Here is a 72,089-nt window from a genome sequence, read left to right as displayed (position 1 = left end):
CTCTAAGCAGTGTAGTATTCTCAGGCCGGCTACTCACTGTGTAAAGCCCTGTACGAACCCGACTCACGACACAAAGGCAAGAAAGAGAAAAAGTGTCGCACATCTTTGTCATCGTCACTAGCCTTCGACGCCGCGAGGTACGTAGAGTCCGAGTTAGGAGTGAGGCTCCCCGGTGTGGCACGATGTAGTGTGTGGCCTGTAGATCGTCGCGTCAGTGTGTGTATCTCAGAGAGAGTAGCAGTGTGTGTGTGTTGTGTTTGTTGTGTGTGTGGCGAGTAGATATACGCATGCGTATTTCGTTCCCCCTCATGTAAACTTTTCCGAGTAGCAGTGTGTGTGCGAGTGGATATACGCATGCGTATTTCGTTCCCCCTCATGTAAACTTTTCGATCCTGTATGTATGTATGTATGTATGTATGTATGTATGTATGTATGTATGTATGTATGTATGTATATGAGTGTGTGTGTGTGTATGTGCGTGCGTGCGTGCATGAGTGCATATGGGCTTGTGTATGTATGTATGTATGTATGTATGTATGTATGTATGTGTGTGCGTGCGTGCGTGAGTGCATGTATGTGTGTATGAATGTATGTATGTATGTATGTATGTATGTATGTATGTATGTATGTATGTATGTATGTATGTATGTATGTATGTATGTATGTATGTATGTATGTATGTATGTATGTATGTATGTATGTATGTATGTATGTATGTATGCACGTACGTATGTAAGTATGTATGCACGTACGTATGCACGTATGTATGTATGTGTCTGTCTTCATATGTCTTGTGTGAATTGGTTCACATATATGTGTTTTTTCACTCATATATATATTTACTTATGTCTGTATTGATTTATTTATACTTATGCTATAGTAGTTTTTTTATTGATAAATGCATGCAAATACACCCTTTTCGTATGAATATGTTCTTCTTATGTGTAGAATAATTATTTTACATTTGGCGCCTGGTACTAGCCCTTGGTCATGCGCATACAAATATTCAATGGCTGAGAGGACCAGCGTCAAGAATCGTCCCCGTAACGCCCTGCGTAGACTGCTGTCGAATAAATATTGTCTTTCCATTGACAAAGCGAAACATCATAAGACTTCATCAAGATCACCACTTGGTCATCGTAATATTTATCAAGTTTGCTGCGGCAGACGTGAAAGGTGTTCTCAGAGAGAGAGAGAGAGAGAGAGAGAGAGAGAGAGAGAGAGAGAGAGAGAGAGAGAGACAGAGAGACAGAGAGACAGAGGGGGAGCCGAGGAGACTTGCCTCATTTCTCCTACCCTGTAATATTGTGTTGTCATATGCGTTATGGTCATATATACAGCAGGCATATTTATTTATTTATTTATTTATTTATTTATTTATTTATTTATTTATTTATTCTGATGACCGACAGGAGTACAGTCCCGATCAGGTTCCGCAAACATGACAATATTTATTTGATCTTTTACTTTAGATTTTTCTTCTTCTTTTCTTCTTCTTTCCTATTCATAGCAATAATCATAATAATAGTGTACTGGTACAAATCCTATCAAAGGAACAAGGCCGTTGAGGGCGCTGACACGGCTCTTACATCAACTGCAAAACCTGGTTCAAGACCCGGTCCCTATGTGTCCTCGCTTTACCTTGTGCCAAAGAAGGAATCGAAAAGCATGAAGGATGCATCGACCCTTGGTGGTATCCAACGGGACTGGGAACCTAAACTCGAGCCATCGGCGCCACAAGAGAGCGTAGATACCGTTGAAACAACGACGGCAGCAGAGAGACCATCGAAGCCGAGGACGACCGCGAGTCACTCATGGAGGCCATGCGAGAACCGTTCATTGGAGCCAGAGCCCGAGGTAACTTTAGAGCCAGGGTTTACGGTACAGCATTGACTCATCACTCGACCCGTGCTATGAATATATCACGTAAATATTTTAGAAGATATGTCACTGATATATGACTACGTGTTTGTCGTTGGTACATCCTTTTTACTTTGTTTTTGCGCAAATAAGAATCATAAAAAGAGAAAATTAAACACAGAATGACATCAGCAAATTTAAAACACAGACAATTCACATTCAATGATGTTAATAGAAAGCGTAATATCTAAAACAATTATACAATCGTGCTTTTACAAGATACTCATTAACAGTATCTTGTACAGTATCATAACATAGTCGCACGTCAATAAAAAATCGTGAAAACAACAAAAAGGATTATGGTATTATACGTTGTAGAACGAACAGAACGAGTTTCGTCTATAATTAGTTTTGCGTCGCGTTCGTCTTTGAATATCGATCAGTGTATGGCCCCTTCTCCCTTTCTGAAGTTCTGTTTGAAAATCTGAAAGAGAGAGAGAGAGAGAGAGAGAGAGAGAGAGACTCTTGGTTCTGAGATCCAAACGTATTGGACAGGGAAACTTTCGACAATCTACAGTCACCTAAAATTTAAGCGGCTATGACATCCCTTTTGTAGAACGAACGCAACAGGGATTTCTTGAGACTATATATTGACGGATTAAAATTATACTTATCGATAACTAAAGAGAGGCTACAGAGCTTTTCAGAAAGGCGTAACTGTACAGTTCTCTATTATCATTGTCAGTAGTATTTTAATCCAGTCATAACAACGTTTCTCTGACTTGTTTTTTTCCAGAGCTAGTTCGTATAGGTGGTAATCGTGCTTAACTTGTAGCAAACACAGAGAAATTATGATTTCCTATTATTTATTTTTCTCGGCATAAATAATTCTTTTATGCCATAAGTGTGAGATGATTGTAAATCACTGAGCAATGTGTCTCGAAAATGTACATCATTAAGACCAGGTCTCAAGAAAGTGGGACGAGAAAAAGGGGCTCTTAGTAAAAATTAAAAAAAAAACAACAGAAGTTGTTAGAGAATTTACAAGAGTAAAATATGGTTATTCGTAGAACATTTATTAAAGAAGGTTAGAGAGTTCACATTGGAGTGTAAGTGACCTTGAAATATTGAACCACGATTCGAAATGTACATACTCGAAGTTTAGACCGGTAAATCTATTACAACAAACCATCGACACAGGCCAACAGCAACTGAACCCTAACCAATTGGAAATCACGTCGCATGAGTATGGACATTGCAACAATTTCAATAGGCATTAGTAATAGCCTGGCGCCCTAAAGGCAAATTTTGCTGTTTTTAAACGTATTGATGTCTTTGCAATACATTGTCGTGCAGAAGGAGAAAAAAATTTTAATAGACATGACAAACCATTATCCGGTTTTGTGTATGAAGGTAAATACATTTCCCCTAAAAAGTGAAAAGTTTAACCCTGCCAAAAATAGCCATAATGAATTGTGTATCCGGCGATCCGTCCAGTCAAACCAGCAGGAGCTTCCTATTATTTGGCAGATCCGTAGGTGCAGAATTGAAGTAATTCGCCCTCGTTTTTTCCAGGCACGAGGAGGCAATACTGGGAGACTTGTTTCTCGATTTCATTCGGACAAGGTGCGAAGTCCGAGTCGACCCTTCGCCTGGCAAACGCCATAGGACAATCCTCCTGTTAAGGTGAAAGAAGAAACATGGTCATCAGTCGTCAAGGACAAAGTACTGTATACTGTCTGTTATCTGAACTCCGTACTTACCTTTTTCTGAACGAGTAGGGTACAGCACTGCACGATATGTACAGCCGGGTGAAAACAGTACCGATGGGAAAATTCGGTGACAGATAAAGCTTAAGAGACCCAGGGCCTGGTTTACCTCGCAGGAACCAAATCGATATTTGGTACTTCAAAGTCAAGTATGCTGACAATATTGGAATAGAAGGTTTGACTTTAACAAACGATGAAAAATGTCAATAAGATGTTTTCTATGATTAGAAAATAGACCGATTCAATTGTGCTTCCATGAGCCGAAATTTGGTACAGCCCATATTTTAGCGAAGTCTTCAATCGTTAGAAACATTTACGAAGGTCGACTCATTAAATCATAATTTAAAGGTTGTATCTGACAATAAGTTAGACGAGAGAGAATACTACTAGAATTTTTGCCAACTTTATACTTTTCCAAAAATGCCATAAATTAGCCACGCAGTACTTTTGCGTTGGTTTTTCTGAATTCGACACCGTCGAAGCGACAATGTTCAAGTTCAAGTTGATATCGTAAAAATCACCCGCTTCCTCTGTGTTTGCTTATTATGGAAATCATAGAAAAATATTTCCCCCCCCCCCCTCTGTCTCAGTGACGTTTAATGCCACCAGATCAATCTGACGGTGACGTCATAGATTGAAAAAAATCGGGGATTTGTCTCAAATGAGAGATTTTATGACATAAGTGTTAGCATAAATTTAATTCAACGTAAGTTACTGGGAGCTCCCCGACTGATGTACTAACCTGTCCTAAGTATTCACACTGCCAAAAGTAGTAGCCTCCAGATATAAAATTTTTAGTGCACTTCATACACCCCGCAACGGAGGGATCTAATTTGTCACCGGCGGGTTTTGTGAGATCACAGGGTACATCATCGCAGCATTCGTAGATGATGGAGTACATCTTCCATGGCTCACCCTGGTCATCTGATATGGCCATCATGTGGTACTCCACTTTGTGGGGCTGGACCGTGGTGAAGTTCACCTTAGCAGCGGCTTCGGCCAAGCCGGACAGGCAGTCAACCTGATTATTTGAGCACTGGAAATACTCGCGGTCAGTTTTCATCAGATCTACCGAGCAGAACTCGCACTTGTCAACCTCATCGGCCTGGCAGGCGATGAACAAACCGACAGCGGCGAGAAGAGTACACCAACGATGCATTTTTGGAGAAACTGTAGCAGAAAGCTGAACCACGAAATTTTTAACGCCTTCGGAGAATTACCGCACTTACCGAGTTACCAAGTGAGTGGAGTGCTTATAACGGGTATGTTCGCCTACGATTGGCTGTTGCTTGATTGCATAGAAAAGAGTGTATTATGTTAATGGACCACCCATGAAGTTTTCTTTTCGTTAATATGCTTTTATTAATTCTATACGTCATCGTCAGCTTTTTGCCATGATATTGTCAGTCTTGTTCTTCGTATTCTATTTCGCCGTATAGTTGAACAGAAGCACCACTTTTTGTTTTGTCAACTTGACATACGATAAAAGATAGTAAACGTGTGTCTGTCTGTCTGTCTGTCTGTCTGTCTGTCTGTCTGTATGTATGTATGTATGTATGTATGTAATATCTATCTATCTATCTATCTATCTATCTATCTATCTATCTATCTATCTATCTATGTAGTATCTAACTATCTATCTATCTATCTGTCTGTCTGTCTGTCTGTCTGTCTGTCTATCTATCTATCTATCTATCTATCTATCTGTCTGTCTATCTAATATCTATCTATCTATGCGTATGTACGTGTGTATATGTATTAGAGTGAATTATCTCTAACCCTAATAAGATATTACTCCTTTAGTAACATTTACATTACATTCGATTGCCAGGATATTAACTGAACTTAATTTCACAATACCTGCAGTTTCATTGCATTGTGCCGCATGCTAACCACTGGTACCATCTTTGGAAGTAAATGTGGCATATTTTGCCAGTTTGCTACCATTAAGGGACCGTTCAGTTTTTACGGCCTGGGGGGCGGCAAAATCTTGTCGCCGGTGTTCAAAAAAATATAGATCCCCCCTGCATTTTTCGTGAAATAAAAATGACCCCCCCCGCCCTTTGTCAGACGAAAAAATTTGATGACCCCCCCCCCCGCCGGCTGAAAAATAACCAAAACCCATATGTCAAATTTACCCGCACGGTTTGGCTTTGAACTCCGATACGCAGCGCACTTTATCCGTGTAGCAGAGATGCCAGTGCACAAACTTCTCAGCCACATCCATGCAAACGTCTGTTAATTAGAACAACTGTAAGGCAATTTTTAACTTCATTTCCATAGACAACTTTTGTACATCACGCTTTTATGCAAACGCCCCTTTTTTGTCTCAGAGCTACCATTCAGGGTCGCGAGCATGTAAATGGTCTTTCAAAGATGAGATAGGCACTTAACCAGTTCTACTGTAATATGAGTTGGCTGCCAAAGACAGCCCGCTGCTTATTGTACTGGGTTGGCAAAGTCCGGGCCTGTCGGTAAAGAGGGTCGACCATGGCCATTGCATGAAATAACCTAGTCGGAGTTGGCCACCAAAGGCGTCCGCCCCTTAAGAGGGTCATGGGCCATTAGATAAAGTCAATTTATTGTAGTGGGCCGCCGAAGGAGGGTCGATCATGGCCATGGCATAAAGTGAACTTTATTGTAGGTATTATGTTTTTGAAAATGTGGTGACCCCCCTTTCCTACCATTGAAAAAGCGATGACCCCCCTTTGCGGATTCCAAAATTACAATGACCCCCTGGATTTTGCCCCCCCCCCCCGGCCGTAAAAACTGAACGCTCCCTAACATTGAGGGGACGAAGATTAATGACTTTAAAACACGACTTCGGTCACCGAATATGTTCTCAAGCCCAGTCATCGAAACGTGTGGCATAATGGCCGACGTATTCTTGGCTTGACATAAATTGTAAACGGCATGGCAAGGGAAAACAGAGGACGGGGTAACGTTGGGATACAACAAACCTTTTCGGTTAATAAGGTTGTACAGTGTCAGTCATTCTACAGCCACGTTCCGGTTGCTGAACCTTAAGTTTCTTTTAGAGTGCTTAGGATTTTTTTTATTTCTCGGATTTCAGCACTTGCCTTCTTCAAACGAAAGTTTGATTTTAAATTCAAAATCGGGCCCGCATTAATATTTTACGAAAATGCTATATAAAACAATTTTTTGTTCTTGGAAGTTGATTGATAAACTGGCCGATCAAAATCATCCGCGGGCCATCAACTCAGAAAAACCTCTAATGAACTACTATAATCACAGGAAACTCTGATTGAATAACAGTAAACAAGAACATGAAAAATAGAAAAATGCAAAAATTAAAAAAATTGTCAAAAAAGAAAAAAAACAGACAGAATAAACAAAAAACAAACAAGTAAACAAGTAAAAAAACAAACGACTGAAAAGAGACTACCACCAGACTAGATTCACTTTGCTATAGCATGGTCCTCCTCTCTATATATACTCTACGAAAAACACCGACCCTCCCTCACTATAATTTCTGTCCAGTCCCTTAATGTAATAACATAGGCCCGTACGTGAAGAGTTCGTTAACACACATATCGCGGGCCACCACTTCATGCATATAGAAGGCGCCGTTGAAGTCATAATGGTGATTTTAACATGAATCGATAAACTAAATTTGAGTGAAAATGCATGTTTCTAGCTTAATCTGCAGAACGTGAATCGTGAATCGTGAGTCGTCAACCGTGAATCGTGAATCGTAGGAGGTGGCGCTTAAATTAGACTTACCCATAATTACTGGAACGGCAATGCATTGCAATTAATTAAGGTTATTTTAATGGACTTTCTTGATGGCAATAATTTGCAGCGATGTCGCGCAGGCTTCCGTCCGTATTGTCGATAGATTTGGTGTTTATAAGATACAATATGGTTCAAACTACATCGACTGACCCGCGTAAAGTGAGATGCTTGATACATACATGTAAACCGTATTGTAGTCGTGATTCCCTGCTCGTTTAATTGTTTATTTGATGAAATTTGCAAAAATTCGGGGTAACCGTGTTCTTCGATTTCCTGTCGCTATGACGAGTGATAAAATGATCTGACGTGCAGTAAAGCATTCCCTATCATCGGCGGATATGTTTTCGGCGATCTCTGATCAACCTTCTATAGGTGACCGTAAATTAAGATTAATGATTCAAGGTGTTGTGTGCTGCAGCACGGTACGTTGTATTTGTTCTCTTGGCATCGCGATACATGATACATTACGTCATATCGCTACAAGTAAGGTGCGTTGACTCTGATTAGATTTGGTATAAACAAAACAGCAGGTGGTGTATATTCTTAGCACTCAGTTATTAAATTAGTAGCGATCACTTGGATCGTTTGGGTCTTGCCATCTGCATATCTGCATGCCATCTGCCATACCGCCGTATATCAAAACCTGTGGGTGATACGGGGAGAATTCCATAAGGCAATTAAGCTAACATCAACAGTTTCGTCATGTTCATTTTCTCAGGTTCGATATACACGTTTGGTAGACAACTCATGCAAGTCTTGTGGTAAGAAATGCAAGTTTTCTAGAAAACATTTCAATGAGAAGAACTGGCGCATTTCGATGTATTATATAAATAACGAGCACAACACAGTATGTAATTGATCAGCAATAGGTGCTACTTCAAGAGACGATGTGGAGGCTGATAAGGGCGATACCATGGGTAGTTACAAAACTAGTACGGAGACAGCTATGCCAACAAGCAGATTTGTAAAATTGAAACAATAAGCGTTGTACACGCAAATATGCTATTCCAAATATTTTGAACGAATTATAAATTGAAGGGGAATATAATGGCTGTTCATAGCTGCCATCCCGCTCACTAAAGTTTTCCACTCTCCCCACTCCCTGCTTTAAAATCTTCCCGTTTCCATTCCATACACACACACACATACACCACCACCACCAACAACAACAACAACAACAACGAAACAATTCCCACTGCCTTTCCCCTCTAATAAAAGTCCAAACCACATACTTTTCCCTTGTCCTTCGGCACAACTAGCCAAAACAGCAGCTTCACATACACTCCCCATCCGTCCATTTAGCTCTTTAAGTTGTCCACCACTGTACCCCAGTTTGTGATGAGATCTTATGCTCACGTAGAATAAAGTGAAATTTCCAGGCCAACTAGTGAGGAAAAACTGTCTTTCCAGCCGTACCTCGCCCGCTGATTGCGTGTGTAATTCCCCCTCCCCTCGCCCACTGTACTAAAAAATGCATTACCGCCCGCCAATAAATCGCTTGCAAGCAGTTTTTTTCACTAACACACACACGCGCAATTAATGTAGATATCTCAGTTTACTATTTCATCTGAACTGAGCACAGTGCAAAAACATTTTAAACAGATTACTTTGGATTTAAGTTCTTGTCAGTTAATGTTCGCTGCCCTATTGGCGCGGCTTAGTTATTCTAGCGTAGAACAGTCTCACCAAGAAAAGGCCTTGCCCAATTAAACACTGCTTGGTCAGCGAAGATGGTTTGATGAACGGTTTTGATATTGCTAGGATTATAAGAATTAAAATGTGAATAGTCTAGAAGTTTTAAATTAGTAATTGTATACTTCAAACGATATTCATGTTCAGATAGAATGTAAATGAAAATGTTTTGATGTGAATCAAGGTCTCCTTCTTTTAATTCTAGGGTTGGACCATTCGATACCGGGGTGATGAGGTAGCATTTATTTTTTAGACCTGCTCCATTGTACATTATTTTTTCCACTCTCCCATCTTTCTTTGTCCTGTCCTCGTTGACTAATTTTTTTCATTGACATTTCCACGGATTTTTTTTGAAAAGTTTCAGAGCCCCCCCCCCCCCCCCTCCGGATATCAAATGGTCCCATGCTTTTTAGGGGTAAAACTACTTAATGAGTCATGGCTTGTCAGTTGTGTGACTATGCTGGGTCATGTGCATAGCTAGCTGAGCAACGGTGTCTGGGCGGAAATTTTACTTTATGGATGGCTATGTAGTGTTGTTCCAATTAATATATCCAGTCTTTACAGTAAATTGCTTTGAAGCATTGGCATTAGACAAACTAGACATATTGTTTAAATCTAGGTGTTGTCAATACTGTTAGGTGCAACTAACAGCTAAGCGGTAACATGAGTCGATCATAAAAAATCAACTCTGCAAAAGTTGAAACATTTCAATTTTTCATTGACAGTGTTGTGTTGTAGCATGAATAGCATGCCATAAACTGACAAGCAGCATTCTGTGGGTAAAATTGAGATAGTACAATGAACTCAAAGGCTCGGGCACGAGCAATACCCAAATAAGCTTACCGGTACTGATTCAGGTGCACTCTATTTCATTTTGAAGGGATTCTAGTTGCTTAAGTCGTTGATGTGTTGAGTGTAAAGTCTAATGAGTCATATCTAAAATTCTAACGCAAAATACAACATATATAGAAAGCCTTTGACGCAAAATACTACATAATAGTATTTCCTGTCGCTGTTGCTGTTGTTGTGCTGCTGATAACAATACTGCTGTGCCTCTTCTTGAAGAAACCAAGCCAGTGCTGCAAGAGTGACCGTGATATTGAGGAGACCCTCGGGGACTATGATGTGAGAGAAGGATCGGGGCCCAAAGGGCTGAATTGGTGGGGGTTTGGGCGCTCTAATAACATTTTTGCTACTGATAAAAAAGGAATTGTACCACTCTCGACTAGATTTATAACTGTGAGGCTTAGCCAGGCATGGCTCAATACACTCTTCGTCTATGTGTAGGGCCTCTCAATGCTAGATGTTCCTTGGATAGGGATTTCTAGGACACGGAGGGGTTCCAGTTGATGTCTTCCCCTTCTCTGTTGCAGAAGTCCTCTCTCTTGCCAATCTCGAGGCGCATTTGGGTTTCATTGCTCACTGGAAGCCATTAGAGGTAGCGATTTTTCCTGCGGGCCTTTTTGCTTGAAGGCCCAGCATGTGTTCTCCAGGATTTTAGGGACCGTTCAGTTTTTACGGCCGGGGGGGCCGGGCAAAATCCAGGGGGGGGGGGGTCATCATAATTTTGGAATCCAAGAAGGGGGGTCATCACTTTTTCACTGGTAGGAAAGGGGGGGTCACCACATTTTCAAAAACATAATACCTACAATTAAGTCCACTTAATGCCATGGCCATGATTGACCCTCTTTACCGGCGGGCCGCCTTCGGCGGCCCAATACAATAAATATACTTTATGTATTACCCATGACCCTCTTAGCGGGCAGACGCCTTTGGCGGCCCACTCCAATTAGGTTTACTTCATGCAATGGCCATGATCGACCCTCTTTACAGGCGGGCCGCCTGCGGCGGCCCACTACAATAAATTGACTTTATTGTAATACCCCATGACCATCTTAACGGCCGGACGCCTTCAGCGGCCCTGTTCAGTAAAGTTTACTTCATGCAATGGCCATGATCGACCCTCTTTTTACCAGTGGGCCACCTTTGGTTGCCCACTAGAATAAAGTTGACTTTACGTAATGGCCCATGACCCTCTTAACCGGAGGGCTGCCTTTGGCGAACCACTCCAATAAAGTTTACTTTATACAATGTCCATGGACATAAGTTGTCTATGGAAATGAAGTTAAAATTGCCTTACAGTCGTCCTAATTAACAGACGTTTGCATGGATGTGGCTGAGAAGTTTGTACACTGGCATCTCTGCTACACGAATAAAGTGCGCCGCGTACCGGAGTTCAAATCCAAACCGTGCGGGTAAATTTGACATATGGGTTTTGGTTTTTTTTCAGTGCGGGGGGGGGGGGTCATCAAATTTTTTCGTCCGACAAAGGGGGGGGGTCATCATTTTTTCGCGAAAAATGCAGGGGGGGTCATCATTTTTTGAACACCGGCGACAAGATTTGCCGCCCCCCCCCCGGCCGTAAAAAACTGAACGGTCCCTTAGCTAGAACTGTTGTCGCCCAATAGTTCTTTTACCGGTCATGATGCAGTGCGCGCCAGGGTATACAAAGCGTACGTTACGCATCGAACTTTTTAGCCGTAGGGTACACGCAGGGTACGTTGCTCATAGAACTCTATGGTAGATTTCACCCTGACCTATATTTTCGTCGCTGATGGTCAGATAATACACGGGGCATTATTTGGCATTGCAAATTTGTGTCATTCTTCTATAACAATCCGTTGTACAACACAAATCAGCATGTTTTCGCTGTTTTGAGCTTATATACGATGTTTGATAAAGTCACTGCAATGCATTGTGGGATAACCGGGAAAAGGTCTATAGCGGCGTAAGACTATGCTGTCTGACTTATGCGGTGGGAGGAGCTGCAGCACGACCCAGATGCCTCGCGGCTCCCATCCTGTGTGATTTTTGATGAAGCCCCACAACTGACCTGCTTGCTAATGATGTGACCAATCTTTTCGACAGGGCTGCGTAGCGCCACTTCTACCTTGCCCCTACCAGTCTCCCACGCCTCCTTAGTATCTACCATTGTGAATTGAGGGGGTCCCTATGTAAATTTTATTTTTTTTGCAAACACTTTGATCGGGTACCCTAAGGTGTTGGGAGCTGTAACCTCCATAAATGTAATAATCTCCATAAATGTAACATCAACCATAATTGTAATAAACTCCATAAATGTAATATCACCCATAAATGTAACAAAAATCAACCATAAATGTAATAAAAACACCAACCATAATTGTAATATATGGTAACCATAAATGTAATAAAATATCACCCATAAATGTAATACTTGTCAACCATAAATGTAATAAATCTATTTTGTCGTTGCAATTGAGGAATTAGCCCATAAATATTTATCTGTGTGATAAGAAAAGCAACTCCACACATTATTCATATCTTAATTGTTTGCGTTTAGTGTGTTTTGCATATTTGAAAGTGTATTTTACGTTTCCCTGTTTTGTGTACAGAACTGATTGGCCATGGCGAGACATAGCTGTATTCTAAACGTCAGTGCAGTCTCTGCTCCAGAGTGCAGGAGACTGTATAACACTACGATCGTTTAAGCCGCTTTTTTTCGAAAATTGCCGCACTTTCTTAATCAGTCACCTCATATTCCTCTTCAGTGGATAAATTGTGTGGAATAATCGATAGATTGTCAGTATTCCTATGTTGTCCAACTTGAAGTTTGTTCCTTCACTTGGGATACTAGGATGTCTAATTTTGTTCTACTGTGTTCAAGGTAGTGTTAGTTTTGTTTTTACTAGATTGAAATATAGATATATGTTCTCGTCAACATGTTTTGTGTCGTAAGTTTCTGTTATAAGGTTGTATATTTCTTTGTTACGTGTTCTGAGTCATCTGTCATGAACTTTGTGAGGTATCATGGGTTGACGAGTTATTTTGACCACTCAATTCTGTTCTACCATGCCCCTAAAATATTAATAATACTGCCTCAACGAGTCCGTGTCGCTGTGTGACTGTTACAATAAGGCCAGAAAGAAACAATAAATTGTTCGTCGGAATCACCGTTTCTACTTTGCCCGATTTGGAATGTTTTTATTTCTGCAAATTCATACTTCTGCATTGCAAATACTTTTTACCGCCGCTGGCGGCGCTCTACACTTCGTGGGTTTTCGCGGGCATGTGGGATTCTGATCGAGGCTTTCGACGTGTCTGCACTCACGGGCGTACGGAATGTTTCGTAGATCGTCGTCGGATGGGAAGTGACTGACACTGTGAGGCCGAAGGCCGAACTTCGGTACTGTATTATACAGTACCGAGGTTCGGCCTTCGGCCTCACAGTGTCAGTCACTTCCCATCCGACGACGATCTACGAAACATTCCGTACGCCTGTGTCTGCACTAAGCTCTGTCAACACGTTGTTGCAACGTCTGAATTTTGCAAATCACGACACAAACTTGGTCAATTTTTGGCTGAAATTTCTCTTGTCAAGGTTAGTACGCCATGACTTTTGATTTGATCGCCAGCATTCGGCGTGATGGCCTAAAAGGGGAAAAGATTATTTTGCCTTGTCTGCGTCCCGGCCAAAAGGTCCGTGGGACCGCGGTTACCTATATATACACAGTCACTAATTGTGATCGGTCTATTCCGCTCGGCGTCTATGCCCCCATAAACGTGTCCCATAGACATATGCCTCTAAGGCATATGTCCACACGTCTATGGGGGCATAGACGCCGAGCGGAATAGACCGATCACAAGTGACTGTGCCTTATAGGCCTAAATAAAATTCGCTCGCCGCTCCTTAACCTTGGTCCAAAAAATCCAAAGAACAAGATTTTTTTTCCCTCTGGCCTAAAGACTGACTGGGCAGTAGTTCCTCCTTCTTTCATGAGAACAACACTTGATCTCCACCACAGGTGGCGCTGTATGAACAAAGTTTGCAGTCAGATAAAATTACTTTGTAACTCATTTTTTCACAGAATGTAGAGGTGTGAATGACTTTTATATTTTTTTTCAACTTGCTCCCTGTCGTTAGCAGATTCAAACCATATTCATTGAATTCTGTGCTGAGTCGCTACTACGTTTACTTAAAAATAAGGTTTTACGTTCTCACAACCCTGTTATATCAAGCTACCACTCGTGGCTTGCCTGCCTCAGCCAACACGTGCTAGGAAGCCGACATTTCCAATCTGCCAACACTATTTATGTCAACACAAGCCTCTAGAAACTTGACCAGGCAAGGTGTAAGTACGACTGATGGTGCATTATTAATATTTAAGTAAACTTGTGTCCGAGAAATGAAAGATGCGAAGCATCACCTCAATAACGTTTTGTACAATGAAACAAGGCTTTTAAGCTGGGGGATATATCAGGCGAACCCCTCCATGAAGTGTAGAAAAAATGATACCTCCCTTATTAAATCGCTTAGTCAGTGACTTCATTGTACGTATCGATTCTATGAGTGGTTAACATCACCATATTGAGACAATGAAACACGGAAATTCTTCTAAAATTCGGTGAACAATGTTTATTTCGCTATTTTCTCACGATGTTAAACTTTGAGAGTGCGAACCGACGATATAATTGCTAATACCTGCCATTTATATTTCGTGTTAATAATTTGATTTCGTGGTGATTATGTAGAAGATTAGCGATTTTTTTTTCATTTTAAATACCATATTGTATGCTAGAATATATCAAGGTTTTCTTGCGGGTGGGATGTAGACGCGCCACGCATTTGCGAGGAGGACATCCGCGGAGGCTGTAATATATTTCGATTTCTTATCTAATGCTACGTAGAAAAAGCAGATTGCAGCTGTTTCTTTGTTTCAATGTTATAAATAAATATGACAAAAGTATGAAAACACAGAAAACACAAATCAGTAATGTTTTCAAGTACTTTAATTTTTTAGTCAGAATCCGAAGCGTGACCAGGGTTTGTGTTTTAGGCTTCTGATCGGAGGCATAAGACAAGCGACAGTTTTCGGATTATTTATTAATGCCAGCCAATTCTCGCTTTATTCTAGCGAGACGGCTAGCAGACGACTCTCTGTAGTTCTGTGCAACAGGCCTATACGCAGAGTATTGCCCGGACAGTGAAGCACATTGGCCTCCTTGCAATGTGTCGTCACCTTGCGGGAAGCATCGATGTCGGGTATGTTGATCAAATAGGTGTGAGTGACACGACAGGCAGGAGCAGAAGGCGGGAAAACTACATGAAAAGTTCGGTTCCAGAAATTCGTTCATTGCCGACTCCTCTGTCAACCGAACACCGCCAGTTTCGCGCATTTTTGATGCGCTGTCAGGGCCGTGCTTATATTTAGCTGTGTAGTCCCCATGAACATGAATTACCGTTCGGGTTGGATGAAACTTTCTGATTTTGAAACTCTGTGGACCGCAGTAGTCCACTTCAAAATCTAGTTTTCTGGCCATCGAGTAGACACTTTGGCAATATTAGCTTCGCAACGTAGAACAGTTATCGATTCCAACCCTGGGCAGTGTCTGGCAGCAAACTTTATAAATCTGCCGCTCGTCATTACGCACCCTTCCAAGTGTAAATACTTCAGCCCTTTCCAGGCTTTGACCATTCATAGACTACATCATCGTACAGAATCGCGTAATCACAGTTTTTCAAGACTAAGGACTCAACGTGGGGACACTTCCTCAGCAGTTTGGCAATAAACCTTGCGGCACAGATACGGACAGTTTTCCAGAGAGATGCACCTAACCCCGCCACAGTGTGCCGCAACTCGGTCGAAGAACGCTGATAGGCACACGGCGTTGAGACAGAAAGGATCTTTGGACATTGCTTTCTTGAAATCTATGGAGAGAAAGAAAGGGATATTTCGTAAGGAATTATAGAGTTCTAGAGACGATTTGTGACACAACACCAGACGTAGCATCACACCTCGAGCGTCATGACATGAGTTTTGAGTCACATTGAAATGTGCATATACCGGGTTATTTTTCTGTGAAAGACATTTTTTCCGACAGAAATTACAATCGGTATACATTTTCAGGACATTTTTGGGCAGAGATCAGCACAACGCACTGCAATCACAAACGCCTCTGTGCTCTCAACATATCACTGTACTCGGAATTTCCCGAAACAATTGCCTAATAATCAATAAACTTTCAGTGGTAGGCCTACAACCCTCTGGGCCACCACAACCATCATCAGGAATGAAATAGTGATCCCAGGTTTTTCTGTTTGTTTGTTTGTGAGTTTCGTTTTGGGACAGACAGACAGACAATATGTGTCTAATTACTAGTTCACACGGTACAAGAGCAGACCACATGTCCGTCAAGGAATCCCAGTTTTCTCATATAGAATCTCAAAATGCAAAGAAAGACACATGGGACCATGACGGAATTTCATAAATACCTTTGGTATTTTGCCATTGCAGTCTCTGAGATCTACGTGAACTTTTCTTAGATCAGAGACGAACATGAACCCTGGTAGTAATCTAGCTTTCTGAACACCGATTCGCCACTGAATACGAAGTTCTTTCCAGGTCATCGGTCTTCTGGTTTTAACGTAGAGAAATCTGCTGAACTCTACCAGCAGACATTTATCCTTTGCATCGAGATACCCCAGGATAAGTTGCAAAACTAATTCCGGCAAGTCCATAAAACTGATTTCAGACACTCTTCGCATTTTCAGATGGAAAGGCGGTCGTATATTTTTTAAATAAATGCAGCGTCGACGGGCATCTGAAAACCGTTTTTTTTTTCTAATATTGGAAAATATCGCATCTGATTTCCGTTTACGGAACATACAGTATAACCCGCGCGCACATTCTTCCTTCCATCAGTTCGGTTCTACAGGAGTCTCCGTGTGACACCAGGGAACGCGCCACTTCTTACGTTCATATTCACAAAATATCAACATGGATGTCGCAGTTCTACCTGCAGAGTATAATGGAACAGTGCATCTATCGGAACATGTACATATTCCTTTATTACGTATACTTCCAGATTCCCAGGGGCTTTGGGGTTTTTTTTTGGTTGTTGTTTGGGGTTTTTTTTTTTTGTTTTTTTTGTCTTTTTTGTCTTTTGGAGTGGTCGGGCGAGGGATGGGTCGCAAGCACAATGCCATCCTGGAATTTCGTAGTTTCACAGCTGCTGCTTTCATTTAATGATTCCTGTGTTATGCGAGTCAACTTCACATCAAACAGAACCATATACGGAGTAATAGCGAATAAAGCACTCTGATAGAGTAGGTCTATTAGACTGTGTATTAATTGTCTCCTCAATTCAATTTATTTTCATTTTATCATTGATTGATATATTGTATAGGCGGCCATTATTTTCAATTTTGTCTACGCGTCAGTGTACCTGCTCCAATTCTCTTCTTTAAAAAAATGATCACTATTATTGATTTCAATCATAACAAGGCAGTATTGCTGAAGGCAATGAGTACTTGGGCCGAGATAGAGTAATTTTGAGGACAATATATACTACTATTCAAATATGGTCTTGAATTTCCTCCTGTCAATTAGGCATTTGATTAACTGGTTATTAAACGAAGCAATCGCATGACAACGGCAAAATATGTCTAGCAACTTTTGTTGAGTTTGAGGCAGGGGTTCTTTATTTATAGTGAAATTGCTTAAACTCCTTAAATATTCAAATTACAGCAAATTTCTTTTGTTCTCGATGGTAGATGTCTAATATTTAGATGGGCATATTTAGATTTCTACCCTATAGTTATCCCTATATACCAAAAATCGGACATCTAGCTCTATTGGCTTGCTCAGAATTAGATATGCGAATAATTAATGAGGTACAATATGTGGTGTCATAAGGTTGTCCATCATACCAAATATGAAGGGTGTAGCACTTGTGGTTACTGAGTTGATGACAAATATATATATTTGAGGTCAAAGGTCATTGAGGTCACATGACATTTTGTCAAATAATTGTATTGCTAAGTTATTCCTATATACCAAAAATCAGACCTCTAGCTCTATTGGCTCGCTCAAAATTAGATATGCGCATAATTAATAAGGTACAATATGTGGTGTCGTAGGTGTCTATCATACCAAATATGAAGGATGTAGCACTTGTGGTTACTGAGTTGTGGACAAATATATATATTTGAGGTCAAAGGTCATTGAGGTCACGTCACATTTTGTCATAATAATTGTATTGCTAAGTTATTCCTATATACCAAAAATCAGACCTCTAGCTCTATTGGCTCGCTCAAAATAAGATATGCGCATAATTAATGAGGTACAATATATGGTGTCATAAGGTGTCCTATCATACCAAATATGAAGGGTGGTAGCACTTGTGGTTACTGAGTTGTGGACAAATATGTATATTTGAGGTCAAAGGTCATTGAGGTCACGTGACGTTTTGTCAAACAAATTATATTGTTAACTTATCCCTATATACCAAAAATCAGACCTCTAGCTCTATTGGCTCCCTCAAAATTAGATATGCGCATAATTAATGAGGTACAATATGTGGCGTCATAAGGTGTCCCATCATACCAAATATGAAAGGTTTAGCACTTGTGGTTACTGAGTTATGGACAATAATGTATATTTGAGGTCAAAGGTCACCAAGGTCACATGATATTTTGTCAAAATGTCTGAGATATCTGCGTGAACCAATGGACTCACTGATGGACTCACGGACGGATATGACCCAATCTATAAGCCCCCTGGACTTTATCCGTGGGGACAAAAAACTGTGTCACTGCATCCTTTAGGCAATATGAATACGATGAGAAACTAAAATTTTATTTTTCTTGGCCTTATACATGAAAGTCTATGGAGAACTGCCTTATACATGGGAGTCTATGGAGGTGTAAACTAAAAAGTCCTCTAACACGGCCAAATTCGATCGCATTGTGAAACAAATCGACGTGCATCTGTATGGGGTTGGGTACTATTCTTGTGCAAAGTTTGAAAGAAATTGACCAGGGCATGTCTGAGATATCTGCGTGAACGGACGGACGGACGGACTGACATGACCAAACCTATAACTCCCCCAGGACTTCGTCCGTGGGCACTAAAAACAACGCAACAGTTATTACAGCTACACCGGCGGTAGGTTCATATCCAGAGCCCCGTACGGTCTGCCGCCGTCGCTTGAAAACAATCTCATAAACCTGGCCATATGGGCAACTGTTGGCAGCTGGATGCTTGACTTCTCGGAGAAGGCGAGCTGTCACGTTCAAGCTCAGGATTATTTGTCGATCAAATTTCAGTAAATTTACCTTACCTAGATGAAATTTGTCTATATGCTGAAATTTCGCCGAAGTTTGACAAAATTGCATCGATTTTTCAGGTTCATATCCGACATTTTGAGTTTTGAGTGCAGACAGAAATAAGTTTTGAGGCAACATGGCTGCGACCCCATGTTGACCCCTAGCCCTGCGTACGATGCTATGTGCTACAGCTAACACACAGCATCGTACGCAGGGCTAGCGAGAGAGTTGCCGACATCGACGGTTATTTACGAGAAGTGAATAAAAGACTGTCATTTTTGGAAGCGATCGAGTAGCTGAGGTAGGCTGGGATACGACTTGGGCCCAAGAACGCTGAATTTCGGCAGTAATTTGGCTTTTTACGTCAAGTCCCAAAATGGATTTGAAGTCACCGACCCTACGTACGCGTACGGGTCTTTGCAGGGCTGTGGTGAGCGGGGCGCCGCTGTAGCGGAACACACAGCATCGTACGCAGAGCTAGTTGACCCCAAGTGAAAATGTGTTCGCGATCAAATCTTCCTATATTTTTTTCAGAATTTTCGACAAAATCATTGCTTCTTACATCTTTTGTAAAATATAAAATATTAAAATAAAAATGCGATGTGCCATGTCTCCAGATTTCTAAAATATCGTTCGTTGACCGTTCGACGGAATACTCATTTCGCAAACTTGTGACGCAGTTGAAATTCAATACTGACCGCCAAATAATCTTAATGAGACGAGATCATCTAGACATCCTCCAAATTATCCAACCATTCGCGTTAGTGTTCAGCTCGCTTAGGGACTGGTCAGTTTCTTCAGCCTGGGGGGGGGGGCGGTGGATTATTTTTTGCCGACGTCAAAAAGTGGCTGACCCCCCCTATTCCAAATTTTGAAAACAGGGTGACCCCCCTATTCCAAATTTCAAAACACGGGTGACCCCCCCCCCGGGCGCGACAAAGGTGAAACAAAAGATGGACATAAATATATATATATATATATATATATATATATATATATATATGTATGTATATATATATATATATATATATATATATATTATATTTACATTTTACATATATTTATATTTTAAATAGTCATTCTATGTTTTAGTGAAATTGTTGACATGTCAGTTGTAAGATAGGAATTTCAAAGTGTCAATCTTAAAGTTTGAAATACAGTATATTTTGAATGAGCTGTATTTTGAATGAGCTGTGAATGTATTTCACACTTTCTCTGCTTAACCAGATGTCCTGAACTGTTGTACAGAAATGGATGTCAATCATTAATATCAAAGAGGAAAAAGCAGTGAATCAAAAACTTTGATGGGCGTTAAGACTTGCCAACCATCCAATTAAATCTCTGAGGAGCCATAGAGAGCTTTTTTAGCCAAATCTGATGTGTACATGTCTGAGAGGACCTTTTCTTGTGTAACATTGAAACATAAAAGCACAGCTAATAATGACAAAAACTGCCTTTTTTAACTGTTATTTTGTTCATAAAAAAGCATCTTTCTACAGAAAACCTATGAAACAAAGGAAAATAATTGCATCAATGAGAAGGAAAGATATCTTGTCATTTTTCTATCTCTAAAATAAGTCACTGTATCAAATATATATTGTGAAATATTTGTGCATGTTGCTTTCTCATACTGAATTCTCATAGAGAGAACAGAAAAGTATCAGGAATTTGTCATCCTTTTCATATGAAATGCAGATTTCATAATGGTACACTTTCACTTAGCAAACATCAAGATATCTCTGAAAGTATGGCGCCCGAAGGGCGCGCCAAAAAATATGAAACATATCCTGATATCTCTGATATATATGCCTTGTATATTAAAGTCATGCACCTGAAGGGCATGCTGAAAGATGTATGATATATTAAAGTAATGAGCTTGAAGAGCATGCTGAAAAATATTGAACATACAGATATCTCTGATGTATGTATGCTTGATATGTTAAAGTTGGGCGTGCTGAAAAATATGACTGATTATTAAAGTTACGCGCCCGAAGGGCGCGCCGAAAAATACAACTGAATGATGAATTTTGGCTGACACTAGCATTTTAGGCAATGATGAGCCTGTGTCAAAATTCAAAAACACACTGACCCCCCCTATTGGGCATTTCAAAAACATGGTGACCCCCCTATCACCAAAGTCAAAAACAGGGTGACCCCCCCATGAATCAACCGGCCCCCCCCCAGGCTGAAGAAACTGACCAGTCCCTTAGAGGATCATAACATTCTTCGGCCTTCGTTTAGATCGACCCTAATCTCTCCCATTTAGGAAATAAATACACAAGCTACATTGACAAAACTTCGTGCACCATCCAGGACCAAACACACTACAAATCTGTCTTGACGTCATCATCTCTTACATGGTAATCGGCATACCGTATTTTTTAGCAAAGGAGACACAGAATATGTCGGAGTATTCAGTTTCAAAACGTATTACATGTGTGATGTTGTCAAAAAAAGGTAATGTTACTGCAGTGGTATAAATTACAAAACACAAAAGTTCAAATCAGTTTATTTTGGACTGGCTTAACCCAACATTTCATATTGTTTCTTATGCCAGATTTGACCACGTACTTACTGGCGACCCCTTTACATGCAAATTTTGTGTCAAATGGTGTGTTCTCCTGTAAAAAACAAACGTACGATTTCCATATGAAGGAGGCGAAATTTGCCCTCAAAACTCGAAACCACCCCTTTATGGGTGTACCTAGCTATTTTGAACGAGCTTCTCGAATCTGCAGCTGTATTTCGAAATGATGGTCTGGTTTCTCAGCTCAAGGATAAGTGTTCTCCATCGCTGTGGGCATTACTATTCTCAACTGGGGGTACAGTTTCCAGTCGTAATGTTTTTCATTGTGTGCGGGATATAAAATCTTTCCTTTTCACAATTTTACTTCGATTAACACTAGTCCACATCTTGTCAGCGATTAAACATGTTTCAAGTTTAAATGTTAAATTCTGGTCTCGAGCCCTCTTGTTCGACCAAACTGAAATTACCCCTCCACTTTGGCTCGTCCAGTGGGTGTAGCAAGGGTCGTGCCATCGCCTAGGAAACGGAGGGTGCATTAATTGTTGCATTTCGATGCACATTTTGATTATATTCAGAAGATTTTGTGGCAAAAACTCAGATAGAGAAGCATTAATATTCACATCTCACTTATTCAAGACTGGCTGAGAGCAGCACTTCCATTCAGTTAACATCATTACGCCATTTATTATGCCAAGAAAGATGAAGCCAAGACATTTTGCCCTCCCTGGTCTCAGCCAGGAATGGTTATACCTTACAGAGTTTTTTCCCACGGAATGAAAACAAATGTACTTGGGCTGAGGCCCAAGTACAACAATAGATTTCATTCACTGTTCCAAATCGTGCGTCACTTTTCTCTGAGTTTGCTATTTATGCGTGGATCGTAAGCTAAGGGCACACAAATCAAATTTTGGCATGGTCGATAGAATTAGAAAACAGCAAAATTAAGCTTATGTGGTGTTTGTAGGATAACTGATTTGCGATAAAACGCTTTCCGCGCTGACCGCAATCGATATGGATGCCACTGGATGATAGCATCGCACACTCCACACCGGATCTCTGTAAGCAGAAGTTCTTGGTGTTTTTCGCCAATAATCTTGCAACAGGAACTTGGGGTCTATGTTCTAGTTACACCTATAAGGTACTGCTTTGCAAAAAGAAATAATCGACATACTAGATCGCACTTCTCAGTAGGCTGTTGGCAGAACACGATGGTCTGACGAACAGTGATGTCAAAACCAAGTCACTTTATTCATTAGAAAGTAGTTGATAAGAAATGGCATGCGCATTAAGTCAAAGGTCAAATTGGCCAAAATGGGCTGAGAATCTTACTGTCACCAACAATTACAAAGCCTCTTAATTCAACAGGAATTGTTAGCAATTCAGTAAATTATTTCAATGGGGAGATATTTAACAGAGGTCAATCACAGGAAGAATGGCCAAAACTTTTAATTTAAGTGATGGGAAATGCCATAATTGTGGCCGGGAAGAAACACTAGAACACATCTGATTTGAGTGTTGATATGTAAAAGAATCTGGCAGAAATGTATTTCTTTCTTTGTCAGAAAACACAATTTTTATAACAATACCAATATCAGTGATGTTTTTGTTAGTTTGTTTGTTTAGCTGCATTGACAGTGCTTCTTGCTCGTTGTAGGTATGTCACCGTTGTTCTGAATCAGCTTATCTAAGACGACTTTCTCCGTATCACAACTAGGATCATCTCCGTTGTCAACTGTATCTCCAACAGCGCCTCCTTTTCTTTAACACTTTTCAAAGTAATGAACCATATTTTTGGTTAACCAATTACACCTCAACAGAGGCCGACTGTGTTACCGTCTATTATTTTCCTGCTTACAATTTCAATACTTGATATCTTATCACCTAGGGAGCTTTGAACTTGAATGTCATCATTCTTCTAGGATGAAACTTGACTATCTCCAGGGTTTAGCCCACTCTGCTGTTGATTCACCTTTGCTGTTTTCCTCATGGCTGGTTGTTTGGTTAATTTTCATCACAAAAGTTGTCTTACTGTTTGGGAGTAATTTAATTTCTCCTCGCAGAGACCATGGAGCTAGAAACGGAGCTCCATGCTGAGACAGAGCACGTCAGTACGACTTGCCATGTAACCCCTCCTCTGGCGAGCTGAGCAGCACCTCGAAACTCTCGGACGTGTAACAGCGCCCTCCCACTGCAAAGCAAAATGGCGGCGTCCATGCCACAGAAGCGATACTATCGTCAGCGGGCTCATTCAAACCCGATGGCGGACCACAGTTTTGACTAGTAAGTTTATGTAATCGGCTAAATGACAGTGAGAGCTACACGAATTGGTGTTCATTGTTTTATTCCCACGGATCAAAGATAGCAGTAAACTTTCACGGAATTAGTGGCCACCACCCATATGCAGACATGTGTTTGTTTTGCCGTCCGACCCAAATACCCAGGCAAAACCAGCACTGCAGCTAGTACGTATGTAGTCACAGTCGCTTGCAGTTCGATACAGCGTGTAACAGTAGAATGCCTACAGCGGCCTCGCCGTGCAACGAACCACAAGCCATTGTATGCTGAGTGATGATGCAGCACGCGATCAGGCGGTTTTCCCAGGGTACGTACGTCGGGGAAAACCGAGAAGAAAACCTCAAACGTCATACTGTCACTGAGTCTGCCACTATTGTCGAGCTGAGGGCTGGCGTACAGCTGTACTACTTTATAACTTGTAACAAGGAAGGCCCACCTTTTGGCCACTCGTCAAAAATCAGTTATTTTTTATAAATTCTCACGATCTTTTAATAAGGAAGCCGTCATTATTTAGGGCCAAGGGGTGGGGTCGCAGGAATTTCATTGGAAACTCCGAAATGTGAAGTAACCCCCCCCCCCCCCGCCAACCATGTTGACATTGAGTAATCACCCCTCTTTTACACAGAAATTTAGACTGACCCTCCTAGAAAAGTTAAATATCAATACAATAATTGTAAAATAACAAAAATACAGCAATAGCAAATCCTGGTGTAGGCCTACCCTGCTAGATTATCATTGGTTGTCTCATGACAGTTGACACCAATAGGTGTTGTTGATTTAGCTCGCAAAATAAACAAATATTATCTTTGAATAAATCAACTTACACCTGCTTTGTCACTGATTATCTACAATTCATTCCCTACTCCTGCTTACCACCTCTTCTGTAACAACACATATTTTCAACAATTTTTCCGTGAGCTGTGAATGGTTTGTGCTTGCTTGAGTTTTGAATTGTTGCCCTTCATTACAATCAAACATGAATCCCTAGAGGACAAAAGTTCACAACCCTAGCACAAACAGTTGATGGTTCAAGAAAAAGTAGTTAAAATACACATTGTCACAGTGGAGGCTGTTAGCAGAAGTAAAACAAGAGTCATAGACACTTTGCAGTGATAAAGCAGGTACAGGTTGATGTATTCAAAGATTAACATATTTCATTTTTGCAAGCAACACCTATAGATGTCGTATTAAGGTAGAACGCACCTCGGGGACAGACATTCGGACTCTCAAACTTTTACACTTCTCTTCTGATATACCACATGTGGGGGTTCATTTTAAAGCTCTTGGTGAAAGAAAACTTTTCACCGGCTTAGTTTTTCGAAATTCGAAAATTTTTATTTTTCTCCATAGAGTTAACACAGGGATGGCGGCCATTTTGAATTTCTAATATCGGTAAATCTTGGGTAATTTGTTTCTCTAGTACCAAAATTTGCACGGTGACCCCCTATTTTATTCTTGATTTTGAAAGAGAATGATTGAAAGATTCCTTGAGGAAAGTTAGAGCAAAAGTTTAAGTCTTTCACTTTCGAGGTGCATACTACCTTAAGTAAGAAAGCCTATGACAATCAAATACTTGGCTTTCACTCGAAATGACACCTCCAATGCAGTATCTCGCATTGAAGAATGCTTAGTTGACATCAAGATGTGGATGACTCATAACAAACTGCAGTTGAATGACAGAAGTCCTCATAATCAAGGCAAAAAATTATAATGCCCCAAATCCAATCATCAGTATTCATGTTGGATCCTGTGTAATAACACCAGTTGAAGCTGCCCGAAACATCGGAGCCATATTTGACAGCAATTTCCAGTTTAAACAACATATAACTGCCACTTACCAGAGTATATTCATGCACATCCGGATAATTGGTCAAATACGTAAATACCTGTTTGAAGAGACCTGCCTTCTACCAGTTCACTATGTGTTATCAGCCAAATTAGACTATTGCAATGCACTTCTGACTGGAATACCATATTCACAACTCAGACTTTTGCAAAGAGCCCAAAATTGTGCCGCTCGTCTTGTTACTCGCTCTAGGAAATTTGATCACATCACACCTATTTTGAAACGACTTCATTGGCTTCCAGTAATCTACAGAATCCAATTCAAAGTCTTGCTTCTGACGTATAAAGCCATCAATGGATTAGCCCCATCATACATCACAGAACTTATTGAGCAACATAAACCATGTAGATCTCTTCGCTCTACCGTAGTTGTAAACTGAAACTGAAAGTCCCGAGAACAAAGCTTAAATCATATGGAGACCGGTCATTCATGTACATTGCTCCTCTTCTATGGAACCAACTTCCAGATGAAGTTTCCTGTGCTCCAAATGTGGAAAGGTTTAAGTCTTAACTCAAAACCTACCTATTTAAGAGAGCTTATTGTGATTAATTCTGTCAAGTGCCAGTGAGCATCCCTGATGGATACTACCATATTGTTATCTATCTATCTATCTACCTTATGTGGTGACTTGCAGCTGTTATGTGGCGATGACCCCTGACCTGAGTGCAATCGGTATGCCTCGGCACAGTTGAGAGATTGTGGCCTCAGTAATGCTTGCATATTCACTGCTATTGATTGACTCAGCATAGTCTTTTCACAATGAATCAACCCACTCTGTTTTGTATTGAATGCGAACTGTCAGCAACTTGGTGTTTGATTAAGAAAATCCCTGTAAGGATGATTAATAGTAACATCACTGTTTTATCATTATCATACAAATCCAAAATATTTGTCCAAATTTCTAACAACTTTCGCTAATTTTGCATACAAGAAGTGAGAAATGGTGAATATTATGAATTATTGGACAATAATGAAATCAAATGTTCAAGGAGCACAAGCAGCCGCCATAAACATAAATGCAAAAGACAAAATCTGTTGTGATTTCTGTTCAGCAGCAGCAGTCAATGTCATATACACGTAGTGCTTTATTTTAAGGAACAAACATAGCAATGGACTCTATTACAGATACTGTGTAGTACAGACAGTCAAACCTTAACCAGAAGGAACAACTGTCAGTATTTTGGCTGTTTTGTCCTTGCTTCCACTTTCTACTATGACACATAGCTAAGTGATGTCCATATTATCTTCATTGAATAGCGACACACACATTCAATGGAAATTCCCCAAACCGTGATAAGCCCTGATTACCCCATTTTTTCCCCCTTTTTCAAGTCCAGTAAATCCAGATGAGATGGACTGGTCAGAATACTATCCCAGATATTTCAAAAGACACAAGGGTGAGCCCAGTGACAACAACGGCACACAGCCTACAGGCGATGATGTTAGGTGGCCAATGGTCAAATTTGCAGACATTGGTTGCGGATATGGAGGACTCTTGGGTAAGTTACTATGATAGTGTTGTATGTACATGAGGTAATAAATTCCTGGATTTTGATCTGATTTGAATTCACAACAAGTGAGATCGATCCAGTCGCCTAGCAAAGATATCACAGTCAAAACCTCTGAGATGAATTTCAACCCTTATAAAAGTGGTTCGTTTACTGAGCGAAGTTGTTACAATTTTTCTCAAAGCAACCTTTCCACATGCTGTTGAGTCCATGAAGCACTCGCACATACACACTGTCTATCATACATTTTATATGAACAAATTTTATCAAAGCAATGAGTACATTGCTAAACTAGGCCTCAATTGTCTTGGGGGCAATTCTGACCATCAGCAGAACTATCAAGCCAAGGTAGAAAATTCTGTAATTTCTAAATCGGGTTTGAACTTGCAATGTATGACACCTAGTCACCGAGCAAAGACATCTCAGTCAAAAAAGGTTGACAAAATCCCGACCCTTAAAAAAAGAAAGGTCCATTAGTACACTGTAAGGCTATAATAACACGACTCTAGGAGTTAAAATAATGTACACCATACATAATGCCATTGATGAGGACCATAGAATAGTCAATACAATCTTAGTCTTGTCTATGGCCCTTCCTATCGTTTTAGAGAATTAGGTTTAATACACAGCTCTGAATATGTAGGCGAGGAAAATATTTTAATGTCTATTAAAATATCTTTAATGAATGGAAGAAGAGAACATAAATTTCTGTTGAAAATAGAAAAAAACTCAACCAGTAAGACATAATATAATATTGATTTTGAAAGGAGAAAAATGTGATACGGTACTTAATTTCAGGGCTGTAATGATTGAAAAGTTTGTTTTCAGCTCTGTCTTGGATGTACATTTTCTTGAAAAACACTTGATATCCAGACATATCCAAATTTCGTAATAAAGGATGATAGTAGTAACTGATATTTCCTTTCAGTTTGTTTCATAAATGAGAACATGTTTCTTTTTCTTCTCCTTTATGCATAATGTGCAATGTGCAGTGTTTTGTAGTTAAAGCCGCACTTTTCAATCCCAGGTTCTCGCATTAGTGGAGTTCTCCTCCCAGTCAAACGCTTTGCCTGTACGATGTTTGATTTCTATAACATTGATTACACAAACTGATCTCAACCTTTTGTCACATTTTGCTAATCCTGCAAACAAAGTTTATGCAAGCTTTTGATTGACAGTCGGTTCAAATCGCCAACGGTCATTGATTCCCCACCACAAACGCTTGAATTTCCTAAAAAATTGTCTTCCAGTAGCGTTAGACTTTGAATATAACCACAGAGTTCGATCGGCAGCAACTTCGCGCTGACCGCTTGGCAGTCTGTCTGTGTTTTTGCGGCCGGGGAAAACTAAAAAGTTGCATTTTCTGGAGCGTGTGCCTGCGTGTTGCCTGTTTGGTGTCCACTTACACGATGAACGCCGCCATAATTTGGCGTCCTTTTAAAGGGAGGCTCCGCCTTTAAGTTTTATACATTAGTTGTCAAACATAACATTTGACAAAACATACATGTGTTCACAAACTGAACAGTGGGAATTTCGACAGAGTTGAGGAGTCATTTGTCACTGCAGTAAAGTACACTGTTTCTTAGAATTTATTAATTCCTTGTCCAGTAACTTATTTTTAGCAAGATCACGAAGTTATTATTTTAAAGAAATACTGCCCTCTACACTGTGACACAAATGTTACTTTGTTTGTCTCCATCTAGTCGAATTATCACCATTGTTTCCTGACACTTTGATGCTTGGAATGGAGATCCGTGTGAAGGTATCTGACTACGTAAAGGACAGAATCACAGCTTTACGAGAGAAACATCCCGGCAAGTACCAGAACATTGCCTGTATAAGAACAAATGCCATGAAATATTTACCCAATTTCTTTACAAAAGGCCAGGTGAGTGTACGTAGTGTGTATATGTATTTCATTCAGGGGGTTACACATACTTGTATGGATGAGCCTGACAAAGCATATCTTTGCATTGGTCAACTGTTTCATCTCAAGCAAAAACATAATATTCACCATTGGTTTGTGTGTGATTTCTAATACTTTTCTGATTTTTTTTCGATTTGCAAAAGGCTCTGTTTTCTGTTAGCAACTTATACAATATACTCAGTCTTTGTCTGGTGTGAGTTGGATTAATAATTTGCAACCTTTTAAATCTGTGCAATCATGTGTCGTTTCTAAAATACGCAGTATGAGGAGAGTGAAAAAGAAAATTATAATCATCATATCCAGGTTTCCGGAAGATGGTTTGGAAATGAAAGGCTTGGTAGAAAAATGAAATCTGTTTCTGTTACATGCTCTAATTTTTAGTCGCCACGGACACCGTCCGGGGGGACTTATAGGTTTGGTCATGTCCGTGCGTGCGTGCGTCCGTCCGTGCGTCCGTCCGTCCGTTCACGCAGATATCTCAGACATCCCCAGGTCAATTTCTTTCAAACTTTGCACAAGGATAGTTCCCTACCCCATACAGATGCACGTCGATTTGTTTCACAATGCGATCAATTTTGGCCGTGTTAGAGGACTTTTTAGTTTTCACTTCCATAGACTCCCATGTATAAGGCAGTCTCCATAGACTCCCATGTATAAGGCAGTCCATAGACTCCCATGTATAAGGCAGTCCATAGACTCCCATGTATAAGGCAGTCTCCATAGACTCCCATGTATAAGGCAGTCCATAGACTCCCATGTATAAGGCCAAGTAAAATAAAAATTTAGTTTCTCATCGTATTCATATTGCAAAAAGGATGCAGTGACACAGTCCCCACTAATGAAGTCCAGGGGCTTATAGATTGGGTCATGTCCGTCCGTGAGTCCATCTGTGAATCGATCCGTTCACGCAGATATCTCAGATATTTTGACAAAATGTCACGTGACCTTGGTGACCTTTGACCTCAAATATATATATTTGTCCATAACTCAGTAACCACAAGTGCTACACCCTTAATATATGGTATGATGGGACACCTTATGACGCCACATATTGTACCTCATTAATTATGCACATATCTAATTTTGAGCGAGCCAATAGAGCTAGAGGTCTGATTTTTGGTATATAGGGAGAACTTAGCAATACTATTTTTTTCAAAAATGTCACGTGACCTCGGTGACCTTTGACCTCAAGTATACATATTTGTCCATAACTCAGTAACCACAAGTGCTACACCCTTCATATATGGTATGATGGGACAGCTTATGATGCCACCTATTGTACCTCATTAATTATGCACATATCTATTTTTGAGCGGGCCAATAGAGCTTGAGGTCTGATTTTTGGTATATAGGGATAACTTTGCAATACAATTTTTTTGACAAAATGTCACATGACCTCAGTGACCTTTGACCTCAAATATACATATTTGTCCATTACTCAGTAACCACAAGTGCTACACCCTTCATATATGGTATGATGGGAGACCTGATCCCTTATGATGCTTCATACTGTACCTCATTAATTATGCGTACATCTAATTCTGAGCAAGCCCATAGAGCTGGATGTCTGTTTTTTGGTATATAGGGATAACTATAGGATAGAAATTTTTTGACCAAATGTCATGTGACCTCGATGACCTTTGACCTGAAATATACGTTTATGTCGATAAATACATAACCACAAGAGCTGTGTCCTTTATATTTAGTAGGGTTGGAGACTTTATGACAACACACGCTATACCTCATTAATTATGCACACATCTAATTCTGGGCAAGCGAATAGAGCTAGAGGTCTGATTTTTGGCATATAGGGATTAATTAGCAATGCAATTTTTTTTCAAAATGTCACATGACCTTATGACCTTTGACCTTGATAATACATATATATGCATAACTCAGTAACCACAAGTTCTATACCCTCCAATTCTGATAGGATATTAGACCTTAAGATGTCACATCTTGTACCTCATTATTATGCGCATATGTATTTCTTGGCTGGCCAATACAGCTAGAGGTCTGATCTTTTTTTCCAATTTAGAACCATAACTTAGATATGCCTCATGTGTTTCAAATTGGGAACAACGACATAGACCTATGTGCCCATAGATCTCAACATATACACTCCAGTGATACTTCTTAATGACCACATTTACCTGCCCCATCAAGACTAATACTCCCTTATTACAAGTGGGGACTATGTCATTGTCAATGACTTGTTATCCTTGTGCTTGATTTCTTTTCACCTTACTGACAGTTTATTTCTTGTTTAATCTTTTTCAGTTGACCAAAATGTTTTTCCTTTTTCCGGATCCGCATTTCAAGAAAACAAAACACAAGTGGAGAATCATCAGCACAACCTTGCTGGCTGAATATGCCTATGTGTTGGCAGTTGGGGTAGGTCACACCGTCACGTGTACACAAATAGTGAATTGTTTCAACTGTGTCATCTTCCATTCATTGATTCCACCAAGCCCTTGTATTCTGTGCTACAGATTATCTTATTAGTCTGCCAGTGAAAGGTGTGTATGCATCCCGGTATTGGTACAAGTCGGTGAAATTTCGGCCACATATGATACACTCATTTCCTTCGTTCACACTGATGTGTAGCACTCCTATGCATTTCTGATTCAAGTAACTTTCAGAGTATGTTCTAGAAAATGTACACAGCTCAATATAAAACTGCTGTTGTTGAGAAAAGTGATAACTGGATAGAGAAACTAGAATAGAATTTATGTGCTTCTTGGTCCCTTTTTTGTTGATTTTTTATTGAAAAAAAATACCAAAAAACGCAAACAACGACTGGGACTGCAGAGAGCAAAGGACATTACATATCTCTGTTGTGATGTCGTAAGAAGATCTCTCTCACAAAATTTTGGTTGAGTCAATTTTCATTTATAACGAAAGACATGAAAAAACCAAACAGAGTATGCACCAGAGAGAAAGAAAAGCAAGGTCATCATTTCTTTTCACCCACTGGAGGAACCTGAGCCACTTGTTTCAACAATTTGTTTATTGGTAATGTTGATGATACTCATGCTAATGGTACCATGGTTTCTCAGTCATGTTTATAATAATAATATCACAGTTCCCCTCGGTGTTTCAATGCGGTCATATTCAAGAAGAACAGAAATGGTAACGGGGTTCCTCAATCAATACATTTGTACCCAAACTTTAGCAAAATGATCAATATGATCAACAAATACTGGGTCCATGCTCAGCCATATACAATTCCACATCATCCTAAGGGGTTATATATATGTATGTATTTATACAAGAGGCATCTTAGAAAAATTAGAATGCTTTTGTAATGATGATTGGGTCATCAAACCTTCAGCTGCACTGATATCATGTACCCAAGGTGAGAAGTCATGCCATTAAAAACCACCAGATTACCAGTAATGAGAATCATTTGACTTCCCAAAATATTTCATCACTTGATTCCACAGTCTCATAACAGTAACATTACGATTTACTGCTTCCTACTGTACTGTTTCTAATTTTGTCCAATCAGGGAATGGTGTATACAATTACGGATGTCAAAGACGTCCACGAATGGATGAAAAGCCACTTCTCAGAACACCCCCTATTTGAATACGTCCATGTGGATCAGCTGGTAAGATATGGTTTCTGACAGTCATTGAAGTCTTTCTTTCAGAGAGTACGATCACTGGTATTATGTAAGTCATGTGAAAGTGTCGGGACCAAGCATGGTTTGGATAAGGAAATCAGAATCCAGCAAGACTGCAAAACACTGTGCCCACAGTCATTGAGCAGTTTTTTACTGTACATAAACACAATACTAGGGAGCACAGTTGCTTCACAGAGCTATGGGAGGGCCCCCTTAGGTTTGATTGATTTCACATTGAAGATTGGACTCAGTGGTCTTATAGTCTGCCTCAAAGTCTGTACACAACTTTTTCTCGCTACTGAATTTTATGAGAATGTAAGATGACAGGGCACATTACACTACATAATTAATGGGTATGAGTTTCTTTCGTTTCTCAAGAAAGATTTTGATTATTATTCCAGAAAGATGATATTGTGGTTGATAAACTCTATGAAAGCACGGAAGAAGGGAAGAAAGTTACAAGGAATGAAGGGGAAAAATTTGTAGCCATCTTCAGAAGAATAGAAGATCCAGTCGTGTCATGACCCGGATTGAACTTTTAACTTACACTGATGACATGCTCCAATAGTTGACCTTACAGCTGATCTGACCTGACAGTGTGACCTCACAGCGGACTTGAAGTCACCCTGCCATTTATAATTTGACCTGACAGATGAGCTAAGAACCTGATCTGACTCAACGTTCATCTGGTCTTACCTGACAAAGCTAATATGTGAAATTTCCCTGTGTCAGACTGTCCACCGCATGACCAGACACCAACATATCCCAACATCATGTTGCAGTTACTCAATAGAACCTTCCATGTTATCTGCCTGAGTGACAGTGACCTCGCCACAGTTGACTGGATGTGACGTCACATATCTCCCAGTGACCTTGACATTCGTTTTAACTTCAGAATGCCTAGTACATTATCAAGTTTCTTTAAAGTGTGACCTCGCATGGCCTTATCACGTTAAGAGCTGCAAAGGAAATTTGATAAAATATAGAAATTAATGATACAGACAAACAAGAACATGGAAGTACATTCCGAGGACTTGACGAACTGTTGCAGGAAAACTAGCAGCACACCGATCATTCTGCCCTGATGGAAAGTAGTGTGTCCTGTCAGTTGGACTGTAGAATAATGTGATAATGAACTTGGCGTTACATTACGTCTGAGCATCATCATGAGGAAAGGCAGTGAAAATGTCAAATGTAATGTCCGACAATAAAGTTTACACTTCAGATTTCAGATTGTAATTTTCCTTTCTGTTATAAGTTTACGTGAGGCATTTGAGGAAAGGTGGATGACAGAAAAGCTCAGATGGACGTGAAATAATCACAGACAACAAATGGTATGAATTTTAAATACTAATATCGATATTTTATTGTTATGAAACTAATGTCTCTACAAAATGGTCCGTTGACTGAAACTAGTCTGAAACCCCTCCCAACAGTCAAATCATGCAAATGCTGCATTAAGTTACAATCATAAATACATTTGGGAATAATGCTTGATTTCGTATCCTCTTTCACATTATGGCACCTAAAATGTTACTAACATGTCCATTGTTTGACTTTGTGTCAAAAACACACGGAGTTCTCTGTAAGAATTAAAATGCTGAATAGTTTTCTTTCTCTGAAAGAAGTTTGTACACAAATATATTGGTTAAAATCACATTCTGTACTCGGTGGATGACGGGATGTGTGGAAGGTTACCTCAACATTTCCGTCACGAGATTCCATTTTAATCCGTTCACAATCCCTCCCATCCCCACTCCCTGTGTGAAGGTCCAGCCTATTCACTGAAAACAATAGGATTTTACCACAAGTTCAGTGGGTGACAGGGTTTGGTTTCTGGTTTTAAACGAATAACATGGTGCTCATTATCACAGTCCGCAAGCTATTTGTGGGAGATTTCTCTCGAGTAAACGGTTAAGTTTGTAAGAGGGTCTTTTTTGCCTGAAGATCATAAACAGTGGTGGATTAATACACTCATTGACTTACACATTCATCTCATGGAATTTGAAAAAGACAGAGCAAGAATTTGTGTCACACTCAACAGAATACTTGTACACAAAACAGGATGTGTAATTTCAACAAACAAATCTTCTCATGTGGCAACTTTAATAAAATCCTTTGTTTGCCATTTTCAAATTTTCCTCGAACCTACCCTCCCTCTAGAATGAAAGATCCATCACTTGAGGAGGCTCAAGGACGCTCCCCTTCTCTTAAGGGGAAGCCTAGACAGCGCCCTCGAGCAATGGATCTTTCATGCACTCTACTCTCCCCCCCAAAAAGAAAATAAAACAATGTAAATACGTACACTAATTTTCCAATGTATTTCTCGGATAGGGTTACAGAAAAGCGATATTTTTGATTTGCAACACCTTAAATACTGTTTTAATCATTTTGGCAGTGTGAATACTACCCTTTCCCTGTCGGCAAACAAAGAATTTTAATAAAGGAACTGTACGGATAATTTCAAAAGATGGCAACTAAACCTATAGAACCAGCCATCTCGTTTACCCTTGATAATTGAAGAAATAAAATCTAATTTAGGACTGAAAAACACCAGATACTGATAACATGAGGCAGACAATGCTATGATCACAAGATTTTCTCTGTAGTTTGTCACATCTGGCAATATATAACTTTTGATGTGTAGATATAGGATATCAAAGGGGGAAGAACAGTATATGTAGTAAACATAGGAATTCTTGGCAAAACTAGTTGACACAACATATAATGGACAAGTTTTCTGACTATGAACCGACACTCACTATGTCACACAAATCTCCGTGACTGATCTCATGAAACTTTTTACGCTCTGAAATGATGTCTCACAAATTTTGACTATTTTGAAAGTCGGGTAAAGAAGGTAAACATCAACAAAATGAACAACATAGATAACAAAGGCTGAGATATACACTGCAAATGACTGGCTTGGACACTTCCATCACGAAGTTGTCCTCCCACAATTCTCAGTACCTTAAATATAATTTTGCCACCTAAGTGAGTCACAAAAGTCACAGGCGGTCGACCATATTTTCAACATGGCAGATTTCTACAGTTAAAAACACATAAGATTACAGAAGTGACCGTAAAGTGCTAGGTTGTACACAAATTCATACCAGAAACGCCTAAAAAGATGAAAAGATGTACGAGTTTCGCTAGTTTCACGACAAACAGAACTTTTTGCCATGATAAGGGATTGGATTTGCATTACAAGTATTTATGAGATCACTATGTCAAACTTGTTACGGTGAGAAGTTGACTTTTTACCCACAATGCATTGCATTGCATTGCAATACCATGCAGTCTGACCCCTCAGCACAAGACAAAAGCTAGGGAGAATTCAAGCAATAAAGAATATAACATTGCATAATAAATGAAAACACAAATACATGTACCAGTACCAGTGTTCCAGGAGTAACTGACATGACATATCACAGTTATGTGCAGTTAAATATAAATGAAATATCTAGCCGTGAGTTCATTCCGTTTTCTCAAAAAAAATATTCTCAATTTCTTAAATTATTGGGGCAGCACTTGAGCACATTAAAATGAGAAAAAGGACTTTCAATTCAACACATGACTTAACATTTGACCCGTGCCTTAGATTGCTTATGTGTAGATGATTTACAGGGCCAGTAGCTGTAAATTTTTACAATTTTTTTTCATAATTTGTAATTTGTATGTCAATCGCAAGTTCTTGTTCTACTCCCAAACACATGTTGAAACATCTTCGATTTATCTTTTCAGCACTGTGTCTATGGTATATGCATAAAATTAACTGTTATTGTGTTCATCTGAATTCTACTCCGGACAAGAATTCAATTGTCAACAATAGCATTGCATTGCAATAACACTGGAACAAGTTGAGCTGACAAGCTGAATACTGTATCTAAACATGCTTTGGGAAGCACCACAAGAAACTATCAAAGCTACTGTCCCCTTAACTGGTAAACATATCCATCTTTGTTTGAGATGACCAAAACTTTGTAACTTTGCATTTCAAGTGTTAACGCAGTACTGACACATAAAATTTGCACAAGACTTGCACATACGGAGGGACTCTTCTTTGCAATACAGTAAAGCAATGAACACCACTCTCGCTCTTTTTATGGCCTTCCCTAATAAAACAGAAAACCTGTAGTATTAGGATTTCAAACCCTGCACTGTCGCTTTTCCCTAAGCCTTGCTCTCTATTCATGTCATTGGAAATATCAATGTTTGAAGGGAATGTTAGTCCTAACAACCCAACCAATCATGTTGCTTCTTACAGATGCTTTCAAAGGGTCCACATTGAGAGCAGAGACATGATCTGATTTGTCATGTTGTCGGAAAAAAAGAATAAATAATCATTAAACAAGTTCATCGAAAAGGTGGAATTTGTATATACCAACTGACCTTGATTAAAAACTTATCGACTTTGCAAAATATAGTTGTTGACTCATCGTGGCACGAGTCAGTCGGTCGGGAGCTGCCTGCAGCTGTATTGCCAACATGTCTGTGATATGATAACAAATAGTCAACTTTGGTGGAAAGGGTTAATTATGCCCATTTCTTGAATTCATTGTCAGACCAATCTGAACCCGTTTCACAGTTTTGTTATGTCTGTTTCTATAAAACTAACAATATTATTTCTTCTCACAAGCTGCAGGTCAGCTCATCAGTTGAGCTGGTACAAAGATGCAGTGGAAAAATTCAGTGTTTGGTTTGTTCACGCTGGTTGAAATTTGCCTGCATTTGGTAGAATTCTTTGTTGAATAAATTATCCCTGTTCCTTTCAGAACAAATCCAAACATAATATGGATTCTATTATTAATTCTTGTTATTAATGGGAGGAAAATGTTTCAATGAAATATTCTTGGCCCCATGCCAACATATACATTTTCGTTAGACAGATAACTGTGAGTTGACGGTTACTACTTGTACAAATTTTATTATTTTACAATAAGGCAGGTTCAGTTATTACGGTATTGTTAAAAATTGGCACTGAAGAGCATTTATTATATAAAGGAAAGTATTGGAGGATGTCATAGCATCTCAACATTCACAAACACTTGTATCAAATACATTGATGAAATGTCTCTGGCCTCAGACTATCCTCCTATTCTCAAGGACATGGGGGATGGCCATTGCCATAGCAACAACCGTTACTGAGTTAGTTGCATCATGGGAGGAAAAAAATCAATATTTGCAACAAGGTCATTGAAAACTGACAGAACACCAAGCTGTAGACACAGATGGATAAGGGAGTACAAAGTACTTAAATATTGTAAATTTTTTTTATCATTTTTCCACTTCATATAAAATTTACTTATTTCAGATTTGAAAATACAACTTACAGAGTAAAGCTCAATTGGCAAATACACCCTATCTCTTCAGCATACATACACTTTTACACTTCACATAACATCGAAGAAAGCGCTGCAAAACTTAATGTGCTATCTATCAAATCATACTGTGTACTAAAATCACTTACATACACACCAAATACTTTCGAAAATTTGCACAATTTTCTACGCACCATTTTTAAAAATAGAACTGGCATTAATGTGGCAGGCAAATACATGTAAATTGGGCGGGCAGACAAGTCCACACATTTCTAGCTCATTTAGCTGATTTACAAGCATGAAAAAGTTTCAAAAAGTTAATGTACGGCAATAAACCATATTTGTACACAGGAAGCTATGAAGTCTCACCTACAGTGCTTACTCTCTAAGAAACTCTATGCATAGTTGTAGACAAGTTTACATGTGATTAGATATTACAGAGTTATTACAAGATAATTTTTTTGGATAAAAATTAAAATTTTATGAGAACACTGATTCACCACAGTCATAATATCTTATGTGAACACAAATCATACTTTAAACGTAATAAACTTAAAAGGTTACATTCCCCTTGTTCTAAATCATGAAGAAAAAGTTAAGGCACAATTTACATGCGAGATAATATTGAGCATCCTGGCTGACCGATTCTAAGCTGTGCATTGTATACATATAAATAATGCTCTATGGAGAAGACATTCAAAGAAAATAATGTGAATCGTATTTGCAGCATCAATTTCTCTTCTTCCAGAACGGCTCTCACTCAAACTTTGTGTCACTGTAAAAGTGTGTGCTAATATTGCAAATGGCTGTGTGGAAAGTCATGGGGACTTATTCCTCACAAAAATGTCATTTCATTCATGTGGAATTTTATACACTTTGGGAAAGATTTTGATCTCATGAAATTGTGTAGCTGTTTCGCATCAGCTGATATTGCTGATGAGCTTTTTATTTGTTGTAAAAAAAGACAAAACTGATATAATGCTATGTTATTGGATCCGCAGACAGACTTATGGTATGAAAAATACGACCAGGTTAATAAGTCTGCATTTGCAATTTCGGCAATTTTACACATTATACAGACACGGCATGTGCCTATTTCTTGATGTCTCTAAGAAAATGCTCTGTGCGGAATCTTCAATAATTTGTATTCATATCCCTGCATCCGAGTGGTTCAGCCTATCATACAATAGGAAATCAATGGAATATTACATATCGTGGAGTCTGTAAGGGGGGGGGGGACTGGATCAATCATATATGCAACGACAATGATACACACAGCTCAGCAACCGAATGTACAACAGAAAATCAACCGGGTCCTGCATCCATCGTTAAGGATGTCTCACGACTCATCAGTTGTTTCCTGTATTTGTTCCCATCATCATCGTCGTCGTCATCATCATCATCATCATCATCATTGCATGGCAATGTTGTAGTGTCTGTCATCCTCTGCTATCATGGTGACACTCGGCCAATCGTCGATGTGGTCGTCAGGGTAGTGAGTGATGAAGTCTTCCCTCTTGAACTGGGAGGGTCTGACAACTTTCAGCGTCACGCCCAGCGTGTACCCTAGCAAGAACATCTCCACCTGCGAAGAGAGAAAGAGGACGGATGAGAAAAACATAGTCAGAAACAAATTTCATCATATTCTAGAGTCCTTGGAAGTCAAGAACACACAATAAAAGACCTTGCTTGTTCATACGACATCAAAGTAATTGATATATGTAAATACGTACAGTACATTTACTTTCTGCTCTAGCTGTGTGTGAGTTTCAGCAAGTATGCTCAGGTATTGGTATATTGCGATGTGTTCTTGTATGCAGGTGGGTATATAATATTGTGGTCATCTCTACAGGTTGGTATGTAGCTGTTATAAGTATTGTGTTTATTTATGCACAAGTGCGTTTGCTTCCTGCTAGCTGTGTTGGAATGACAGTTAATTTTGTGCAATATACCTAATGCTCATCTTGTAATCCTATTTCTAACAGGCTCCATAGACAAACCATAGAAATAAATACAACTTAGGAGAAAAAGGTATAATATGTTCATCTTATGAATAATACATGTCAGAGTGCAACACTGTGTGGAAACATGTAAATATTAGGCACAAGTGAGGATTAACATTGCTGGCTATGGGTCTCTTCCTTTACACCACTTATCAATTCATGATGTTAAACTGTAAGATTTGCAAACCAAGGTATTAGACACGCTCTGTAAACATGTCAGGAATGGATGATGGTCACAGTAAATGACTGATGTAAGAGCTACCCTGTGAAAATTGGTTGGATTTAATTTCTTTCAGCATGCACGGTCAATCAGACTCAGTAAGTCATTAAGTACCCCATTCAAGCCTTAACACTTGTATGACAGTGGAGTGACAGTGCAAGTGATTATTAACTGACCTGTTCCAGCCCTCCTGAGTCTCCAACAAGGTTGAAATGATTCAACATCAGTTTTTCCGGAGTCTCTGAGGTATCCCTGGCATACATCAACCAGACAAACACTGGGACCTGTTGAAATGATCAAAAAGGAAAATTCTGTGAGCATGAAGGCAAGCGTTGTCATTCGCTACAGAAGGAAAATCTCAGCACGACTGGAAGTTCACCTGTTGGTTGTGTATATAGACAATTCCAACTTTGAGAAAACAACGAGACTGTTCCACAATTTTATGTGTGGGAGGGTGTATCTGCTAGCCACTCAAACACGACATTTCTCTGGTACATTACATCACAGGCCAGACAAATATCGGTCTCACCTCTTTGCCAGTTGAGTTGTCCTCATGGAGTCTGATTGCATTGTACAGCATCAACAGCTTGACAGCCTCCATGAGCTGGATGTCTACCTCCGAATTGTCCCCATTGAACATGTCAAGTAGCATCCTTTCTCTATCCTCAGCGCTGTCCGTAGATTGCATGTGATCAATCTGTCATTCGTAGAAAAAGAGTATTTCACTCAGGGCTTTGCACACATCAAAATATGCAAATACATATTCTAACACTGCAGGACATCTAATTTTTTTATCCTATGACAAAAACTTATTACTATATTTGTCATACATCCTGGCTCAGTATTTCAGACAACTGGGCTGGTTTTCTATTTTTAGCATGGTTCAACCAGAGCCTGTGGTACACATCCATTCATGAGCTATATTTAGCAATGTTATCATGGGGGTATACACATCTAGGGAATATTTGCTGACAAATCTATGTGTTGTTAAACGGTAAACCATTAATTGTTGCTATCTGATGACAGAGGTCACAGAAAACTGCCACGAGAGAGTGATTGCGTTTGACAGCTTTACCTGGTCCTGAAGCACCCTCAAACACTCTTTCATTTTCTCTATCGGGTGGGTGTACTTGCGCAGACGGTGTCCGAACGTCCAGGACTGAACCCAATCGTAGCCACTATTCATAAACCAATCTGGTACCTGGAAAAGTAAAAACAAAAGCGATGTCAATGACAGATTGCAGAACAGATGTCTGGATTTTCCCCCTCAGTGTGTGTACAGAGAGTTTAATTGTGATGACAGAGGGTCAATGAAAGGATTTTCACTGGAATTTCTTTAGAAGTTTGAGTCACCACATGATGTGAATGGTAAAAACCCAAACCCAGACTTCAGGGAAAACCAGAGTTGAGTCACAGAGTACCTTGAAGTGAGACAGGTATTGGAGAAAGTCTGGTGAAAAGAAAGCATGGATTTGGTGAAATCTGTAATGCAAAAAAAAATAGCCGGGAGCCCTGCATTAATCCAAACAAGTTTGATATAAAAAATGCTGGGAACTCAGAATTCAGATCGTGTGTGTAAACATATACAACATGTAACCATGTACCCTTAAGCAGAGCTCGTACTGGTACAGATCCAGTATGGCAACAAGTGTTACAAATAGACACATTCGACAGTTAAATTGACAGGAGTACACATAAAATGCTAAAATTAATAAAAAAACAATAAAAAGACAGTATTTTACTCAATTCAATTCAATTCACTGAGGGCTCTTCTCTGTCAGTACACAAGACTGTGTGTACACTTTGGTTGATGACTCACAGTGGTCGGGGAATTTCCACCTAGATGCCGGTATCAATAAACCAAAGTCACTGATGACTCATTTACTGATAACATTAACTGTGCAATGCACTTTTTACTCAGAAAACAAGTAGAAAACACCTGTACATGAGATTTAACTCAATATTCTTGAAATGCTGCCAAAAAACAATGAAAAAACTTTCGTTTTTTTGCTCAAGAGAGCGTTCTACATGAAATGACAATGTCTGTACAAGTTTTTTTTAAACTGGTAATCTTGATTAGCCACTTGAACTAGTGAAATCAAAAAAACGTGGAGTACCGGTAAGTGGAGAAATATAAATGATTTTTTCATTCTGATCATTAACTACCATTTTAAAGGAGATATGAAGTATACAGGGTCCACACACTCATAGTTACCTAAAATTCCTGGAATTTCAATGACTTTTTCACCAATTTTAAAGGACTTTTTGAGGTCTACAGCAACATTTTCCAGCTATCATTTTTACAATGTATCATTTTCATATCATTTTTTTGGTATCAAGACTGGTCATCTTTGTCAATTTTAAAAATTCTGGCTGGATAATCAGTTTTCCAGGATTTTCCAGGTCTCAATTTCATTTTCCAAGACTTTTCCAGGAGGCTTTAAAATTCAAGGATTTCCAGGAGCATATTGACCTGGTATATACAGTGTTACTACATATAGGATGTACATCTCAGAAATCTAAGTATCACATTGGTATAATTTCAGTGAGAAATTACGAAATTAGGCTATTTCACCATAATGGAGCATTCTCCTAGCTTGAAAGCTGTTTTGGATGAATTACACAATGGAGTTTACTGGTATATTCAGAAACTTGATTTGTACGGACCATGGATGCCATTAACTTCAGTGAGTGGAGAATCCATACCCAGAGATGTACAAAATAGCCGGCAGCCAGCAAAAACAACCGGCTGTCAGGTAAAATTTGCCGGCTGTGAAAATTTAGATTTAGTAAAAAAAATAGGACATTTTTCACAAATTTTATGTGCACATACACTACTTGTAAATGCCTGTACTTTTATTTTTTGCCACCTGTAACCAAAATTTTCTACATCCCTGATGCCGATGCTAAATTTAAGATTTTTGATGTCACTGTTACACTGTAGGGACGAAAGTCATTGCATCTACCACTGGAATCTAATTATTACCACACCTCACTTACATGTTTACAGTGTAGGTGTACAACACTGCCTGCACATAAAAACAACATCAATTACACATGTGGATGGGGCATTACAAGAAAAGCGGACTTTTATTACCTTTGGGAAAATAATTCCAAATAGTGAGAAAGTTGCTGAGTTACTGTGGCCAGAACTAAAGGAAGTACTGGATGCTTGAATGTCAAACAAACAATCTAACTTCTGGATCAGTCGGTGTACATGGTAAATTTTACCTCTACGTCAGTGCTCAAGGCCAAGAGACACTTGTTGCAAGTTACATAATAATGCTCACATCAGAATGTGTACAAACGGACCGCAGTATTGTGTCAAAATAACAGGACGACATAAACTGTTGCTAGAAATTGTTTTGACATTTTTTAACTCAATGGTGAGAAATACATGTGGTATAGAAGGGAAAGATTTTTCAGAAAATAGGACAAAGATATTTGGCAGAAAGTGATCAAAAATTGAAGATTTGTGTCAATGATCTGAGATGAAAATATTAACTGTCCTGTGATTTGTCCTTCAAGGTTGTTTTTAGTAGCAGTGATGGGGGATGTTGTTTGGGAGGTCAAAAGGCAGTTGGAAACAAAACTCTAGCTAAGGCTACGATATACATGTAAATTCAAAGTGGATGAATATGAACACAAGATATATTTGAATTTATAAGAGTGTATGAAAACTTTTCACCATCCATGTGGTTTTGGAATTTCTCAATCTGGCATCATGATCAAATTTTATCTAAAATTTTTGTGGAAATTTTAAAGAGTACTTCAGAAAATATAATGTACTAGTGCATAAGTCAATAATTCTGTATCAAAGACTGAAACACAGAATATTCAAAACAGATTGAGAAAAAGAAATGTCTTGCAATATCACACCTGTGTAATGTTTTGCAGATCCTGTCCGAGTCTGACATTGATGAAATTGTTGACCAGGGATTGGTACAATGCGGCCCGGATGGCACAGTAGTTGTCGCCACGGATACTGCGCAGATTATTGCAATTCAATAACGAGGGAATTTCTGCATACCCCTGAAATCAAAAGAATATCGTCAAGTTACGAGGGATGTGTACCTGAGTAATTCCTTGTCAATGTGCTTTCCCTGTGCACAGGTAATCTACCGTTACAGTGGAACCACAATCATATTAGTCAGACTAATGAATTGGACTTAAGAGTTAGGGATTTTAACACACAACCATTGATAATGACAATCTCTGGTTGATTACTTACTATACTGAAGCATGATGAAGCACCCTGAATCCTTTTTTTCAATTATTCAATTCAACTTTTGTGAAAGAAAATGTTTTTTTTAAAGTAGCTATTAAATTTGGAGTCCAGTCGTGGCAAAGACTTATTACATGAAATGAAACTTGGAAAAAAGACAGTTTCATCTATAGGTCACCAAGCTCTCTTTCAATGAAAACAAGTACATGTATGGTAATAGTGAATGGTCAGTCTCTGGCAAAAAGGGAATAATTACGATGTTTTTTCCTTTATAAAATTTTTTTAAATGTCAGTATCTTTTTAACAAATTCCTCCAGACAGTACCATAAAGGCCTTGGTTTACAATTATGAACACTTGTTCCCCAAAAGATGTACGGAATAAGTGACACTTTTCCTAAGAAGTAACATAGTGACATCCCTCTTGAACTACGACCTTTGAAAAGGTCATAGTATCCAAAACACTGTCCAAATTGTCACTGATGACTGCTGTGGGTGTTCATAATTGTCCCTGTGTGATTGTTAACCTGGCCAATGCTATTTATCTGTCCAATGGCAGTGCTTTTGAGTGGTCCCGGCAGTTGACCTACTTAACGCTTTGATAAAGACTTGAGTTTGTTTAATCCAAACAGAGACATTGATTTACTGTTTGAGTTCTTGTAAAAGAAAGTTTATAAAGAGACTTTCACCACTCAGTGGGAGGTTAAAAGTTTCAGAAGTGACAAAAGTTGACATTCGTGGTAACTTTGAAACAAGGTCAAACATTCTCTCCTTTGTCACCTAGCATGTACTATTGCTCCACTTAAGGACAGCAGATGACCTCACACAACGAATATTTTATTTCTCACATTTCTGTGAATCCAATTTCCAAACCTACCATTCTCATAGCCCTGGCATTTACTGTATTGCCTTTCCACTCTCTCTCTCCATATCCACGGATGGGTCTCTTCTCGCCGATGCTGACTATTTTTGGTTTGACGGGGCTTCTCTTCATACGGATACCAGCTGATATATCTGCAGTTAGGAAAAAAAATAAACGGGGGTGTTATGAGACTGTAGTTATCTTTTTATTTTCTATGACATATTATTCCCAGTTTGGAAAATTTCATTTTAATGACATGTTTACAGATGGTCTTTATGGAACTTTGTCCCCGCGTTAATAAACAGTGAAACAGAAATAAATATTTAACCGGATGCGCCATCCCGGATGGTATGCCAGTGTACGATGATAAACAAAATACAAATTGGTACGAATAACAATTTTAAATGTATGCATTACCCTGTGAAGTCAGAATTGTTGATGAATACTGGTATGTGCCATACCTGTGTACATCTGTATCATGCTGAGTGACTTTTATTGAAAATAAATTAAGGATTCTATGTATTAAGTGTCAATTAACACAGACAAAGCAACAAGGCCTTTACGGCATACGGCGAGGCCAACCATAAGGTGTGGTGATTTAGAATTCAATTGTCATAGGTACGTAATTACTTAAAAAAAAGACTGGTATTGAAACTGGCTAAATTATTTTTTAATTTACGGAAAGTACTGCAAAAAATAATTCTCCCTTTTGCTTTTGCTGTTTAATAGATATGAACTGTGTCAGGCATGTAAATTTGAAGTTTTTCAAAACGGTTAAAAGAATGACTAGAACTGCAACACTCCCAAACCCTACTGAACGTTTGAAAGATCAAAGTCTACAATTAAAATCTGACAGTGAAGCAGAAAGTGGCATTATAATCTGAACTCTGGTCTTGAGAGCAACCTTATCGCGTTTGACCCTTTGAGCACCAAAGAGTCAAGTTTTGTGGCATTTATAAATCATACACCAATCAATTTTTTCAGCTTTTTGCCAAAATTTTGTTAAAAAATGTAGCCAATGAAATGCAATGTCCATTTGGTCCAAAACTATCAAAAGAATTACAGAAAGATTGATAAAAATTGGTAAAATGTTGCACTAAAAATAAGTAAAATTTTGGTGGAAAAACTACAGCACTCAAAGGGTTATGTTAATTTGGTATGATTGTACACATGCCAATCCTCTGATGGTCATACAGACAAGGATGTTGTTTTTCTTGATTATTGGATCAGTTCAACTAAGTTGGAACTTCTCAAAAGACCAAAACTTGGATTGCTGCCACCATAATTATGCACTGCCGTGTAGCATACATGTACTTGCTGTTGCCAGGTCTCAAAATACTTGTCAACAGATGATGCTATATAATGCATCATGATTAAAAAGCAAACCACATGCCAACATCGTCAGACACCCACATATGCAGCTAAATTTAAACTCTGTTGCAAATCGATGTCTGCATGATAAAAACTCTGAACAAACAACTTGACTCCTCAACATCTACAGTTATACCCTAGATATTACGACTTGTGTCTATGTACAGTAACTACGAATAATATTCATGTCAACGCATTTTAAAATGCAGATGCGAGATGTGGTAGTTTTAATGGTCTGTCAATATTCACATGATACCATTCTGTAATAGCTGCTGGTAATCTACCAGGCACTAAAAATAGAACTGTTAAAGAGTTTACAGAATGACTCACACATACATGAGACTGGCCGTGGGATGCAACAGTAAGTCCTGGTCACGTTGAATGATATAATGATTTGTGTATACCATAAACGTGTACACAAATCACAGCATTTATACTACACGCAGGTAAAATGATAATTGTGAACTATAATAAAATATCAGGAAAATTAGAATCGGCCTGGATTTGCAACACTACAGGTGCCTTTCCTGGTTTACATGCATTTGAATTCCTGAACACCAAATGCAAACAGCCAACTTTCCAGAAGTTTGCGGCATTTGGAAACAGTGGAATTTTGACTACTACTGTGTGTGGGTGGATTGCACGAGCTGTACATGTATGAACCAAGCTAAAATGAGACTTGAACTCTGGGACGTACAAATCACACCATGTTGCATATGGGTAACAGCCTTCAAATAAATGGGTCTCGTTCAGCAATCTACATTATGTTCTCTATCAAATATTTTCAATCTGAATTTTCTCATTAAACAAGTTCAAGTGTTATAACAACAAAAACAACAAAAAATGTCATGGTGTATATTCGATGTAAACATGAAATATTCAATTGCAAAGAGTCAGTGATGAGCATTTCCATTCATGTAATAAAATAATGTCAATGATGAACATAAAGTACAGTATATATTCACTGTACTGTGCATGTACTTTACATAGTAGGGTAGTGATACGTAATTCCAAAGCAGCAGCTAGCTCATTAATATACTACTGCTAGATACCAGACATTGTATCATCATTGTGTATCTCCGACTGAGTAATGTCAAAGGAATACATGTAATTATTTGATCTCACTATCGGCAATTTTCTAGAAACTGAATGATATGACTCTGTAGTACATTTATGGCTACAATAAAGTCTGGTATTTTCCTTCAACACCAACGCTATGTGATCAAACACCATTCTTTGATAATTACAAATGCTCTCCATTACGTGGCCAGGATTGTCTCTTTTTTTGATAAACATTACATGGAGAGATTATAAAAATATCACTACAACATCTGTCGTTACTGGTTGGATGGACCAGGGTTCAGAATTTGCATTTGGAAATTTTTATCTGATATATTAAAGCTGAGAATATAATCAGTATTATTCATGGAAAACAATGGTGTACTGGCTACTTTCTGAAAGTAAATTTTTTTGTTAAAAATATCCTTTGTGGTTCCCCGACAAAAATATATATACATTCAATTTCTTCATTATTTTTGGAAGGAATTTGTTACATGTTACATGTAGGCTGCACCAGGTCATACATATCATTTGTTTTAGACACAACCTTGATGCTGACAACTCTCAATTTCAATGCCCCCAACCAAATTTTGACCTCAACCCTCAGCTTATTTCTACATTCCAGGGAGTTTAATGTCTGGATATTGTTCTGCCCTCACAGAAACCCCCTGCTGAAACTGAAAACAGAAGCCTGGCATTTCTGATTCGAACCAGAAACTGATCCAATTCATTATTGAAACTTCCATGACACAATTTACCACTTCACAGAAAAGTGTGTGTATGTGCATGCACCCAGTGTCAGACTTGAGAGTGCCTATGAAGAACACGATCCTATTCAAAGTTTACGGATTTGTACAAAAAATGCAAAAGTTGATTATGATACTTAAGCAGTTTGCAAGGATGATTGTCTTTTATGTGTCTACACAGTATCATCCGCACAATTAATACATTAAAAAGACTGTGATTTGGAAATTTTTCGCACATTATTTACATAATCAGTCTATAAACATTACGTTTTCCATACAGTTCAAAACATTAGAAACACTGCAAGTATTTGACAGTATCTCAATAAACGTGACACAATTGAGTCCACAGACCTATGTCGAAGTGATTCACATGTGCACATTTCATACACCCACACACATTGTAAGTTCTTCCTATATGTGTCACCAGTTGTTACAGAATGGCCTACACATATCATCATAAGGCATGTGTGTGTTCCCACGTCTTGACCTTTTCGGCATCTCTTTTGTTACGCAAATTTGGGGACTTTTTAATCAAAACTGCCATCAGAATGAAAAGTGGAAGTTTGTTATGCACTATACCTTTTAGGCGTTTCTCTTCTTCTGGAGTTTTGGCATCCGCGCTGTATATATCCAGATCGGGGTCATTGAGATCCAACGATGAGTCAGTGACCAGGTCACTTGAAGGGAGGTTCAGTGAAGGATTCCCCGCTGTGGCACGGTTGGTTTTGGGTGCAGTATCAAATGTCCTTGAACTTGAAGAGGCAGCGCTTGCAGCGTCAAATTCTTCTACAGTGATTTCCACAGCATCATCTGTGACAACTTCGCTGTGTAAAACTGATTGGTGTAGTGAGGGTCCCATCACGATCTCTGCCTGACTGAACAGGGCTTTCCTAGAAGAAACAGGCGCCTTTGTGGTGACAGTTTCATCAGGAGACTCTACTTCATTAAGTGCCTCCACACTCTTTGAGTACTCAAATTCATCCAGGTTGGTTTGCATGACGCCTCCCCTAGCCAGCAATCTCCTCTCAGTAGGCATCTGGTTTCTCGGCAATGTCCCATACAGCGAGGCAGTCTTGTTCCTAGCCTTGGTGTTCGGCGTTGTGTCCGGCAGCCTCTTGGTCTGCCAGCTGTGATCGGCACCGTCATCCCACGCGGTTTGGAGCTCACGTTGGACACACTTCTCTGCAGCTTCTCCACCATGGCGTCTGGTCTGTTCGAGTGAACATCTGAGGATAAGTCGAGGAAGCCTGTGCTTTTCCAACGTTTGATGACTCAAAATCCGCTCTGTCCTTGATACCCTTCCGGGGAATCCCCCCTTTCTTTGTTTTCATATCTGTTGGAGGCTTTGGATTATTCTTGTTTGGATGTGGGTTGTTTGACCTTTCCATTGGATTTCCCTTGCAAACCTGCCCACTAAACATAACTGGGCACTTGTCAAGATCAGTTTCAGTGTACGTGTTCTGATTCTTTTTTGCTGCCTCTTCTTCTCTCATTTGAATTTGCTTATTTATTGATATTTGGACATGCTCTGCGCTTGGCACTCCCTGATCTGAAGCATTTGCCGGTTCATTAGGGTTGGGATGAGTTGCAGTTGCGTTAAAAAAGGCATATTTTGCTTCTCTAGTGCGCTCAGTGTGTGAGTTTATCACAATTTTTGGATTGGCTGTGGCTGGCTTCGCTTGTGACTGTGCCGCAGTGTCATTCTGTATAGTCGGAATGTCATCTATTTTTTGATCCGTATCAAATTTTTCTAGTGCGGTAGTCACCATGACGAAACTCTCCGGCTCGTTCGAAACCATTTCAAAACCCTCCTCCTGAGATGCTGTGCCATTGGCAGCAGCTACTGGCTTGGCAACGGGCTGTGCCGTCTCCTGCTTCGGCTTTGCCGCTCGTCTCCAGGTGCGGTACTTTTTCGGGGAGTTGTTGTAATCCTCAATGTGGACCACCTCCTCCTCTTCTTCAATATGCTGGCTCACACTGCTGAAAGTACTTGTCATGCTCTCTCTCCTGGAGCCTGCCAAAATGGACTTTGGTGTGGATGGTTGGGTGTCTAACAAATTGAATGTAGAATCAGGTGACAACCCGTGCCTCTCTGAATCGTCCGATCCTTTGCGTTTCTTATTACTTTTTTTCCCCTTGACCCTGTTCTTAGGGGACTTGCCGTGTATATTCTCGGTACTCCGCTCACTGACGATGGAATCGTCCAGATGACTGGAGGTGCTCTCTTCAACTTGTGACTTCTCACCGGGTTTGTTCTGATTGCTCTGTGACAGACCCATCTCTGCTGCGAGCGCCGCTTGAGCTGCTGAAGTCTGAAGTACCAGCTGGACACACAGGGGACAAGTGTTGAGGTACTGCCTAAGTATAGAAGGTGTCCATCTCAGCAAGCAGTGTGTTTGACTGGTGGAGAAGAAGAAATATAACATGACAATGAAACGTGATAATGGTAATCTTAGCAGGCAGTATGTTTGGCTGGAGACTTCAATGAGAAGAAAACGGTGACAATAGAAATCTGCATGCACAAATTAAAAGCGTGAAAATGACAGTGGTGAACGTCTGAATGCAAAAACTAAATTCTTACTGTATAATAACAGGCTGTGACCTACTTTCATGGTTATCTGAACAACAACAATTTAAGCTACTGATATGTGTCAACAAATCCTACAGTCAATATAAAATAAAATTCCTTGAATTCCACGAAGGGCCTTCATCGGAAATGTCACCGAATGAAATATGTAAAAGCTTTCACTGATGACATAATGAAGTCACAAATGTGTGGAGTGCTAACTGCCCACACTTGCCTCATGAATATTCTGAATATAAACAAAGTTACCCTAACCCTACAATGCTGCAGCATCTAACAGAAAAGGTCTGTCATTGTGATATTGTGAGAAAGAAGCAGGAAATCTTGACAAAAAGGAGATTTCTCTGATTTCTTCAAAGTTTCTTCGAGAAATGTGACTGTTAAACATGGATGTAAATCTAGTTTTTACATCCATGGTTAAACAAAGTATTTGCAGGGTATTGGCGTTATTGCGCAGGTGAAGTTCCCTAGTTTAAAACTACTGTTAACTATTAAAGTTTTTTTGGGTTTTTTTTGCGGGGATGAGTAAAAGTATGGGGAAGCATACTGTGTACTACCACTATAGTACATGACACAGCTGTACAAGTGGAACGTTATGCTTGCACATTATCTGCTGTCCTTCATATATTATAGTGGTTTCTGAAATAATCTGTGGCAATACATGATAGACGGGCATGTGAACTCAGCACTATCCTATTTGGTCATGTCACTACTACTAACCGTAACAATGAAACCACATATGGCACCTTCAATCACGACAAATAAGAAGCGGGAGGGACCCACTGGGTGATATGAGATGAGAAAGTTTAACAACGGCGACTTGTGTTCTACAACTGCGGCATTTGCCGTTTGACTTATTAAGTTACCGTACCCGTTCATTCTCGGACCTGTATCTCTGAGGTGCATGTTCCGAAGTACGATCAATAATTAAATCTATCAGACACTTTGTACAGGGTCCAACAAAAAGACGATCTGAATACTGGTTCGTTTCAGTTCACAGTTGGCAACACGCTGTAGTCTGGGGCTTCCGTGATACCAATGAGCTCAAGCGTGAAGCATTTCTTCTAAAATTGCGACCAATTTGTAAACGTGTATATATACAAACTTGAAATATTCTCGGTGATCTCCAACACGACAAGTTTTTTATCTATTTTAGTTATGATTTCACTTAGAATACCCCAGCGAGAAAGGCCAGGGGGACTCCCCGGCCGCCTACGGTTCATTTTATCACGGGACCATGATTGTTATAGAGGACAACGACACTGATGAGTGTGTAGCAAGCGCTCATCGCCGCCGACGCACGATCGTTGCGCTGATTCACCCTGGTTAAGTTGGTTGGCGGTGACTAAGTGTGTAATTTGATATGATAAGCGGCTGTTCCCCGTATAAAAACTGGAATACTTTCGGCGTTAATTTTAAACTGTAAAACCGTCAGCTCAACCCAACTGTCCGCCACTTACCTTTCGACACATCCGCCATGTTGATCATTAGTGCGCCCCCATTGGTCCATTTCCTCAAGGTTTTTTGCTTCCGCTTGGAAAAGATTACCATAATTTATGTAAATACAATGGGTCAAACCAGATAACGTCATCCAAGTTTCGGACACGTGTTGTAATAGTTGTTTGAAAGAGAGTTACTGGAAAATCATGAGTTACAACTTTGGGAACACCGATGTACGTTTATTCTATCCCCAAATACTTGACAATGTACACTCTAAACTATCACATTTCCGTACAGTAGGTAGGCTGATATGGTTTCCACGCTCTCACTTTCAGGACCAGCCGTTTTAGACAGAAACCATCGAGCCAGGGGAAAAACTATTACTGATGGATCTTTGCCAGTATCGTTATGAGCAAAGGTAAATATCATTCACAACGGTAAAAAAATGCCCACTGTTTTATGAATTTGTACACCGGTTAATTTAGGATTCCTGTTAACCGTTTATAGTGTGGCTACATGAACTTGAAAACAATCGTCTAAAATTTACTAATCCCGCTAGCTCCAAAACACTGTTTGGAGGATAGCATAGAAAAGAGGCGAAAATATAAACAAGTGAAAATTTTTACAAATCTGCTACCCCCCCCCCCCCCTTACCCAAGGAGGGTAAAATGATAGCCTTTATTCGTCATATTCAATAACATTATGAATTCAAACGAGGAACGAATTTTCCAAAACCAGAGAGTTTAAGAAATTCGTGTATTTTTGCAACGAATATAGATTTTTCTGAACGGCAAAACAATAGTCCACACATCATGTAATTTGGTCAGTCCGAATTTCTTGCGTGAAATATCTGTAAGGAATTCTAACGTGTATGTCACAGAAAACGAATGGTGATTTGTGACCGTGCCGGCGGCGTATTGCACTAGTAATAGTCAAAATAATAAGGTGACATAAATATTATACGTTTATTTTCCGCAAACCGTAGCTGTCGATTACGTCAGAGGAGCAGTACTATCATTACAGTGGTTTCCACAGGGTTTTGACGAAGTGTGAGTCATCAAGTCCGGTATGGCCAATGGCGACACGCAGTACTCACCTTGTCAAGACGCACGTACACAGTGTCACACTTGTTAAGGTAGTTTAGCGGTCATTGTTTATGGCATAGAGTGGCGGATTCTGCGGGAAATCCCCATTTCAGCCCTTATAACACAGGCAATCACATTCGATGTTGTAGGTATCAGCTCACGTGTTTTTTTCTTTCGTACATGTAAATGACTGTAATACGTCGGATCTCGGCACTGTGAGCGGCTTCAGCCCGCTGCAAATGTGATAATCAATTTTTCTCTTGATCGCCTGACACTCTTTGACATAATAAAACTTGGAAACAAAACAAGATGACTAAAATCTATGAAAATATCATAACTCTATGCTGAATCATATACAAGTGATTAAACAGTGTTCACGGGGTAATATTTTCCAGATACTATTATCAAGCTGTATTTCATCATGCAACTATCCTCTTGTTTTCAGTGTTTTTTGGATCAAAGAACATAAAGTCTTTTTACGCATTTAATTCGGTATGTATTAGAGTTCATCTTTATATCTGTATTGTATTTTTGCCATAAATTTTATCGATCAACGGATAAGCAAAATGATCTGCCAAATGGGACCCCTGTTTTTACTCGGCACAAACTCATACACCCGGAGTGTACAGTCTTTCTTCTGGTTTTAATGGTCAGTATTTAGGGGTCAAATTGTGCAGTATATTCGCAAAAAGTGTTTTCTACATCCTTCCTAATTAAACTTTCAGTAATCCCTCCATGTATTTTTGATTGTCACCTATGATTCATCCGACCCCCATCCAAAATGCCCTTTGCCTTAAATATCAATTCTACTTTCTTATTCGTTCAACCTCAGCATCTGAAAATAGCCTGTGGTCTATACGATACGAAGGAGACTGTACGTTGTCTTCGAAAGCTCTGATAAATTCAACTACAGTAGATCCCAGTGTGCTACCTAAACCCCAGTGATTAGGGACTGCTTTAGAAAGTACTAAAATATGTTACTTCAAGTTTTGCTTACCGACCTCGTCCAGATTGACGAATTCTTCCACATCTTTGTCTCACACATTGGGAACAATCGAATGTTGTTGAATGCTGCAGTGGCGGCCACGTCTGTTGGCTTTAAGGTGTATGTAAGCCTATAAGGGGTCACTGTTTTTTTTTAAACGATATATACAAGGTATTTATCGTCCATAACCACATCTTTCTCCAGCTACATCTGAGTAGACGCGATATCGGAAAGAAGTGGGGCGATTCACCAGTGTGAAGAAATATTGCAGTTGATCGTTATATTACAGTTCGACGAATGCCTTTCACAAAAACTGAGAACAAGTATTTTTAGGCCAAAAATTGTCTCTGGTCCTTATCATTCAGCAAAGGTGATGCGACGATGCGGTTTTCATTTTTTTTTCTATCTTTCTTTTTTATTCATAACAATGCTGGTTTGGCACTATTGATGCAACAGTTATTGTCTTTTACCACTGGTTGATCGATAATTACTTCCTTTTCCTTTTAGCATTTTTAGACATGCAAAGATACCAAAGATAGCTGTACCGATGAGTATGTGACCAAAAACAAGAGACGGTGACGCGCAGATTCTGAAATGACGCGCGCGATTACCAGAAATATTTTTTTATCTTGGGCATTTCCTCCTTTTAAGTACGACTTCGTCAAATAAAGTGATAAGGGGACAGATCTTCGCGGCATTCTTATTCAATTAAGCAACGGACCGTGCAAACGTCTTCTGTAACTCTCAATGGGCTGTGACTTGTGATGTACTCTAAGTTGTTTTCGTTCTTTTGTAAAATTTACTTTCGTGACTTGCATCCGCAATTACACAAAAAATCCCATCGTCCAAGTTATTTATAGAACTATATGTGTACAGAAACCACAGTGTACATATCCTATATGTTAGTTCACAAGAGAATTTTGGTCCAGTCTGGAATTCGTACGTCAACATTACCACTGCTTATTGCACGCAGTGCAGTGTGCTGACAATTGTGAATACTTTGCATTCCAACGCACTTTGGGGAGAAAGAGAAGTATGCTTTTATGAGCATAAACATTGAAAATATTGACAAAAGTACCATTTGTAGAAGGCTGCTACTGTGACAGACGTTTACAATCTTGGAAACAAAACACTGTTTATCGCCTCAACATGATCAATAGGTACGAGAAAGCTTTCTATCTCTTCGAAGCCATTCAGATAGACCTACTCAATAGTAACATGGCTTGTGATCACTTCCTCATTTAAAGCTCACTTTCGAAACAGGAATTCCCGACATTTTTGAATAATAACCAGGAAGATTAGGGAAGGAGATTATTTTTGTAACTCTTCTGCATATGTGGGTAACGTTGAGGGCAGGCTCATCCAATTGAAATCGCCTGCACCTGTGTAAAGTCTCTGCAGCGACACACTTTCTCAGGTGCCGCCAGCTGGTACATGTAAATTCGGTCAATTTTACACAATCATCACAAAACGTGTTTTGCAGGCTGATATACCGACCAGCATATGTGAAAAATATGCCCTCCCACTGAACTATGATGCCCGCTGCCCTCCAGTATACCGGTGCAGCCAACGAACAATGCATTTTAAAGGAGTCCTTATTATGATAAGATATATTGTGCATGACAAGTAATGTGAACTGACTGACTTTAAGGGTAATTCATTAGCTGTTCATAATTTACCCTCCAAATGAAAATTTTCCACTTACCCTCCCGCACCCAAACTTCATTTTTACCAATTCCCACATATTTTTGGCTGTTTTCCCTCCCATAGTGACGTTTTGAAACTCCCCTGCCCTGTGGCGATAAAAACTTGTCGATTTTCCCTGCCCTGGAACGAATTTAATATTTTATCATTCCCATGCAGACATGAAGCTCAACTTCTCCTGTCCCCGTTTTACAAGTAACTTCCCCTCTCCTCGTTTTTTCGCCAATCCCGGCCCCCAGACCAATCAACCTATATCGAGGCCGACAAAAACCCAAAATCTGCTCCCTGCCGGCTAAAATATGTCCCTGCCGAGCAAAATTACTAAAATTTCCCCTTCCCTCAGAAAAATTGCTCCTTGAATAGCTTTTTCGATGAATAGCTCCATTGGCTGCATCTAAGTTTATATGGTCTGCCCGCTCCCCGCTCCCCACTCCCCACAACAGTTTAAAGCTCCCCACTTCCCTCTCTCCACCACTGAAAGTTCTCCGCTGCGCTCGTGACCAGATGTACATATTCCGAAATTCGCATTTCATTGTAATGCAGCCATTTAACAATCACCAAGTGCTGATTTCTGCCTGATATCGCACCCCTCTCTCCCTCTCTCTTGTAGACTCAGCGTACTCTGCCAGAGATTGGTGCAAGCTTGCCACTCAAGGGGTCTAACAGTTAGACAATCACGAAAGCAAACAACACTCTTGATCCGGAAACGAGTACCGAATAGCCATGGGAAGTACTGTAATACAACAAAAAACAATTACAGAAGTATTTGACCTATTAAAAGGGAAAGACAGATGATGAAGTAATTTATTTTTCCATCCAGAGATTCACATTTCCTTTGGAAAATGGGATTAAGGTGTTGTGTTGAAAGATGAACACCTATTTGTGGTTGCTTAGAAATCGCACAGTATTAAAATCTTTGTCAAACACGGCACCGAGTGATTGTTTTAACGTGTTCATTGGTTGAATACAGTGTGCTGATATGAATCTTGCAGTGAATGAGACTGTGGTCACAATACTGAGAAGTCCCATTGCAATGACATTAACTCTTGCGCTGTAATTTTTTCCCGCCAAAATTTTAGTGCAACATTTTACCAATTTTTATGTAATTTTTTTATAGTTTTGGACAAAATGGCCTTTTTAATTTATCCGCTCCAGTTTTTTTCTAAAATTTTGGCAAAAATCTGGGAAAAATTTGATAGGGTGTTTTTATAATGGGGACAAAAATATACTTTGGCGCTCAAAGGGTTAAAATGACTCTTCCCCCAGTGCCCCAGACTCACGTTATAATAACATGACCGAAGCTCTCCTATAACTCATGATCAAGAGCTTTCTATTCCTGTTTTTACATTTTGTCGTGACGTGATGGTGCATTTTATTCCGTGCACTATTTTCGCACTTCCTGGCATTTTCAATTCGATTCAATTTTCGATAGATTGACCACATATAGTAGTAGTAGTACATATACATATCTTGGTACAAGACTAGATGACAAACTGAAGTTTTGTGATAACGTTGATTTTATCATAAAGAAAACTAATAGTCGCATGTACTGCCTTCGTAAATTAAGATCATTTGATGTTAATCGAAAACTCCTTTCCATGTTTTACAATGCTTCAGTTTTGAGTATTCTGTCTTTTGGTATTGTCTGTTGGGGTGATGTGATTTCTGTTCATGACAAGGGCAGGTTGGAGAAAATCGTTAAGAAAGCCAGTAGAATTATAGGGGAAAACCAGGCATCCATTCAAGACCTGTATAGCAGACGACTTACTGATAAAGTGAGACATATATTATCTGACACGACTCATCCCTTGTACAATGACTTTGACAATGAACGTATCGACAGGAGTGGACGACTGAGAATACCACGAACAAATACAAAGCGTTACAAAATGTCTTTTGTTCCGAGAGCAATTTCGGTCTATAATTCAGAATTTTTTCATAGAAACTAAGGACCGCGCACATGACCATTCGCACATCTTCTTAACATGCAGAGATGTATATATGTGCATGCTTTTATGTCTACCTGTCTTTCTTACTGTATGTATTTTTAGTGCTATGTTTTTTTAAGTAGTTTTCATTTGTGGTGACTTGTTTCTGTTTTATTTTTGTGGCGAGCAATCCAATTTCCCAACGAGGATTAATAAAGATAATAATAATAATAATAATAATAATAATAATAATAATAATATTGGTATCACAACGAAACAACTCCGAAATTAAGCGCAACAATAGAATAACAACAACGATTTGTTGTTCTTGTTGTTGTCCTAATTTCTATTGAACGAGGGAACTTGAATCAGTTTTCACTTCTAGACACAGAATGCTTATCAACATACTACACGCGGTCAAGTCTCAGTCGCTGATGACGATTGATATGAACGAAAGAATGGAATAGTGAGTGTGTCTTAAATTTAGCAAAAGTGGTATTCCAGGAAAACTGCCGGGAAATTATTAAGGGCAGCTAATACATTATATTCACGTGGGGAAATACGTGCCGGGGAATATAGATAAAGCAGTATGCAGCGAATGCAGGTAGAGCAGCATGGGATTTGACCGCTCGGTAGATCCCACTGTCGTCACCTGCAGTTGGAATGGCGCTTACAGGGTGCTGTGTCAACGCATCTAGATTAAAGTATACTCGTCTGTGTAGACAGGTATTCCCTGCCTTTTTTTCTGCTTCCCCTCATTTCAATTCATTCAAATTTCAAAACCAGTCACTCTTCGTTGTTTATGACAGGGGAGTTTTTTACAAGCTGGAAACAAAGCTGTGTGAGTAGTAGGTACTCAATGGGCGTTCTGGGTGGAGTCGGAAGTCTTTGTTCTCTCTCATAATATCAATATTGGTACATGCAGTTGAGGCGAGAAGGGAAGACCAATATGTTTATGATTTGTCACCCAGGGCATTTCCACGAAATCTTGTCAAACATTCATTACGTCACTGGACTTGGGCGGGTAACTTCGGGACGAGGTGAATGAACCCTGGTGATGATTCACAATCAGTCCTCAACTGTAAACAGTAAGTATCAACAAACGATAAAACAACTGCGCCCTCTATAGGATGAACTGTTCTGATTTTCTCCGAGCTCGACGATGGCGTCGTAGACTTCTTTTGTTTTTTATAAAAGGTTTGACAGACTCCTACGTTTTGACCGCCAGGAGTGAAATTTTAACTTAAAAAGTAAATATATCGTAATTTTCTGTATCGTGCTAATATTGACTGAGTACACTAGAAAGAAATATTATCAGAAAAGTAGAGTTCTCGTCTTAGTTATTGAGACACACCGAGTAAAAATACACTATACCTATTGATTTTGTGCTGTGTTTTACATTATGATGAATTTCAGCCCTCAAACATGTAAGGAGATGATTAAAACAGAGGCATTGCTGTTTCCCGCAGCGTGTATACTTATAAAACGTCCCTTTACAAATAATTTTTAGATTTCTCTGAGAAAATTTTGTTTTGCTGACCACGCAATCAAGGTAAACGATTATATATCTGCCAATTACAAAAACTAAACTGCCGAGTCGATGTTTTTACAGGTTCTTTTGTACATTATAGGAATATATTCGCATTTTGTCTGAAATCTAGCACTGTGACACCATTTTTAAAATATATTTTTTTCAAAATGACTTATCAATCAATGTCTTTCGTGAAAGGCTTTAAGAAAATGATAATATTACAAAAGATGTTTTCTTGTATTTCTACATGCAAACCGATGGAATTTGCTGGACTTGCATCTATGGGTTGTCCGCTACCTCGATAGGGAGGACACGGTGAAGGCCACCCGATCTAACATGTCACCACTGCAGGGTGATGATTTGTACAGACTGTGCGGCATCTTCGCTATTATTTTGGTCATGTAAAACGTGCACACATTATGTTTTCATTCGTCCACAGTTTTTTGAAAACCAAAAGATCAACCTGACAACAACATAAATTGTGTGTGTAATACGCAATATTATTGTTGAAACAGAAAATGCAAGCGCCATACAGTTGATTACTTGGTAATGACATTGGTATTAATGGTTTTATTGTTGAACACAAGGCATATGGTTTTCGGAGTAGCACAAGAAAGTGTCATTTACCAACTTGATCGACGAAAATACTGGAAAATACATCAAAACTTGACCAGCTACAACCAGACTGCAGAGAATATGGCCTACATGTGCCTGGCCATACTTCGACGCTTGCGCGCCCTCAGCGTTCGACTTCAAATAGAATCGAACGGCTACCAGGCAACGCCTGTTTTGCTTTTGCTTTAGAATCTTTACAACGCTTCGAATCATAAACTAACTTCACATCCACTCTGGCTAACTTCGACACAAGTTTTGTGATTTTTTGGGAGATTTTCATCATTATAAGTGGATGCCTACAAACATGTCATCAGAGAAAGAAAAGTCCAACAAAGCAATGAACCACGATTCAACTGCCGATTCGGATATTTTCAACGATGAATTTCGATGTGAAAGGTAATGTTCTTCAGGTGACTTGTTGGTGTGCTGTCTACATACTTTGCAGTATTGTCTGATTGGTTGAAACACGTGCATTTGGATACACTTCCGACTGTAATTGAATTTTGATACACTCCCGACTGTCATTGCAAGCGTAACTGAACAAAGTATGTTTGCTCCTATCCACACTGCCTGGGGACTGGTCAAAGATCCTCCTACACGCACACGACTCCCACGGTATACTGTCTCGCATTCTCTTTTACCGACATCATAATAAAGAGTTTGTGATCCTTCTAATTTCTAATTCTAATTTTTTCGCCATTCCATACGAGCATCTAGAGAGCTTTGCATAAAAAGCAAAGCCAAAAGAACAGTTAGGACAATACGTTTGTTCATTGTCAAAGTTTCAGGCTAGTATTAACCTTCGTTGATCGCTCTCGGTAGTTTTGTCGCTTAATTGACATTGGCTATTGCCGACAGAAATTCAGACGCTTTTTTACACACCTGTTGTTATTGTTGCTTTTTTTTGCGGTCGGACATTTTGACGTATGATTTTTTTAAAAGTTTCGATCAGAGCATCGGTGTTATCAATAGACCCTGTACCAATTTCTCCGCCCTTGTACGAGACAGTCATATATTTTGTGAGACAAATATTTATTTTTGCATATTGATGATAAAACTTTGACGTCATTAAGAAGCGGAAATAACCCATGATGCATCATCAACTGAGATTTTTTGCGCAACCGCGAGATTAAATTCGTATTATCAACAGATGCTGCTTTTTAATCGGTTAAAATACTGAACGCTGAGTTTCCCCACAGGTTTTAAATCACACAAACTCTGAAGCTTGCACAGAACTGTAACGACGAATGCATGGTAATGACAATCGTGATCATTTCGTGATCATTTTTCAGAATCAAAAAGGCCGCCATGAACAGGAGGAAGTTGTCGGACGACAAAATATACCCTTCAGAGAGTTACATCAGTTACTGTTCGCTTCAAAGCGCAAAGGTAAGCGATCGCGAAAACAATGACGAGCGGTTGCTCCAGGCACCATCGATAAGCGTCAGTCTCGCCACTAGAGGGAGCGACGCAAAACAGGAGCGCGAAGAGTTGGGTCTGTTGATTCAGAAACTGACCGCCGATATGGGCAGAGTGGTTGAAGAAAATAAGGAGATGAAAAAGAAGCTTGAAAATCTGGAACAGGAAAAACAGGAGAACGAGTTGCTTGTTAGTTGGCTGAGCGCAGGTCACGGCAGACAAAGCAGCCTGGGACGGGCCAGCGTTCAGGATGCCATAGTCTACCGCGATGTACCCACCACAGCGCCTGGACAGGAGGGGAAAGGTGCACAACCTCTTACCACGCAGAAAAGCAGGAGTTTCTTCGGAGTTAAGTTGACAAGTAACAGTGCTCCACGGAAGGAAGAAAAGAGACCAACCCGTGACAAACAAAGAAGGAAACTTGCCAGTAGGGATCGAGCGAGATCTCCGGATGACGGACTTGATACCAAGTCTGTAGATGCGATACCCACATTCAAATTCGGCTCAACATTCGAACGCACACTGAGGAAACTGCAGAGAAAATTTTCGAACATGAAGGCCAAGGTAAATAAGAAAGTGTATACACATTTGTATTTCTTTCTTTTTCTTCAGTTCCTGTATACGGTAAAATGCACCTCGAGGACAGGTACTCAGATTGAACATTTCAATTTTTTTCGAGATTTGTTCACAGTATATGATGTCGTCAATTTAATACTCTACGCCATGCTACTTTCACAGATATTCGTATAACAAGATAGCCAAAACTGTTCTCATTTCTTTTGTGTCAATATAAGAGTAGAAATTTAGTATTTCTCTATTTCCATATCTCTGATCTCTCTCTCTTTCTCTCTCTCTCTCTCTCTCTCTCTCTCTCTCTCTCTCTCTCAAAGTTCGATAATTTTAGGCGATTGAAACCAAGGCTCGTGGAGCTACTAAAAGAAAAGGATAAACTTGAACAAGAAAACAATAGTCTGATTAGACAGCAGATTGAAATCTCAGCCCAGGTGACCGAACTTCGGAACGCCAGAGATGAACTGCAATTTGCCAACGAAAAGCTGGTTGAAGAAAACAAGAGGCTCGTCTGCCAGTTCGTGTCAGCGCCGTCATCCACCGAAGACGGCGGTAGCGAAAAGGAGTTCTGGCCATACGGTTTCGAAGACTTTTCACCGAGCACACAGTCTAGCGATTACAACAACTCGTCCAGGTGTGAGCGAGAAGGCGATGAAAACAGTGATGGAGACAGGACGCCGACTGGCAGAACAGCGCCGCCAAAGTTTGACCTGCAACACAAACAGGATGAAATCGACCAGGTTATCAAAGAACTCGACGAACTTCTAAATGACGGCGATGTAACAACTGTTTAACAAGTGGCACGGACAGAAATATTGCAAAATATGTGTGAGGGTTACGTCACCAACGTAAAAAGACCACTTTTTGGAATGATTGAATTATGACGCAGAAAAACACCGACTGAACAGAGTACTGTTTGGCAAAATGAGCAACAAAATTCAAATTGGTAAGAAGTGCATATTTGGTGGAAATGTTTCCTTCATACCCATTCGTAAAACTAGCTGACTTTCGATTTCTTCCTGCATGGACAATTTATGTATACCTGTTTGAGCGTCATAAAAGGAAATTCCACACGTAGAACAATGTTTGCGTGCGTCTATGTGTGCGTATGTATGTATGTATGTATGTATGTATGTATGTATGTATGTATGTATGTATGTATGTATGTATGTATGTAGTGTGTATGTTGGGATGGATGGATGAATGGATGTGTGTATGTAGGCCTATAGAGGTCATAATGGGTGTGCGGACATACAGGTATGTATTTAATTAGGCACGACAAATCGACTACATTGCGCAAAAAGCTAAAGAAACTTAAATGTGGAAGTCCGCGTAAACAATCTTCCCCTACGCTATTCGAGGTGAAAGTATTAAGGTGTTGGGGCAGTAAAACTGCCATTCTGTCATTTCCTTCAGAAAACGTTTCAAGAAACAGGCGTAAAAGTACAGTTTTAATTCAGGTTTTCTATATTTCAGTGGTTTCGTTCAACGCAGAAGTAGAGCTCACCGTCAAAGCATGCTCAGATCCTATGTAGTCGGCTTCGAAACATGCAGGCGTGTGGCGTCATTAAATGGATCCGGATGAGACACTTCGTCTTTTGCCCAGTACAGCAGTTACGTCCGGACACTAATTCATCTGCCACAGTAAAAAAACAATTGAGGCCAAACATCAGTCACAGTCCCTTCGAAGGACTTTTTCCTTTTCTTTCAGCAACTCATTCTTGACATGGTCTTTGTCCTTCTAGTTCACGTAATTTACCATTCTTCGTATTTATAGTATTTCGTTTTATCCCTTTTAACATAGGTATGAATCCGTACCTTGGCAAAGCCCTCACCTATCCGTATCGGTATCTTTGTGGTACCTGTTGCGATTTCCTACATTTCTACCGAGTCGAAATTCGGGAGTAAATACTATTATTACAAGCTATACCAGTATATACAGCATGTCACGATAAGTTTCCCTGCCGTCTGGGGCGCTCTATTCTGTCTCCCACGAAGTGAGTGCGACCTTATAGATATGATGGCGAGAGAGAACTATCTTGGTCTGTTTCTTTACCAGCTGGGGGGGGGGGGATTCCAAACGCGTTCGCACTCACATAGAGACAATAGAACCATGCAATTTGTTCAGAGGATGAGTTTTACATGTAAATTTTGATGCTTAGATTGGAAGAATAAAATCCTTCCTAAAAATAACATTTGGCTATAGATGTATGGGGGGAAGTTACATGTACTGAAAAACCCAATCGTACTAGATTCAGGTGTTTATATTGGAGGGCTCGCTTTCAGTTTGCGTCATCCTTCGGTCCGTTTTACAGGTGAGTCACCCAGACAAGAGAGGCGACACAACAAATGCACTATAGCCATCCCACGTGTAACAGTTAAAGACCAGCCACAGGATCAGGAGTAGCTGATTTTAATAATAACATGTAACACAAGGCCAGGGAAAAGATCTATGTGTGTTCTGCCTGGATCAAACGTTCATCAACGCTTGCGTTCAAGTTCAAGTTGTCCCCCAAAGACTGTTAAGACAGTTCTAATTATACTATAATTAAGTCCGAAATCAGTATAGCCTACTGCCTGAGAATGCAATGCTTTGTTGCATTCTTTGGGTTTTCCTTGTATATCATAGTAAAGTTGAATGTCGGTCTCGTCTTTTGTACCAAATTTTGATATCTGTCATATTTTTAACGTTCATGCTATACCAAACACCCTAGAGAAAAACTACTTTCTCAAGGGTCTATGGTTATACTTATTAATATAGCTTTGCAAATGAAGATTTCACGAGACCAAAATCGAGTGAGATAATGACTCGAGTTGTATGGCGCCCCCAACGATGTACCCATGAGGTGTGTATTTTCTTGTCCACATTTTCAGTTTTCAAATCACAGCAATTTACCGTAATATGGTAATTTGCTGACAGAAGCGAATTACAGTATTTGCAGCATTAGTACATCAGCTACCAAAGCAACCCCATTCTTTGAATCGAAAGCCCTTGTTTTGATATTATATAACCTGATTACTCAGCACCAGTAACCTAGGTGGTCTAATTCTGCGTTACCACGCCTTCGTCCATAAACTAAACGTTACGGACGACCGACATATTGATCAGTGTACTGAAACCCTAATACTGCTGGTGCAGGGCGGACGATGCTGAAGTTATTTTCGTATTCGTTTTCGTATTCGTTTTCGTATTCGTATTCGTATTGGAGTCAATGACAGAAATTTTTTATTTTTAGTCCAGGTTTCAGGTATGAAACGTGCAATATACGATATTTACTGAGGTTTAAATATTGTGATAATTTGATTCGTAATTTCATCTGCCAAATTTGGTTAAATTTACATAAATTTGCATTTGTAGATTTTAAAGAATTTTGTTCACTTCATTTTATTTGGAAAAAAATACTTAAAATCGGTTGGGATCTGGTAAGGCAGCATCTTCGCATGCCAATGTCTCTTGACCGGGCAGCTGAATGCACCCGAAATCAGGTGGTCAGTGCCAAGTAATGGGACTCGTGAGAGCGGATGCAAAGGAGCTGCCCTGGACTGTACCATTGTTTTGCGGGGAGGCAGATTTTTGTGAGGCGCTGCAAAACGGGTGACTGTTGAAAGCTATGATGAACGGGGGACTTGTCCAGGACAACCATCTGAATAAAAAAATGTGAAAATTGTTATATCCGGTCATCCTTTTGGACTCACTTTAGTATGATCATATCCATTTACAATTTGTATTTCAAGTATTTTACTTGATTTTGATATGGCTCTACGTAGACCTGAAATAAATTATAATAACAATACAACACAATACTTTACAAAACTCAGGGAGTGCGGTAAGGCAAAATTATAAAATTGCAAGTTACGACAAAGTTGTACGTGCTGCTACAGGAGAGAAAGTAACAGAAATCAATGACAATGGGTAGTTTATCTTTCAGAGTAAAGATGTGAGCAATAATAACATAAAACCGGACCGACCGATAATTCATGTATAATTACATTCAATCAGGGCTCAAACTAGCGACCATTTTCAGTCGCATAGGCGACCAAATTTTATGAGATTGCGACTGAATTTTTTTCAAGACATTTCTCCATACCGTATACGTGATCAAATACAACATATATTCGCTCAGTGTTCACGGAGCATTGTCCTGAAAGGCCACGACCCCAAATAGCCGTTGAGCGGAGTTACTCAGAGGTTTGAGCGCGTTCTCTCCACTGCACAGCTCTGCCAATGTGTCTGCTGATGTTATCTTGAATGATCTGTCAAAGTATCCCATGAATTTAATGATAAATTTTACTACAATCCAATCAAGTATCAGAAGCAGTTTTAGTGCTGTCACATCACTTTCAATTGAACCAATCATAATCCCAGCATAAAATGTCATCAAATATAGCTGACAAGGGAAAACAAGCAACAGTAACTGCAACATGTTTCATGCGTTCACGTGCGTAATGAATATTTGCGTTAGTGGCATGTGACCGGCTGGACCATTTCCGGAAATCGTCCTTTGGAAAGCAGATCAAAGCATCGATTTCATCAAGCTTGTACTGGATTATCCTGTTTCATAAAGGTTTTTGTTTTCAGCTAGATCTCAATAGCAAGCAACTTTGTTGAAATATCATGGCAAATCTGCCGGGTAGCGACTGCAATTATGTAGAACCATGGAGGTAGTAGAGAACAGACCACGGATGGGACTGTGGCGATGACCTCAATGACCCGAGCGAGTTCGATACACGCCACAAGTACCGCTTCGATATCACAGCTATACGTTTGAGTTTTGTTCTCTTGCCTACAAAATATCTATCGAAAGTTGATAGTTGCTGCATTTCTATTCAGAGTTTTTGTTGAAAAAAGTAGCTATCTACGGCTAGCGGCTTAATTGGTCCCCCAAAATAGTACTGCTGGAAGTTTTTGGAGTGACCTGCAGAACGGAGTTGAAGAGCGGGGCAAACTGCGTAACACTAAAACTGGATCGCACAGTAACAAATGACGGAAACCGATCGAGCCAGTTGCGACAGCTACTAGACTAGCTGAAGTCTATTTATCATAGAATACAGGTATTTCTCGATATTTCGCGATACAAATTAATTTCCATGCATTCTGGTGTATCTTATCATAACGCAAGTTGATCAACATGTTCTGGCAATGACAGTTGACGCAAACGCAAGGAAAGAAAAGAGATGGGCCGTACTGAAATAAAGACTCTGACAACAGCTCACACATTAATTTAATCTTTATTAGGGAAACAAATGTACCGATCGGGACATAGGCCTATGATACCATTTTATTCATCTCGTTTTCTTTTATGACGCTTTCCCCACATCATATGAGATGATATTTTCTTTGCGACAGCAGTCTAAATATAGCATGTCATCGACTTAGGGGCATGCGATAACGTTGAGCCCTGCATTCACTGTCGTTATGACGATCACTTTCTCAGAGATATCAGTTTAAAACAAGAAAATTACCTTTTAAGTTTACAACTCGTCAGATTGGGCGGGTCAGCTAAATTTCCATTATCGATACTAGTGATGTCAACAGAATGTTTAAGTTGGTTGTTGTGATAGAAGTTAATACGAATACGAATACGAATACGAAATGATGTTTGTTTAAAAATCTTTCCTCAAAAGACTACTACTGACCCACAGGCGCTAATAGCTTGGTAGTCTGCTAAATAGATCGATCTTCGGCTCGATCTATCGATCCGTGGTCAGTATGCCCGCCACTGTAACCTAGTGAGTATTTTGGTTACAATGGCGCGCATATCGACAACGGGATCGATAGATCGAACCGAAAATCGATCTATTCAACACACTACCCAGCTAAGGAGTGCCTGTGTACTGGCCGTTTGTTTTTAAAATCTCTCCTCTAATTATAGCAACGATATCTTTCAATCTAGGGCCTAAAAGATTGGATCTTTTTCAAGTTACATTCTCAAATATTGAAGTATTGATATATTGTCATATAAAAAGCACTTTAAGTTCTGTAAAGACAGAACTTTGATATAATACGTACGAAATTTGGACTAAAAATAAAAAATTTTGTCAGTGACTCCAATACGAATACGAATACGAATACGAAAACGAATACGAAAACGAATACGAAAATAACTTCAGCATCGTGCAGGGCGGAGGCAGGATCGAAGATCTGTTGAATCGGGCAGTGATTTGACAAGCGGGTGATCTGTCGACTTGTAGAGAGGGAGAGAAGATTTAGATGTAAGTATATGGCGACAGATTATTTAAGTTTACTGCGGCTTTTCGTGCGGCAGTGGTAATGTAAATAATCGTGAACTTGTGTGTAGAGTGTAATTGCTTGCTTCCCACCGTCGAAGTAAATTTCGTTTTCTGTAAATACCTCAGTGCTGAAGTGATCAAAATGCTGTCTTAGACAGTGCGGATATATCCAGCTGAATACATCGATATACGATTGTCCTTTCTCTGGCGACAGATCAACAGTCGCTTGTGTGATCAGGTACACGGCGATTGCAGATAAAAAAATCCAACGCACAGACGTCGTTCCAGAAGAATCTCTAGCCATCCATTCAGATATTCGTTGCCCTACGCAAGTTGTGACAGCGTAGCAATACTATAGCATTGCATTTTTTCCCGTGCGCGATATAAAACATCGCCGTCCGTGCTGATGTCGCCGAATTTCAAATAAAAGAATCTGTTCGTTTGGTTGCGGGAATAAACTCACGTCTGTCACGGAAATTTCATCGTGACAATACATGATGGTCGAGAGATATTGACGGAAACACGGTAGCTGCAGTTACTGAATACTGGGCTTTGTCATTCAAATTACACATGGTTGTCACTACAATACACGTTCTTCTTTCTTTAATGAGACCAAGATTTGTTTTGATCTGGTCTCCACAAAACACAGTGGTGGCCACTCACAGCTAGTCGCTTTACAAACATTTCTGCAAAAACTTCGGAACTCGTCTTTTCACAGGAACCAATCCGAAAACACAGAAAAAAAACGTTGCCTTATTAATCATTTGTGTTCTGAGGGCAGCTTTCATTACGCCGTTACGGTATAAAATCGAATATAAGATCGTTCGCAATTGGCACTAGAAAGTTACTGGCCTTCAGAGCCGACAAATGACAAAAGCGTAACCTACTTCATAGTGTAAACTTTACATGTTTTTGTCCCCATGATCCTATAGAACTTAGCTTCAGTACAGTAGCTTGAGGTTTTGCCCGGGTATTAGGGTCGGACGGCAAAAGCAGACCGACCCAAATACCCAGGCAAAACTTTTAGCTACTGTACTGAAGCTATATAGAACTATGGCCAAAACCACACATTTCTATCAAAGTACTTAGGAGATTCACGGTTACTCTTGGGTAGATTATACCGTCGGTGATTCGAATGTATCTGTATTTCATATGCAACATCTGACAGTTGAAAACGATTGAGACACAACTACATACATGTACTTCCTAATTACATAATTCTCTAATCTTACACCATGGTTACTAGACCCTCGCTTTCTGGCACACTGTTATCATTATTCTTGCTATTGTAGACTTTTTAAGTGTCACACATTCTACTTTTCAAACATGTTATTGAAATATAAAAAACCTAACCAATCTTCCCATGGTGTTGAGAGGCTACATACACTCAAAAAGCCATCAGTACTTTAAAGAACAGGAAAGCCCCAGGTATGGATAAAATAACAAATGAAATGATAAAAGCAAGTAGACATGTATTAATTAAACAAATCAAAACTCTTTTCAACATAATCTTAGCTAGCGGTCACTTTCCTGATGCATGGAACACAGGCATTATTGTACCGATATATAAAAAAGGAGACAAAAATGACCCGAGAAATTACAGAGGGATAACATTGCTAAGTACAATTAGTAAACTTTTTACTTCAGTTCTAAAACAAAGACTAATTACTCATATTAAAAATGAAAACCTTATAATTAGGGAACAAATTGGCTTTATGCCAGAGTTTAGTACATGTGATCATATATTTGTTTTCAAACAATTACTTACAAAGTATCTGAGTAAGGGGAAATATATTTTTGGCTGTTTCATAGACTTTCAGAAAGCCTTTGATTCAATTTGGCATGTGGGGCTTCTACACAAACTAATAAAGTATGGTATCACAGGGAAATTTTATAACATCATTAAGTCAATTTATTTAAATTCGAAGGGTTGCATTAGGGTGAAAGAGGGACTCACTGAACAGTTTCCCATGGAGAGAGGAATAAGGCAAGGTGACGGCTTAAGCCCACTGCTTTTTAACCTATACATTAATGACATAAAAGATTCACTTAATTGTGTCACCAATGACCCACCAACTTTATTACGGAGTACTTTATCATGTCTACTTTATGCCGATGACTTACTTCTACTATCTGAGACACCTACGGGGCTACAGAATGCTATAAATTCAATAGGGCATTATTGTGAAAAATGGCATTTAGGCATAAACATTCTCAAATCAAAAATCATGGTTTTCAACAAATCGGGGAAATTTTCAACAAATTTAAATTTACTATACATGGTAATGAGTTGGAAATGTGTCAACATATACTTACCTTGGCATAAAGTTAAATATTACAGGAAAACTAAACAGAGCACAAATTGATTTGAAAAACAGAGCTATGAAGGCATGTTTTAAATTGAGACAGTTACTCTTTGCAGAGTCAAATATTCCAATTAAGGTCCATTTACAAATGTTTGATGCCATGATAAAACCTATTCTGCTATACTGTACAGAAGTATGGACTGCAGACATATGCACAAATGCAAAAACCATACTCACAAACTTAACAAACACAATTGAAAAGTTGCACATTAAATTTTGCAAGCACATACTTAAAGTGAATAACAAAGCATCCAACATAGCATGTTTAATGGAACTGGGTAGATATCCTCTAATTGTTTCAAGCATAACACAAATGGTCAAATATTGGTTAAAAATAAGTAAGAAAGCAGATACAACACTGACTCGTGAGGCTTATGATCTGGGTTGTCAACTGGACAATGCACATACAGATAATTGGGTGTCAGGAATTAAACAATCGTTGCTGCTCGTAAATATTGGAGATGCCATGAATGTTAAGATAGAAAATGACAAACAGTTTAAAACTAATTTTAATGTAAAAGTTAAACAGCTATTTGAAAAATGTGCATTTGAATTGATTCATGATGATACCAGACAAGGGCACCATAAAAATAAACTTCGCACATACAGAGAGTTGAAAAAAGATTTCTCTCTCGAAAGCTACCTTCATATTATAAAAAACCCAGATCACAGGTCAGCCCTGTGCAAGTTACGCATTAGTGCACACATACTACACATAGAAACAGGTAGATATAGAAACCTTGATGTCATAGACAGAGCATGCCCAATTTGCCAAAACAAACAAGTAGAAGATGAGATACATTTTCTTTTTCATTGCAAAGGATACACAGACATTAGGCATGATTTTTTCAGTAAACTAAACATTTGTAAAA

The 72,089-nt window shown here is 39.4% G+C and overlaps 6 protein-coding genes across 7 annotated transcripts in view; 3 read left to right on the top strand and 3 right to left on the bottom strand.

Moving 5' to 3' along the window:
* Window positions 1-2,915: 2,915 nt before the first annotated feature.
* LOC139140345 (uncharacterized) lies at window positions 2,916-4,869 on the bottom strand. The gene is made up of 2 exons (XM_070709509.1): window positions 4,372-4,869; window positions 2,916-3,538 (listed from the first exon to the last, which is right to left on the bottom strand). The coding sequence occupies exons 1-2, from the start codon at window positions 4,786-4,788 to the stop codon at window positions 3,380-3,382; spliced, it is 576 nt and encodes a 191-aa protein (XP_070565610.1). The 5' UTR covers window positions 4,789-4,869; the 3' UTR covers window positions 2,916-3,379.
* Window positions 4,870-23,936: 19,067 nt separating this feature from the next.
* Window positions 23,937-34,186, top strand: LOC139140344 (tRNA (guanine-N(7)-)-methyltransferase-like). 2 transcript variants are annotated; one of them, XM_070709507.1, is made up of 6 exons: window positions 23,937-24,031; window positions 27,225-27,391; window positions 29,104-29,288; window positions 31,608-31,721; window positions 32,839-32,940; window positions 33,357-34,186. In XM_070709507.1, the coding sequence occupies exons 1-6, from the start codon at window positions 23,952-23,954 to the stop codon at window positions 33,477-33,479; spliced, it is 771 nt and encodes a 256-aa protein (XP_070565608.1). In that variant the 5' UTR covers window positions 23,937-23,951; the 3' UTR covers window positions 33,480-34,186. The 2 variants fall into 2 exon arrangements, with proteins under 2 accessions (XP_070565608.1, XP_070565609.1); XM_070709508.1 differs by having other exon boundaries at window positions 23,939-24,353.
* Window positions 34,187-34,292: 106 nt separating this feature from the next.
* On the bottom strand, window positions 34,293-51,159 carry LOC139140342 (ubiquitin thioesterase otulin-like). The gene is made up of 7 exons (XM_070709506.1): window positions 49,339-51,159; window positions 45,599-45,735; window positions 44,379-44,531; window positions 41,575-41,700; window positions 41,029-41,196; window positions 40,676-40,783; window positions 34,293-39,861 (listed from the first exon to the last, which is right to left on the bottom strand). The coding sequence occupies exons 1-7, from the start codon at window positions 49,793-49,795 to the stop codon at window positions 39,688-39,690; spliced, it is 1,323 nt and encodes a 440-aa protein (XP_070565607.1). The 5' UTR covers window positions 49,796-51,159; the 3' UTR covers window positions 34,293-39,687.
* On the bottom strand, window positions 49,923-51,185 carry LOC139141223 (uncharacterized). The gene has a single exon (XM_070710848.1). It carries the CDS (start codon window positions 51,183-51,185, stop codon window positions 49,923-49,925), a length of 1,263 nt encoding a protein of 420 aa, XP_070566949.1.
* Window positions 51,186-61,842: 10,657 nt separating this feature from the next.
* On the top strand, window positions 61,843-63,544 carry LOC139139627 (uncharacterized). The gene is made up of 2 exons (XM_070708501.1): window positions 61,843-62,614; window positions 62,941-63,544. Exons 1-2 carry the CDS (start codon window positions 61,940-61,942, stop codon window positions 63,412-63,414), a joined length of 1,149 nt encoding a protein of 382 aa, XP_070564602.1. The 5' UTR covers window positions 61,843-61,939; the 3' UTR covers window positions 63,415-63,544.
* Window positions 63,545-68,719: 5,175 nt separating this feature from the next.
* The window catches only part of LOC139140341 (membrane progestin receptor gamma-B-like), a 20,163-nt gene continuing 16,793 nt past the window's right edge, over window positions 68,720-72,089 (top strand). Inside the window, exon 1 of the mRNA XM_070709504.1 lies at window positions 68,720-68,833. The gene's annotated coding sequence lies outside the window, so the exon portion shown is untranslated. The remainder of the gene's footprint in view (window positions 68,834-72,089) is intronic.

Source organism: Ptychodera flava, chromosome 9, assembly GCF_041260155.1.
Source record: "Ptychodera flava strain L36383 chromosome 9, AS_Pfla_20210202, whole genome shotgun sequence".
Lineage (NCBI taxonomy): Eukaryota > Metazoa > Hemichordata > Enteropneusta > Ptychoderidae > Ptychodera > Ptychodera flava.
The sequence above is the reverse complement of the archived record's forward strand: the minus strand, read 5'-3'. Positions and strand labels throughout refer to the sequence as shown.

Coding starts and splice junctions, on each gene's coding strand:
- LOC139140345 (XM_070709509.1), bottom strand. CDS start 4,788: ATGCATCGTTGGTGTACTCTTCTCGCCGCTGTCGGTTTGTTCATCGCC. Junction 3,539..4,371: donor AGTGTGAATACTTAGGACAG/GTTAGTACATCA, acceptor TCACCTTAACAG/GAGGATTGTCCTATGGCGTT.
- LOC139140344 (XM_070709507.1), top strand. CDS start 23,952: ATGGCGGCGTCCATGCCACAGAAGCGATACTATCGTCAGCGGGCTCAT. Junction 27,392..29,103: donor CGGATATGGAGGACTCTTGG/GTAAGTTACTAT, acceptor GTCTCCATCTAG/TCGAATTATCACCATTGTTT. Junction 31,722..32,838: donor CCTATGTGTTGGCAGTTGGG/GTAGGTCACACC, acceptor TTGTCCAATCAG/GGAATGGTGTATACAATTAC.
- LOC139140342 (XM_070709506.1), bottom strand. CDS start 49,795: ATGCCTACTGAGAGGAGATTGCTGGCTAGGGGAGGCGTCATGCAAACC. Junction 41,197..41,574: donor TGAGGGTGCTTCAGGACCAG/GTAAAGCTGTCA, acceptor TACGAATGACAG/ATTGATCACATGCAATCTAC. Junction 40,784..41,028: donor ACAACTCAACTGGCAAAGAG/GTGAGACCGATA, acceptor TCATTTCAACAG/GTCCCAGTGTTTGTCTGGTT.
- LOC139141223 (XM_070710848.1), bottom strand. CDS start 51,185: ATGTTATATTTCTTCTTCTCCACCAGTCAAACACACTGCTTGCTGAGA.
- LOC139139627 (XM_070708501.1), top strand. CDS start 61,940: ATGAACAGGAGGAAGTTGTCGGACGACAAAATATACCCTTCAGAGAGT. Junction 62,615..62,940: donor TTTCGAACATGAAGGCCAAG/GTAAATAAGAAA, acceptor TCTCTCTCAAAG/TTCGATAATTTTAGGCGATT.